This window comes from Falco rusticolus, chromosome 3 (genome assembly GCF_015220075.1).
Source record: "Falco rusticolus isolate bFalRus1 chromosome 3, bFalRus1.pri, whole genome shotgun sequence".
Taxonomy (NCBI): domain Eukaryota; kingdom Metazoa; phylum Chordata; class Aves; order Falconiformes; family Falconidae; genus Falco; species Falco rusticolus.
The window spans coordinates 7,012,520-7,084,608 of NC_051189.1; the positions used below are offsets into that span (position 1 = coordinate 7,012,520).

The window sequence follows — 72,089 nt, forward strand, 5'->3', positions numbered from 1 at the left end:
AAGTCCTAATGAAATACACACCTGGAAATACTAAATTTATCTGACACTGCTTATAAGTAATTAGGGCTAAATCAACAGATAGCTAAAAATACACAGTAATAAAGAGCAGGCACTGGTATTTATCTTCCAGTATGCAGCAATGAAGCAGGCAAAGTGACCACTAAAATGGTGTTGATTTTGTGAAAACGCCAGGAGAGCAGATGATGAAAAATTACAGGTACAGAAAGCTGTTGTGGTGGTGTTCAATTCTTGCACCACTGCGTCTAGATTTAGGGCCTTAGACTGAATTACAAAATCATATATTCCAAATGCTGCTTATCATTTCTACAGGGCCTGGTAATAAATGACAGGAAATGCATTACCCATCCAAGCAGTATAAGAGTATACGAGCAAAGACTGAATTCAGGCTTTCTAAAATGCTCACTATTTTTTAAAGTACCGTTTGTCTCTCCTAACATATATATCCAGTACGTAATTCCAAGGCACAAGGTGGTGTTTGAAGTCAGAATTCAGTAGCTGTGAGCAGTTAGGGATAGTGAGAAGAAGGAAGAATATATATTTGTAGATCTAAGCAAAGTCCATACTTTAAAGGGGGGGGGGGGGGAGCACTGAAAATTTAAAGTTCACGCATCACTGGAATATTGCAGGCTTGGTATGGAATAGCCAAGTACGCAATGTGATACTACTGAAGACTCAACTAACTGAAGAAATTGTCAAGTGGTCTTCTGAAAATAAGAATCACAATAGCAGTGAAATGGGACAGGCAGACCTTCCTGAAAGGGAACAAAGAATGATGGCAGCAAACCTTTTCTTGATCTTCCCTCCTTCTTGCCCATGTTTTTTTTTAATTTCCTTAGGTACTGACATAGAAGTTTTATACCTGGTGTTCCCTAACTTTCCCCTTTCCTGGAATGTTATGTCTTCTGGTCTCTTACCTTCCTCGTCATTACTTTCATCGCTTCCACCTTTGACTTCACTCCTGTCCTTTTCCCTCTCTCTGGTTCTTTTCCCTCAGGCTTCTCAGGCCTTTTTCTCATCATACAATCTTAACCTTTCCTCATTTTGAAACAAAGAAAAATCCAGTGCAAGTTTCATTAACTTATGCCTTAACAGCTTCATCTTGCAACACGGCCTTCACAAAAGCCATCTCGCCCCATCCGTGTAATCTGGGAGTACTTCTGCAGAGCTGATGATTATATGCTATCATCTAGCTCACTTTTTCTCTCGATTCCCTCCTCAGTGCTTCCCCAGTTTCTGTTGTATCAAGCCTACATGATATGCCTTTACATCAGCTCTCCTGAACAGTTACATGCAGTAGTGACTCCCTGTCCCAAAACTCATCGGGACACAAAAACTTTTTGTGTGGACACCAGATGTGAAAACAGAAGATAAGCAAGAAAGTCCTTTTTTCTTTCATGCATACATGGTTCTCCCATCAAGACTCAGACACATTTATGGTTTGGAGCTATGAAAAATGCAGGTTCATGGCCCAAGTCCTATTTTAGACAGTGTGGAAATGTTACCTATTCTTCGAGGTAAACAAGAATAATTTAATTTCTTCTGTCATGCATTTTGAATGGATGCTCCTCTGTCTTGTGCATAGTGGTTATGATCAAGACAACAGACAAAAAGAAGTTTCACACTAGCCAGTAGAAATACAGATTTTTGCCTAATGTATTTTGCAAATACCAAACTTTAAAAATTGAATCACATAACAAAAATCTAGTGAGATTTGAAATGACACTATGTAATTTGAAGATAAACTGATATAGCTATGTAGATTAAACAGATGTTATCTGGCAAATTATGTTCATAGCTAGGGACTTCTGAAGCCAAATAATCTAATAGGATACAATAACTCAGTCAGTTTAATACTATGGTAGTCTTAGCAAAAGCTTGTGTAAAGTTTGTAGAACTATGAATTTTGTGTTTAATTGTAAGAAAAAAAGAAAAGAATTAAATAACTATGCCCTGACTATCTGTTCAGATCAGAGAAACTCATTTTTCTCTAAAACTTGAGAGACATATTAGTGCTTTGCCTCAGTGAATGAAACTTATTTTTATTGTAAAGTACTGAACTGTTAGTGTCATAAAGAAACAAGAGCGAAATAAAAATATGAAAATAAAGAGGAATAAGAAATATGAAAAAAGGTGAAACATTGTCAGTTACAGTGAGTAGGAGATAAGTAAATATTCTCATATATCAGGGCATACTCAGCGTTTTACTGAGGAGAATTAAAAGGGCCACAGAATTTGGTCTAATTATACACAGAAGTATAGATTAAGTGATTACTATTTTCATAGTAATTTTGACAATATAATAAAAAACATGTTAAGGCAGTTGCATTAAGCAGAATAGTGACAGGATGCTTTCAAAAGCAAGTGGAGACTTGTTTCATTTGTGGAGTATATTGAGGTTTCAGTTTGCTATGAGCAACACTAAGGCTTTCTGGTTTGACATGGGATTTTTTGCCTAGTGCAATACCATGTAATACCTCAGCAAAAGAGAATTAATTGTTGCTACTTCCGTTTGTCATCTCAGCAGCCTGTGAGTGCTGGCAGTGCCTCAGTTTACACACTGACAAGGTGGGAGGGCTCCCTGGAGTGCAGCTTTTACTTGCAAGACGCTGACATTTGTGCCTTCTCCTGTAGGTTCGGGTTTCAGGTGAGGAACAGTTAGCACAGGGTTGTTTTCATGTGACTGTAGTGATATGACAGATTCAGCACTGATGCTAGAGTATGGATCTGAGGAAGATCTTTACAGAGGTGAACACAAAGCATCAAAGAAACTCTCATATGAGGTCCCATCAGGAAAGGGACTCCGCCAGTTCAGAAATTAGTTGTAATTGTGATCTAAGAGGCTGCAACTTCACAGTGCTGCAGGTACCAGTATAAGAAATTAAATATTTACAAGTTGAAGAAAAGTGGTGCAAGAATCAACTTTGAGGCAAGCATTGACGTGTTTATTCAAAATAGATACTGCTGGTGTGTGTGAAGTCACAAATTGCTTGAAGTTGATGCAGTGACTTATTTGTCACTCATGAACTCATAAGCTCAACCCAAGGAACCATCAACTTTATTTTCTTGATCTTTCTTCAAGGCAAGTGGTGGTGCAACAGCAGTGCATCTTTGCCGTATGACTGGTGCCATCTGAAGTGATCAGTGGTTTATTGACTGAATAAGGTATATTCTTATTCTTTTCATTATTTTATGACCTACTCTCCAGTGCCCTGACCTATAGAAACAAAATGTGAAATTAAAGCACCTCACAGAACAAATTGTAGTTGCAAAGATTGCACTGGAATAGTTGACAGGTTTTGGTACAGTAGGATAGAAGCTAGTTACACAACTATTTAGAGGTCAGTGACTAATGCCATCCATGTTACCACTGCAGGTTTTCGCTGCAAAATGTGTGTAGGTGAGACTTTTCCTTAGTAGAAACCAAGGAAATTCATCTGCTTTTTGCTCCTGTCAGAGCCCTGGGCAGGTCTCCCCCTCCTGCCTCTCCTGGTACTGGGATGCCTGGGCTTAGGGCCATATTGCAGCTGTCTGGTCTTGAGACACCTCAGCAGGGGCCTCCCCCTGCACTCAGGAGCCACCTTGGAGCCCTGGCCATCCGCCCCTCCACTGCCCCAGCCGCGGGCATCATTGCCTCCGTCCACTGCCTCAACGACCCAGTCTGCTGTACTGAGAAATTTTGTAGTGCTATGTTAAGAAAATTTTAAAAGTTACAGAATACAGTTCTGTGCTGAGCTTGTCAACCCCAAACCTAAATGGGAACAGATTGCTTACTGAAGGCATATTAAACATAGATGTAATCTGTAGCTCAGGAAATTAATTGATTTTTGAAAGCTGGGAGAGTATATTGAGAAAAAAAATAATTACAGTGTTTGACTTGTTATTATACCTTTCTCTAAGCATCCTGATTTTAAACTGTTAAATGTAGAGTGGGATGGATCTTTCCATTTGACCCAATATGGGCATTTCTGTGGTTTACAGTAGTACAGGTGGGAGTCTCAGTACACTGCTGCTGCTCCGGTGGAAGGGCAGAGATCACGTACCGGCATGAAGATGAGTTGTTTCAGCTCTCCAAATACTATGTGCTTCTTTGGCATACTCTGATGATGTACTAAATGCGGCCATTTTGTACTTTTTTTGGTATCCAGTGTCTGGTCTGGTAGACCATATCTCACGCATTCCTTCTTTTCATGAGGATGCCCCACCCTGTGAATGGTCATCCACTGGCAGTGCAACAGAAATACAAAATGCTGAAAAATATATACATAGGTTTCTTGTCTAAAATAATAAACAGTGAATAATGGCTGATGTTTTAAAACTTGTATTGGCTCAGCATTACTTTATTTCATATTTAAAGTATGCATTCAGTGAGGTAAGAATTTCAGGTGAAAAAAGTGACCCCAGAACTCCTCTCCCACAAGTCATTATGAAGAGGAGAAAGGAAAGAGAGAGAAAAAAAAAAAAATTACTTGTTAGCAAAATTTCTTACATCAATATGTATTAATCTTTCCTAGAAGTAAGTGATTTATCGGAAAATTCTGTGTAGAAAAACCAGCCTCCTTCTAAGGCAAGTTTGCATCCTTTTTTGTAAGAGGACTTTTTGTAATACACTGACTGACTGATACTCTATTCGTTTGTATTCAAGGAATAGAAAGGTTTTGCACTCTAAATGGATTTGATTTTGAAACTTTTTTCTCCCTAAGAATGTCACTGTTATATGATAAAGTTCTTTCTTCCCTTATTCTTATCTAATTTTACAAGTAGCAAAGGTGGGGAAGAAACCTCATCAATGTAGATTGTGTTCTAAGGCTTGGAACTGCAGCAACAAAATGTAGTATTTCCAAAAGCAAGACTTTTGTTGACATCAGACATGATATATGACTCATATTTCTGATGCAATTTTGCTTGTAATAACAATGCTAGAGGCTTAATTCATTAAGGTAGTTCTTCATTCTGTTCCGTTTCTACTCAGAAGTTCTTGAACATTTTACTGGAACCTTTCACTGGGACATCTGAGCTAGCCAAATACTGGTCTGCCACCATAGAGTTTAAATGCTTCTCCCAAACCAAAACCATACTCTCTGTCTCCCAAAACCATGCTCTCTGTCATACATGAGAGCATAACCAGAATCTGAAGTTATTCTTCATTAACTCATGTTGCAATGACATATTTTAGAGCTTTTTTGCCAAAACGCCTGTTTGGTATCATAGAAGCAGGCTGCTGAAGAAAGGATTAAATGAAAGAGAGCTGCATACTAAGCAACAGCTTTCACTATGTGGAAGATAAGTAAGAAATTAGTATCTAGAAAAGCTGGATGAAGCAAGAGGTTTATCAGAATTGGCAGTCTATTCAAATAAGCTTTTAAAAGATTCTTACTACAAAGTAATCTGCCTTTAAAAGAAAAAAAGAGAAAAAAAATTCTCTTAGTGTGAACAAACGCATGCTGTTTCAAAACACGGGAGTATAAGACCAAGACTTCTTAAAAAAATGTGTGAATCTGGGCTGAGCCAAGTTAAAAGTGAAGGTAAATTTGTAGTGGTGACATGTTCTAATGACACATGGCCCTACATCTTATTTTCCGGACCAATTTCAGCATATTCTAATATGCTTACGTCAAATTACAATGAATGAGATTTAGACTTCTTCCTCATTAAACACCCATGAAGGACTGCCAGGAACTCATTAAGCAGTCTACTTGGTTAGCACTCCTGCTATGTCTGCCTGTAGTACAGTTTATTTCAACTTGTTAGTTCCTGCTGTCAATAGCTGTGCCTCTCAAGCATTCTGTGGACAGATAAGGATGATAGGTCAATGTGAGCACTAAATAAAAAGAAAGGACAAAGATTTGTGCGAAGCATAAAGCATCATGTTTGCAAACGCTGAGAAAAGCTGTGTATTCTGGAGGTAATTCCAAATGCTTTTCATTCAGTCTGTGGGGTGCATGCTGCTTTCCTCAGTGGTCTTGAAGTAAAGCCATACTGTTTTGTCTGGACATAACCTAGGATCTGATTTCAACATATAAACATCCCAATTGCTCCATTTGTTTCTGGCAAATCAGGGTGAGAGTGCATAAACTTCTGTGTTTAGTAACACTGTTAGCCCTGCAAAGTTTTTAGTAACACTCACCTGTCTTAATTTAATTTTAAATGGCAGTACTCTGGAGTGGACACAGGACTGTACTGTGATGAGCAATACTGAAATTTCACAAGCAAAGTTTGATTCCTACCCTCAAAATGCAATAGCTTAAACCTAAACTACTAAATAGCATCTGTTTTAGCTGATCTCTGGAGTCAACATTGGTTTAATTTTTAAGGATATTGAACTGACAAAACCAAGCAGTTCAGAAGTTTCAAACTGAAAAACTTGATTTTTTTTTTCAAATTACATTTTATTATCCTGTTTGTTGCAATAACCTTCTTAAGACAGTCAGAAGAAACTTCAGTTTATCAAAAAGAAGATGTCCCAATTGACTCCACCCAAATTTATAAGACAAAAATTATCTTGGAAATTCTGACTTTTGCTTCGATTCAGGAAAATATTTTCTAATCATGAACATATTAACTTGACTGGAAAATAACTGTCCTAATGCTGTATTCCATTGCTATTGTAATGGTAAATTATAACAGGATGAGACAAAAACCTAAGTTCCCTGCTTGAACAAAGGGTTGGACTAGATGATCTTGAGAGGCTTCTTCCAACCTCAATCATCTGTGGTTCTGTGAAGTTTTAACAAATAGATAATGGCCTTTATATCTGGTACTGTGTACTAATTGCCATTGTAATCAATTCCATTGTCAAAGACTAGAGGTTATTAGCTGTGTGGATGGGAAATCATATTTGTCCTTGTGATTTCACTGAGCAGTCATCTAGCTTCTGTTAACGTGCATCTCCATTTCATATCTATTTTCTTTCTTTCTTGTTTGGTCTGAGCTGTGGGATTGCAGCTGGCCAGTCAGCTTTTAGTAATAGCTGCTCAGCAGGAAACTTTTGGTAGATCATTTTTTTGAGAGGTAAGTAAAAAACTTCATTTTTCTTTCATGGCTATGATTGATGGTGATGAACTGCATCTGTTCATTAGGAAACTGGGAGAATGATAAGGAATATTGAATCTTCCACAAATGGGAAAGACATTGTATTTTTAGGACCTCAGTGTGTGCTGGACAAAACTTACTTGCAATCCATATTTGAACAAGCATCTGTTACTTGGATTGTGTTTTACAGAGAGCTATAACCATGGCAAACCTCTCAAAATCTGGATTGAAGGAGGTTTAATACTAATCAGACCTTCAGAGTTGTTGGGAATCTAAACAGTTTTAAATGGTGTGCAAAGATCTTGTTGATCATTCTGCAGACTGCATTCAGTTACACCACAACAGAGCATTATTCATACTCCCAACAGGCCTGGTGTGTATTCATGCATATGTGTGTGAGTATCTCAGTGTTGTGGCTTAATCCCAGCCAATAACTAAGTATCACGCAGCCTCTTTCTCCCTTCCCTCCCTCTCTCCCGCAGTGTGATAGGGAAGAGAATCAGGACAAGGTACAACTTTGGTTGAGATAAGAACCATTTAATAGTTGGAATAAAGTAATAATAAATAAATAAATAAATTTATTAATTAAAAGCACTAATAATTCTAATGAAGAGGAGAGGGAGAGAGAGAAATAAAAGCTAAGGGAAAAAAACCCCAAGCGATGCACAATACAGTTGCTCACCACCCACTGACCAATGCCCAGCCAGTCCCAAAGCAGTGATCAGGAAGCCTCAGCCAACACCCCCAAGTTTACATACTCAGCATGACATTCTGTGGTATGGAGTATCCCTTGGTCGAGTTTGTATCAGCCGTCCTGGCTCTGCTCCCTCCCGGCTTCTTGTGCCCCTCCTCCCTGGCAGAGCTTGGGAAACTGAGGAGTCCTTGACATAGGGTAAGAACTACTTCGCAACAACTAAACCATCATCGTGTCATCAACATTATTCTCACACTAAATCCATAACACAGCACTGTACCAGCTACTAAGAAGAAAATGAACTGTACCCCAGCTGAAACCAGGACACTAAGACCTACAAGGTCACCTTTTCCTAGTTACTAAGTAATGCAAACCTTTTTGTTATGCATTGTTAGCTTGTATTCCTATTTACCTATGCTATTGTGCATGTTTGCTTGTTTATTTTTTAATTTCCCCTGCAGGCATTTTCTTTTGCCTGTAGGTGTTTCCTGGATAAGTCGGTTTCACCACACTGGTGACATATCTCATCTTTAGAGTTGACTATCCAACTACATCTTTTACATCCTCAAGCACTTGACATTTGTGTTTGGAAGTATCAAGAATTTTGTACGTTTTTATGGGTGGATTCAGCAGCTGGGAGTCCTCAGCTTCCCTGCACTTTTGCTTTCTTACACAAAAACCTGAATGTAGAAATAAGAACCTTTTCTATATCACATTTGATAGTTCACAAGGATCTTCTCATTAAACACGCGTGACATTTGCAGTGGTCAGTGAGACTCTTTAGGGCAACCATAAACTCTGAAGACATTTTTCTTTCTTCTTAGATCATGCTAGAGTCATGTAGAAGTTGGGCACCAGGGAAGGGGCTGCCCACAAATTTTTATTAAAACTAGTGAACAACAATTTTTGAAGTTTGTCTTTTCTAAGGACACATTTTTCTCATTAAGAAGGAAAAATTGTCCTTGTCTTCCAAAACAAATGAACCCACTTTAGAGTAACAAAATCCTTCTCTTCATTCACTTTACTCATGGGAGCCATCCAATAATTCTCAGTTTAGCCTACTATGGTGAGTTGTTTCCACTAAACACAAAGCTGAAAAACAAGTCATCTAATGCAAGGTCCTTAAACAAAAATGATTTTTGTAAAATAACCATTTGTATTAAAAAAGGTCCCTAAGCAAAAATTATACAGATAATTTTCAGATACAATTTAAGGGATCCTATGTTTGTTCACTCAAATAATGCATCCATTTCTTAACATAAGCATAGTTGTACTAAATATAAAGTTCATGTAGTCCATTAAGCTGTTTCCAGTGATGCTTATTAGCAGACTGTGAAAAATACTTCCATGGTATTCTGTCCTAGCCTCCAGCAATCTGCAGCTCAAGGTCAAGTTGAACCAGAGGCAGTACTTGAATTTAAAAATCTTTGTCAGATTATTTCTTGAAGAGCTTTCCTAACCATTCTTATTTTGAAAAATAGTTCCTTGTTCTTGTATCTTTGTTATACCCATCCTTTTCTATTTAGGTCTTTAAAAATTAATGATTAAAAAATAGCAAGTCCTCTTAGATGTATAATTCTAAGAACATGTAAATGTGTTCTCATTTGTTTGAGAATTTAAATACTATATTCTTTTTGCCTTTTTTTCCCTTTCTTTCCTCCATAAAATTACAAGTAGCAGAAAGGCTGTTATGTTTGCTGAGTCCTAGTAAAAAACATTCATGTAAGTTGAGCTTAACAGTAATTAAACAGCATGTGAACATATGAAGCAGTGAAACTATATTTGCCAAATTAAGATCATATGATCTTAATTCCCTTCAGGGGAAATGGCCCAATAGTGAGTATCTTGAAACTTACCCTGCAGTTTCCAAGTGTCTAGCTGAATTTGTAACTACAGGTGCTAGAATGACATCTGTCCTGGCAAACAAAAGTCAGATTTAAGTATTGTAATATGCAGTATAGGCATTCATTATGGATTTACCTAATCCACCCTCCTCTCTACTCCTATTTCTATCCTCTTTCTAGGTCTCTAAATTTTTACATGCTTGGGTTTTGTTTTTACCTGAAGTTATATTTCAGAGGTCATCTTTTGCTGCAGGTGAAACTGGTAATCTGTTTCCTTCTCAGGCTGTGAAACATAGGAGCCTTTGTGCATCAGGTGGAGATAACAGAGATAACCAAGAGACACAGCAGTTTGTGCAGCAGTTCACACAGATGGGTGCACAGAATGGGCCAGCAAATGTACAGAACAACGTATACACCCTCAGCAAAGTGCCATGGGGCATGGTCCCCAGAAGGAATTGAAATCACTTTCCCTGTAACATCAGAGGCCTTGACCAACAGTCAGCTCCTGAGGGAGGGCGCAGCTCTGCGGTTCTTGGGCTGCAGGTGTGCCTGGCACCTCCCACAGAGGCTAAGGCAGCAGGAGATGGTCTCCCAGCCTGAAGCAGATGTACAAGTTGAGGCTACGTGTCACCAGCTGAAGGAGATGTGGGAGGAGATCAGCAGACTGTGCAGCATCAGAGATAAAAGCTTCACTGGATCTTCTCTGAGACCCTGCAGTTCCAAGAGGCTAAAATCCCAGCTGGAGGAGCAGGCAGAGTCTGTGTATATCAGGTTGGGAAATGGAGATTCCTGTGGTGGCAAAAGACTGGATGTTTGTAGTTTCTGCCATCAGGAGGAAGGCTGCTGCCCCATCTGAAGACTTGCAGATGCAGAAGAGGTTTAGTGGCCTTCCAGGAGATGAGCTGCTGGGAACTCCATCAGTTGAGTCCTCCAAGCTATCTGAGCCTGAGCCACGCATGAGCATCAGGAGGGAGTGGTGAGTGGTAGCAGAGGGAGACTTTCTGCTGCAGAGAGCAGAGGCTGCCATCTGTCAGTCTGTCACCTGGAGACATTTGCTGCTTGCTTGAGGGTTGGAGGTAGGATGATGTTGAAAGACTGTCAAGACAATGTTATGCAGATGTCCCTTACATCAGGAAGAAGTAGATGAGCCCTTCTTCGGACAGCTAGAAGAAGCACCATGTTCATAGGCGCTGGTCTTCATGGGGGACTTCAACCACCATGACATCTGCTGGAGGGCAACACTGCAGAGCACAAGCTACCCAGGAGGTTTCTGGAGTGCACTGATGACAAGGTGATTGAAGTGCTGCTGAGGGAGATGTAATGCTGTACCTAATACAAAAAGCAATCCTGAAAGAGTATAGCTACTTTATATATTTCAACCAACCTTTGAAGAGATTGTATCTCTTCTACTCTTCCAGTAATATATATACATCTATTTTAATTTACTAAAATCATCCTAGGAAATCTGGCTAAAATTGATTTATGAGGGACAAAGATTTGTTATCATCTATTTTCTCTTCCATTCAACTGTTCTCATGGTAGTTGTCATAGTGTATTAATATTTGCAGTCTTTCAGTGCCACAGGTTTGATACATTCATGCCTAAACTGTTATCCATCCTTTGACATACTTTGTGTGATTTTATCTTAAGACAAATAACCTTTATGAATCTTGGATAAGATATAACTGATAACTTCAATTTTCTCTTGAACATTTCTGCTTATTTCGTGCACATTTCAAAGGGAAAATATGACACGAATTAGGTGGGTTTATGGTATGTCGTACATGGCTTTATTTTCTAGCAAGAAAGACCAGTCAAGAATCAAAATGGGCAGACTGAAAAGGTTCAGAAATGGCTGTTGTATATGTATCAACACACAGTTTCTGATTGTCACAATTATTACACTTTTCTGATTATGAAACTGTCTTCTTCAAAATGACTTAAAAGTACATGCCAAAAAGGGAGACAAATGCAGAGGGTCTGTCTTGTTAAAGTTAAAGACCATTCTTCATCATTAAGAAAAGGAAAAAAAATAAATTTAAGCAATTTTATATTTTTATGTGTTGGTGCTAATTTTGTTGAACTGAGAATGATTTAGTGAGGCTAGATTACAAGATCACCATGACAACTAACTTTTCCAAATCAATCTGAAGCTATTTATGTTTATACCTGTTTTTTTTAACATGCCAGACAATGGACAGTTAAAATACTGCGGTATGGAAACATAATGTAATATATTTGAGGGAGACTGTGTCTAAAATGTCATTTCCTAGATTACAGTGATCATTAGCTGAATCTGTCCTAGAAAGCAAACTGTGGTCTGATGCTTAGTCAACTGTGTCCAATTTTCCAACTACTTGCACACCTAAATATCATTTTATATTGTAAAGTGACAGATAAATATGTCAAAAGAGGAAATTTGAATTTTAAAATATTAATTTAAGGCACAGCAGTGTCAGATTTATTGTTTTCAGTCCATAATCATGATCTGATTGCCAAACTCATATTTTTCATGCATGTCAAATTTGTCCTAAACATTTTCTTTTGCTAGCATTGGGAAGGAAAAAAAAATAAAAAAAGAGATAGTTGATGATAAAGATATAGCAATAAAGAAAAAAAATGCACTGCAAAACTCCAAAATGTGCTAAGTTATGCTATTTTATTTTTCCTTGCATGAATACAATTGACGTTAGTATTCATAGCTAAATTCTGTCTATGTCATATTTACATCAATGGAAATATTGTACATGAATCTAATGATGAATCTTGCCCTCTCACAAATGCTTGTGATCTCCTTCTTTGAAAGTAGTAAGACAGGTGTATGTACTCCAGAGGAAAGACTGTTTTATTTTGCTTACTGTAACAGAATTTTTTCTTTCCCCAGTGCTAGATTTAAAGATATATATTAAAAAGAACCAAAATACTAAACCCCTACACTCTTTATATAAGTGTTAAAGTTCCTGAACTTAAGTTTTTTCTGCCTTCTATTTCTCTCTTCTAGGCACTACTGGAAACTTTTTTGCTTTCTTAACCTTGGCGCAGACTGAGTACTCCTTCAACTATTGCTTGAAATAGAAGACGTTTAACTTTTATAACAAATGTGGCAGGATATATGGGATAACAGCTCCTCATATGATGCAACATGATCCAGTTTGACCTACCACAGCTGTCATGTTAGTGCAAATTGAAAGAAATGCCACACTGGGGCTAAAAGCAGCTACAAGCAGATAATTGCCCATGAAATGTGTGCTTTTCCTGTCTCCAGTGGATTGATGAGGAAAAAGAATCCCTTGAATCTGCCAGAACACCTCTATTATTGGACTGATGGGATAAAGAAGGCTTTATGAAGAAGAGGCCTATTGCAATATTTAGCTCCAGTTGAAAGCAATTGTTTTCAAATGAATGAACTGATTATGTTAGGGGCCTCTACCAATTTTACTCTCTGCAGTCAAGAATTAACTTTCATAGCCATCACTTCACTTTCAAAACAAATCATCCTTGATATCAAGGTCCTTGGCAGTATTACAGGAATTGTACTTCTAGGGAGAGAGATTGTTCTTGAAGAATTTCTCTGTTGCAATAGTTGTAATAAGTATACCTAACAGCTTGCAGCAGTTTTCCCTACAGTAATTCTCTTTAATTTTCTTTTTCCCTACCTAAGTACTTCTATGCCAACTTACTGAAAACCCTCACAAGAAAAAAATAGTGTTTCAATTTGTGGAAAAATAATTACCATTTAACAGCAATATCCATCTGCATTTTTTGTTTAAGACTGATGCAGTAAAATATTCCAGGGCAGTGATAAAAATTCAAATACTCTATCTGCACCTGTGTGTAGAATCATCATGAAGGTAAGGGCTTTTTTCTTTTTTTGTTAATCCTTGATCACATTACCCTTGATGAAAGCTTTGTTTTCTCCATTCTACTTCTTTTTGTTTGGTTGCTTGGTAAATTTATTAGTACATTAATTAATACTGTCAGATTTAAAGGAGTATTTTAGCATGGCTGGGACCAAGTTGATGGGGATCTAGTTCTGCTTCTGTTTTGCTAGTTATCATTGGTAAAGTGAAATTAAATCTGATCTCCAGCTATGACCAGAACCTACTAAATTTTCAATACCCATTGTCTAAGTAAAAATTAGATTCTGGCATAATACTTCAAATTACGCTATCAGATAACCCATTTCTTTGAATGCTGTAAAACCAGCTTCTTTGAATGCTGTAAAACTTAAAATGGAGGAAGGCATAGTACAGGAGGAAAGAGCTCAAAATGGTGTTAAAAGTTCAGTTACCTCAAAGCCGATTCAGCTATATGCTGTGTATCTATAGTATTCTTAAAAGGTTTTGATAATATATATTCCAGATCTCTGCTGCAGCATATGCTAGTGCTTACTTATCATTAGAAACAATTATACATTCATTCATTCAAGTATTCATGTTGATAAAGAAGTGTGAAGGATTTGTATTGTTACTGGAGATGGGACAAGAGCAGTTCTTTTCCTGTCTTAGAAGCAGCAGTTATTTATAAATTATCAGTTCTGTCACTGTCCCTTCTCTAGAAATTATTCCAGTTCTTTCAATCTTTCCTCGTAAGTGAAAGTCCCTAGATCTATGACCACTTACTGCTATATCCCTGTATTTTTCGGTAGACAATTTCTCACAAAGTCTCCACAGAAAGTTCTTACTCTTTTGTCTGGTATTTCATATCTCTCTGCTTTCTCTTTTTCATTCTTCTTAAAGCCTTTAATATGTGAATAGTTGGCCAACTTTCAGTTTTCTCCAAGAGTTCTCTTTTTTTGCTCCATGTGTCCTAGAGGTAAACAGCATTTCAGTCCCTAGGAGAGAGCATCATATATTTATTTAAAGAATGTGTGCAAGGTTGCAGATTGAAAAAATGTTAGGCGTAGCAAACAGCCAAGACTACCTATTAAAAGAAATACAGGTTTCTCAGATGACAACCTCATAAAAGTAGAGAAACTGAAGAAGAGCAGGGGCGTTTTTTTGCTGGTAAAGAAGTCATTTTTTTACTCCTTTTAAACTCGCTTCCTCAGAAGACAGGCTTGGACATGTATGTAAAGAAAGGATTTGCTAGCACCTACGGAGCGATTAGAGGGTTAGTGGTTAAAAGGACCCTCTTTCATCCCAAAATGTGAATGGAACTTCCTGTCCTACTGGTAGCAATTCCTTAGGCAGTTGATAAGGTAGCCCTCATTCCTGTCCTAGCTGTTGGGACCGGGTGAAGCTATGTAAGCAATGCCTCCGTCATACCTTCACCAAGATAAAAGGTCAAAAGGACACATGATGTTGGAGACAAGGCTCATGGCTGGAGCTACAGTCCACTAAAACCCTGTTAATCACAGACAGATTTTCCTGCCCTTCCTTTCTTTGTGCGTACTCTGACATAATTGCAAGGATAAAGACTTAAGCTGTAGGCTGGGCATAACCCAGTTTTGTCTACACTTTCAAAGAGTGCTGAGCCAGTCCTGTTTTTTTCAGTGCTGTTTTAAGACTATCTAATTAAGTGTGACAGATACCTGATTACGGTTGGTTTTGTTTTATGCTGACCTCTTGTCAGAGCTGCATCATTTAAAACTCTCTTTGATCCTCTGGATTTTGAGATATGTACAGCATTGTTCTTGACTCCCTCTTTCTCAAAACCCACACAGACTATGATCAGACATGTTGATTACAGATAATGTGTGTCAAATATAGAAATGTCGTACTACAGTGACACTGGGCTCTTAATACCTTAATTAGCAAGTCGGTTCCAAGCTCTGCACTTTCTGTGAAACAAGCTTTTCATTTTTAAGTTAACCTTTAAATGAGGTACTAATCTATGTTTTAATGACAATTGCAACAGTTCATTGCGTTTTATCCCCAAAGAAGCAATCGGTTCCATTACAATTCCATTTCAGAGTCTTTAGTTTCCCAGATTTTAATCACCTTTACTGAGTTTTAGTGGTGACTATGAGGTGAATAATTTATCATACTCTAAACAGAGGAAAAGAAGCAGAGTAAATGATCCTTCACAATTAGATTTAGAAGGTGACTTTAAAATCTTAGGGGATTGCCCAATATATTAAGAGTACTCAATTTAAAAATTTAATTAGAGAGGTAGAGCCTGATTTCATGTGTTATATGTGTACTTTAGGTTAACTCTGAAGGAGGTTTCATTAACATTTGCTTATTTCTATGCGTTTGTGGTTTTAAGATTTTCTTCTTTATAATGGGTCTGCTGTTTCCCTTTTTAGATAGATGTATGACTAAATACACTCAGATAAAAGAAATACAAAGCCATTAGTGAAAGGGCATATTTTTGGAGCAGTCAATTAGGATAGTCTGGTCTATTTAAATTCTAGCCAATTTATTTCCCGTACATATTTAATTTCTTAGAACAAGTTAGAGAAGTCAAGGACTCTATCAAGATTTCCTGAAGTCTTTTTCCTTACCTATTTTGCTTATCTTTTCTCTGTAAATTCTGCTTCTGAAAAAAACACTTTTTTTCTTCTTATTTTGTATTCCTAGCTTAAAATAAATCCACATTAATTGACCTTAAATCTTGCACTGTAGTATACAAACATACTTGTATTATATTTGAAAGAAAAGCATTTAAGATTATTATACCTGGGTCTTGCTGTTCAGTATTGTTTTTAAAGTTATCACATCTCTCTTCAACATTAAAAAAAAAATAGTCTGATGGTAAATCTTCAGTCACTGCAGGTTATTTTCTTACAGGAGGCTGAAAGCATGACATTCATTCAGAGCTGTTTTTTTGATGGTAAATATTAAGTGGTTTAAAATGAAGTCAAAGCTATGTATTTGTAGATAGATTCATAGAATCATTTAGATTAGAAAAGACCATTAAGATCATCAAGCCCAACTGTTAACCTACCATTGCCAAGTCCACTACTAAACCATGTCCCCAGGCACCATGTCTACACATCTTTTAAATACTTCCAGGGATGATGACTCAACCACTTCCCTGGGCAACCTGTTCCAATGCTTGACAACTCTTTCAGTGAAGAAATTTTTCTTAATATCCAATGTAAACCTCCCCTGGCACAACTTGAGTCCATTTCCTCTTGTCCTATGGCTTGTTATCTGGAAAAAGAGACCGACATCTCATTACAACCACGTTTCAGGGAGTTGTAGAGAGCAGTGAGATGTCCCCTGAGCATCCTTTTCTCCAGGCTAAACAACCCCAGTTCCCTCAGCTCTTCCTCATAAGACTTGTGCTCCAGACCCTTCACCAGCTTTGTTGCTTTTCTTTGGACACGCTCCAACACCTCCATGTCTGTCTTGTGGTGAGGGGCCCAAAACTGAACACAGTATTCAAGGTGTGGCCTCACCAGTGCTGAGTACAAGGGGACAATCACTTCCCTTGTCCTGCTGGCCACACTATTTCTGGTACAAGCCAGGATGCTATGGGCTTTCTTGGCCATGTGGGCACACTGCCAGCTCATATTCAGCCAGCTGTCCATCAGCATCTCCAGGTCCTTTTCTGCTAGCCAGCTTTCCAGCCACTCTTCCCCAAGCCTGCAGCATTGCATTGGGTTGTTGTGACCCAAGTGCGGGACCTGGCACTTCTTGCTGAACCTCATACAGTTGGCCTTTGCCTATAAATCCAGCCTGTCCAAATCCCTCTGTAGAGCCTTCCTACGCTTAAGCAGATCAACACTCCTGCCCAATGTGTTGTTGTCTGCAAACTTACTGAGGGTACACTCAGTGCCCTTGTCCAAATCATTGATAAAGATATTAAACAGGACTGGCCCCAATACTAAGCCCTGGGTGTCACTGAAATTGGGAACAAAACTCCTCAACACTAATGTACCATTAAGAATCAATCATTCCTTTATTGCAGTGCTGGATGCATGTGAAATCATTCCACCTAACGCACATGCCGTACATTACATTTAGGCAAGGTTATATAGACCATACGCATGTTCATACATTAGGATTTTGCAAGTGTCATACATATTCATTCATTTCCCAAGAATAGGTCGTATTATGGTAATTAAGCATTGCACATGCTCCTTACAGGTATTTAAGAAAACCTCTGGGGGTCTCAAACAGTAGTCGACCCTCTAGTTACAGTTGATTGAGAACTGGAACTCAATTACCTTTCCCTGTGTGGACTTGTTTTGACCACAATTCAACTTCTTTTGGCAAGCTTAGTTTAGTTCCTTCTTGGAATTATTGATTAACTTTCCCTTAACAATATAATGTTGCACAACTACTGTTTGATGGTAATTATCCATTATACTGAAACGAACAGTACATGGTGACACAGGGAATACCACTTGTTACTGGCTTCCAGCTGGATGTAACTCCACCACAAATCTTTGGGCCCAACTATCCAGCCAGTTTTTCATCCAGTGAAGAGTACACCTATCCAAGCCATGAGCAGCCAGTTTCTCTAGGAAAATGCTGCTGGAAATGGTGCTGAACAATTTACTAAAGTCCAGGTAGACAACATCCTCAGCCTTTCCTTCATCCACTAGGTGGGTCACCTTGTTGTAGACGATCAGGTTTGTCAATCAGGACCTGCCTTTCATAAGCACATGCTGGCTGGGCCTGATCAACTGGTTGTCCTGTATGCGCTGTGTAATGGCATTTAATGATTTGCTCCATAACCTTCCCCAGCGCCTAGGTCAGACCGACAGGCCTGTAGTTCCCTGGATTCTCCTTCCTGCCCTTCTTGTAGATGGGTGTCATGTTGGCTAACATCCAGCCTTCTGGGACCTTCCTGGTTAGCCAGGACTGTGGATGAATGATTGAAAGAGGCTCGGTGAGCTCTCCTGCCAGATCCCTCAGTACCCTCGAGTGGATCCCATCTGGCCCCATAGACATGTAGCTGGTTGCTGACCATTTCCCCTTGGATTGTGGGGGCTTCTTTCTGCTCCCCATCATTCTCTTCTAGCTCAAGGAGCTGGATACCCTGAGAGCAATTGCTCTTACCATTAAAGACTGATGCAAATAAGGCATTAAGTACCTCAGTCTTTTCCTCATGCTTTGTTACTATCTTTTCCCCCAAGTCCAAAAAAAGGATTAGTCCTCCTTTTTGTTACTACTGTGTTTATAGAAAATTTTTTACTGTGTTTTACAGCAGTAGCCAGATTAAGTTCTAGTTGGGCTTTGGCCCTTCCAGTTTTCTCCCTGCATAACCTCAAAATGTCCTTGTAATCCTCTTGAGCTGCCTGCCCCTTCTTCCAAAGGTCATAAATTCTCCTTTTTTTCCTCCTCAGTTCCAGCCAAAGCTCTCTGTTCAGCCAGGCCGGTCTTCTTCCCTGGTGGCTCATCTTTTGGCACATGGGAACAGCCTGTACCTGCACCTTTAAGATCTCCTTCATGAAGAATGCCCATCCTTCCCGGACTCCTTTGCCTTTCAGGACTGCCTCCCAAGGGACACCGTCAACAAGGTTCCTAAACAGGCCAAAGTCTGCCCTCTGGAAGTCCAAGGTAGCAGTTCTGCTGAGCCTTACTCCTTACTTCTCCAAGAATAGAAAGCTCTATCATTTTGTGTTTGCTCTGCCAAAGATGGCCTGCCACCCAGAAATCCTCTGTTTACAAACAACAGGTCTAGCAGGGTTCTTCCCTAGTTGGCTCACTCACCAGCTGTGTCAAGAAGTTATCTTCCACACACTCCAGGAACCTCCTGTGCTCTTTCCTACCTGCTATATTGGATTTCCAGCAGACATTTGGTAGGCTGAAGAGACCAAGAGATGTGACCAAGGGCTGGCAATGGTAAGACTTCTTCCAGCTGCTTACAGAATATTTAATTTGCTTCTTCATACTGGTTGGGTGGCCATTAACAGACTCTCACCAGGATATCTGCCTTGTTGGCCTTCTCCCTGATTCTTACCCATAAAACCTCAACCCTTCCACCACTACTGTCAAGTTCCAGACAATCAGAACACTCCCTAACATACAGAATATCCCACCACCTCTCCCTTGCTTATCCCTTCTGAAGAGTTTATAGCCATCCATTGCAGCACTCCAGTTGCGCAAGTCATCCCACCATGATTCCATGATTGCAACTATAACATAGTTTTCCCACTGCACAGTGGCTTCTGGCTCCTCCTGTTTGTTGCCCATGCTGCTTGTATTCTTGTAGATGCACTTCGGATGAGCTATTGATCCTACTACCTTTTTGCAGGGAGAAGCCCTAATTCCTACATGACCTTTCTCAGGCCCTTCCATGGTTTCTAACACGTCAGTAACCCCTGTGACTTTGCTGATGCATGGACTTCCATCCTCTACTTCCACTGAGATGACAGACCAAAGCATCTCAGTAACACACCGTCCCTCAAACATTGGCATGCTGCCCCCAGGCTTATCGCTAGTGAGCTTGCTCTTACCCATTTCCCCCTTCAAATCTAGTTTAAAGCTCATATGATGAGCCTGCTAACTCCTATGCAAAGATCCTTGGTTCCTTTTTTCCCCCTTGAGACAGGTGTACCCCATCTGTCGCCAGTAGGCCTGGTGTCGTGTAGACTTACACATGCTCAAAAAAACCCAAAGTTCTTCTGGCAATACCAGGCTTGGAGACAGGTATTGATCTGCTGGCTCTTCCTCTTTCCTTGTCATTCCCTGCAACTGGATTGATAGAGAACTCTGCCTATGCTCCTGATCCCTTAACCAGTTGTCCCAAGGAGCTGAAGTCTCTCTAGATTGCCCTTGGACTTCTTGTTGCAATTTCATCGCTGCCTACCTGAAAAATCAATAATAATCCGAGGGCTGTACCAGGGTAGGAAGTTTTCACATCTTTAACACAGGCCCCAGGGAGGCAGCAGACTTCCCCAAGAAGCAGGTCTGGTGTGCATATTGGGCCTTCTGTTCCCCTCAGGAGAGAGTCTCCTATGACAAAGGCCCATCTTTTTTTCGTTTAGGGAAGTGGTTTTAATGCAGGGCTTACGCCTGCTTAACCTTGTGACTTCCAACCTACTTGGACCATCACCCTTGTCATTGTTGGGTTCCCTTTGCAGACCCTCATACCTGTTATGCATGGGCACCTGGGAAGGTGGGGCAGTCACAGGGGAGATGCATTTGCTGCACCGGGCAGGAACCTGTCACTGTTGCCCCCTATCCCTTAACTCACCATGTTCAGCAAGGTAGAGAGAGGATGGGAAATGCCCCATGCAATGTGTGCTGTCTGCCTGCTGGGCCTGTCCCAGAGAAGGGAGGGTGGGAGTGTGTCGCAGCACTCTCCAAACTAGCAGGCTGTAACAAGGTCTTTCTACCATCTCATACCAACACACTCTTCATACAAGTCCCTCTGCTGCCTTCTCCTCATCTCGCCTCATCCAGGGCATGTGTTCTCTCTCCTCTTGCTTCTTCCTCCCTCTCTTCCTCGGCTGCTCTCTCTTCCTTGGCTGTCCGCTTCAGATACACCTCAACCTACTGACCTCCTCCTGGAGCTGTGTCACTGAGTGGAGGAGTTCCTGTACCTGGGCGCACCTCCCAGGGCTGTGCTCACTGCTGCCGTCTGGTACTGGCACAAGAGCAGGGCACAGCCTGCAGCCCGGCTCCTGGGTGGCAGCTTCTTCCCACCGGAGCTCTGTCCGGGCAGCTGCGTCGGTAGTGGTGGGTGCAGAGCTTAGAGTGGACATGGCCACCAGTCAGGTGAATACCGTTGTTCCCTGGTCCAGCTGGCAGAGCTTCAGTGGCCTTCACACATGCTCTTCTGCGTGAACTGCTGTGCCACATGCTGTTTGCCCACCCTGGTCGCAGTGCTCCTGGTTGCTAGAGCTTCCCAGGGGCTTCTTTTATAGGTGGAGGGGCCTTGGCTGCTGTTGTGCCTGGCACTGCCCAAGCCTTGTCAGCTGCTGTCAGGCAAGCTGTGGGCTCCTGGCAGCTCTCAGCCACTACTGAGGTCCCTGGTTGAGGAACTCCCCCTGTGCACCACACTATAGGGTGCTCTGCTGCCAGTCATGCTGGCATCACAGCTGCTCACCTTCAGCAAGATGCTTCTGTGTTCTGGTGACTTTTCTTTCTGATGGTATCTAGGCCATCTGTGTGTTTGCAGAAAGAGTAAAATGGAGGCTTAACAATATACAAAATAACAGATGCTATGGTGTTCATATACTTTGGTGTATTCCATCATTATTTTTTTTTTTTTAATCTCAGCTTTTAGACCGTTGTGTATCCATTTGCTCTAAAAGATGTGTTCTTCAGAGCTATCAATGCTACAAAAACACAGAAAAGGAATACTGCTTCACAGATTTCTACCCCTCCTCCCCTAACCTTCTCCCCCCCCCCCAAAAAAAAAAAAAAAGGTTTATCTGCCAGCCTGTGTTGGAATGAGATGTAATTCAATTCTCTGAATTATTTTACTGCATTATTCTGCTTTTACTCTGTCAGTAGTCATTCTCTAGTCAAGGGATGTAGGCTAACTGCTCCTTTTGTTGAATCATTTTCCCCTTTTCTCACCCCAGAATGGTTATGTTGTCATGTAGGTGGATTCATTACCTGTTGTATAGCACCAGTTCACACACTGAGTTGAGGTATTTCTTATTCCTTTATTCTAGTTTCTGCAAAGTAGGGAGCTAGGTGGTCACCTGCAAATGCCTCGCTCCCCGATTGTCAAAACTCTGCACTGTTTATACAGTTCAGCAAGCAGAGACATCAGCCTTCATGGGTTACAGGTTACATAATCCCTTCATTACTTAATATTGTTTCCTATTTCTCAAGTAATTCTCCTGCTTCTCATGTTAATTAGTTTGCATGCTCAGTCTCAACCCCTTTTTGAATCTGGGGGGTTTCTTGAGTTGGTGAACAATGAGTGGGTGGTCATGATCTCCCAGTGCCAGAATTACCTTTCCCCTAGTTAGTGCTTCTTGTGGCAAACTTCCACTCACCTTATTCATCTTGTGATGGTACTTTCCTCGTTAAAACAAAGAACTTGCTGGTGCGTAACGAAGTGCTTAGCAGGGCACACAAAGATGCTTATATCTTGAATTAACCATTAACAACTCATTCGCTCTAATTGTCTTAAAGTCAGACTACTAACAATACATTGTCTTATTAGTCATTTAATATCAGTTATAGTTTAATGACATTTCTGCCTAGGACTGGATATTCTGCTCTTAGGCAAAAGCAAGTTTTTGGGACAGCTGGAAAGCTGGAGGAGGCATGGTTGGAAAAATCTTCCCTTAGAAAAGTCATGTGAATGGTGAGCAGTGTGGGAGTCCAAGTGTTGTGACAGTCCTGAGCGTTGCTTGGAAAGGAAGCAGTATGCTCGTCCCATTTTGTGAAACACCAGATTTTCTAAATACAAGAACTTAAGTTTCTGGTGTAATATTTCTGTGGAGAAATATTCCATGGCTTCACCTAAAATGTGATTTTTCAATCTGTTTTTAATCTGAATTCAAATATCTTTATCTTGAATAACATAGAAAGGGTCATTGTTTGCTTCCACAGTTGTAAATAGTCTTTGAGCTTTACCTTTTTATAATGTCAGGCAGAAGATTCATGCTGGGCAGTATAATGTTGGGCATTATACTTAGGTTGACAACCCTAGAGAATTGCATTATTAACCAACTTTTCTTTAAAATAATGTGCACACCGTCACAGTGGTTTTAAAATTAAATCTGTGCTTATTTGGAAGCAGTAAGTGAGACCCTTTATTCATTCTTCTCATTATCACTGATGGTAAAGCTGACTTTTGACTGGGAGTAGACCTTAGTTTTAGAAGCTCAGCTCCATCAAATGTATATTTTATAAGTCACCTTGCTCTAGAATTCAATTAGAATTCCAATATTATAATAATTGCTTTTACTAGAAATCTTTATGATTTTCTTTCAGGAAGAAAAGCAAAATATCTGAAAGACATAATTTATTGCATCCCTGTAGTGAACTATTTGCATGCTTTTTAGCTTAAGACTGAACACTCCATTTGGGGGAGGGTGTGCTTCATTACCAATTATAAGTAGCGTTTATTACATCTTATTTGAGTAAAATTTGTAGCACTAAGAGTGAGATACTGGACCTATATGAAATATAAACATTTCCCTTGACTTGTGCTAGATCCAAAATTTCATACAAAGTCAAACCCAACTTTTTTTCCCCAATTGAGTAAGTTCTATTGAAACCTGTGGTAGAAACTTTACTACAGGAAGCCTATGGGAAGATACCCACATTCTCTGGAACCTTAATGAAATTCCATAAAGGTCTACAGGTGCATGTGCCTATAAATTTTTAATAGCTTTGTGATCCAAGAAATCACTTGCCCCTTTTTTCCTGTTAAATAATTTTGAGGCAAAAAGAACATATGGCTCTAAATCACTTTTAAAAACTCAAAATAGTTTATCAAAATGGCCTCAGATATTTTCTCATATGATGAAATTAGTCAAAAAAAAAAGAAATTAAATGTAGCTACACTAGTATACATCAAGCGGTTTAATATTCTATATTCTTGTGGTTTTAAGACTAGGAAAGACTACAGAAATGCAAAATTAATTGTAAGCTCTGAGAAATTAAGATTAAAAAAAGAAAGTCATAAATTTTTTAGAAGTTCACCTGACATTCTCGAATAAAACCAATGCAATACATGTTACAAAACTTGAAAAGGGTTAACTGCCATGTGAATGCTGTAAATATTACTTTGTCTTCTAAACCTGCCTTCATCAGCAAGTGTGATGAATGTATGGATCAGCATGTTAAAGCATCCAGAGACTTGTCAGCATTTCAGTATTCTCCTTGTGGGATCTCAATGAGTGTAATGCAATGTTTTCTTTCCCTAACTTGTTGTGCTTTTTTTTTTTTTTTTTTTTTTTAATGTGAAGGAGAGGAGATGCGTGAAAGAAAAAATGCAGGCCATAAGAAATTACTAATTGCAGCAACTGGAAAAAAATATGACCAGTCAAGTTAGCTTGGAAGCTGGGGACACATGAAGCTCTAAGTAATTTCAAGGCTATGCCAGATTTTGAGGACAGAGCAGTTAGTCTTTCCCACTGTGGATACCATTTTAATATACTTGGATCGCATTATGAGTTTTATGTATTCGGTGTGGTGAACAGATTAAACTTTCTTATCTGTGAAATGGAAACTTTGATAGAACCAGAGGAAAACAGAAGCAGTATTTGTATGTTGTGCAGGTAAATACTTTTTCCTTGATTAGACAAGTAGTCCTGACCTACCCAGGACATAGAATTATTGCAGTGGAAGAGACTGTTTTAAATAACTCAGCTGTACTGTTCAACTAAAAGTAGTGGGCTTAGTTACTATAGCAGTATTTTGATTTCAAAATTTACCAGTGGCGTATGTCAGTTCTCTGCTACTTTACTGTAACAAACAACCTTAAATAACATTCTGGTCATGGGCAATAGATACAATGATTTCATTATCACTGAAGTCAACTGCACTTATTGTTTGTTAATGTAAAATACAAGTTTATAATGCCTAGATAGCAGACCATCCCTAAATTTACAAAATACTGCATGCTCATTATTAGCATATGTTTACTTAATATCAGAGGTAACTGTGTCTGGAAACCTCTGTAGCGCATAAAAGCATGCTACCTTCATCCACTGAAAGTATGCTTCGGGAATGGCACGAAAAATTTTGCATTTTAATCTCTGCAAAACAGGCAAAAATATACTAAAGCTCCCCAGGACACTATGAAATAGAAAAAGTATTTTCAGAGGCTGAGTTTATATTGGCATTTGCAATTCAGGTAAATAACATTTTATCAGTTTAAACACAAAGACATTTTTCATTTTTATTTCCCAATAAAGTAAATACTGAATTTAATGTGAAGCTACCATAGTGACAAGTTAAAGTGAAGATGCTTAGAGCAAAATTAAATTGTAGCACAGACTGTGATTCAACCCCAGATCTGCGATCACTTTAGTGAAATTCAGTGATGCTAGAAGTCTGCATGGGGTCTGAAGTTGAAACCCCAGATAGTGGCCTTGAGTATTTTATAATACAAACCATGCCCACAGCACCATGTAAGACTGCAAATAACTTCTACTGATATCCTACATTTCTTTATACCTTCTTGTTTAGAATAAAATCTTTGGGGACCAGTGTTTTCTTTATTACTTTAGGGGTTCCCCCCCCCCCCCCTTTTTTTTTTACTGCTTGAACATACTTCAGATGGGAAATTGAAGTGACTAAGAAGTTATTTCTAAACCTTAATTACAACTTTTTCTCATGCATTAGATTTAAATTGCATGAATTTTATCTGTAGAGAAGGCTTAATACACTTGTCCTTGTTTCAGGTGGATTTCCTTCTAAATAGCTTCTAAGATTTCCTTCTTAGTAGCTGGTGCAGGGCTGTCGTTTGGATTTGATGTGAGAATACTGTTGATAGCACACTAATGCTTTTAGTTGTTGCTAATTAATATTTATACTAAGTCAAGGACTTTTCAGTTTCTTAGACCCTGACAGCAAGAGGGCTGGGAAGGGGAGCACAAGAAGCTGGGAAGGGACACAGCCAGGGCAACTGACCCCAACTGACCAAAGGGATTTTCCATGCCATATGATGTCATGCTCAGCAACAAAAGTTGGAGGAAGAAGAAGGAAGAAGGGGACATTCAGAGTTATGGCGTTTGTCTTCCTAAGTAACCATTACGCGTGATGGAGCCCTGCTGTCCTGGGGATGGCTGAACACCTGCCTGCCCATGAGGAGTGTGAATGAATTCCTTGCTTTGCTTTGCTTGCATGCACAGCTTTTGCTTTACCTATTAAACTGTCTTTATTTCAACCCACAAGTTTTCTCACTTCTACTACTCCGATTCTCTCCCCCATCCCTCTGTGTGGGGACTAAGGAAGTGGCTGTGTGATGCTTAGTTGCCAGCCACGGTTAAACCATGATGATACTCTTCTGTCATTTTTTTTTTTTTTCTAATACAATAAAGGCTTGCTTTAGGAATAAACCTGTGCATTCTACTGAATAATGCGAAAATATGGCTATTTCACTTAAAAGGAAAGAAGAACAAGTTTTCTGCTAAACTGTGACTTCAACTAGTATAGCAGTTATAATTTGAATATGATTATTTTTCTCAATATAAAGTCTTGAGAAGAACTGAGAATGATACCTATTGTGTGAAATAAAGTACTTTTTTAGTAAAATAAGTACATTATAAGGATTTATCTTGATTTTTTTGATCATGTTTTTGTAGTTGATGAAATAATGATGAATACGGTGACTTAATATTGCACATCAATGCCAGAACTTGCCAGCATGAATCTTGATCCTTGGGGTAGTTAAATCTTAAGTACATAACTGGATATGTTACTCGAGGAATCTAAAACACACTTTTTTCCCCTCAGACTACACTCAGTAAGGGAAACATGCTATTATAGATAAATCTAGGTTAGTTAAACTGTTCACATATTTGTTAAAAGCCATTATTTAAGCTACTGCAGTTTTAGTAAGGGCATCTACTGCCTCTGAGCTATTGCTTATGTCTGTACTGACAAAACAGCAGGCACTAAAAGGACTGATTTATGCTAGATCACAACACACACCCCCCCCCAGAAGCACAACCCCACCAAGCCATGAACGACACACAGCCCTTCTTTTGTGCCTGTGCATTTGTTTTATCTGTGGAAATGGAGGCATATTTTTTCTTGAATCATTTAACATGAAAACATAGACATAAAGCTGTCTTGGTTAAACCACAACAGCACAGAGTAAACCTTAGCAAAGAACAAGGTAAACTTTGTTTGGTTTTCTTTTTCACATGACACCATCTCATTCATTTATTACCTTGTCTTTTGTTTGCTCTCAATAATTATAAAAATGCCTATAAAAAGATCTTGAAATCCTTCATGTCAGGAAGCAGGCTCTGAACAAAATTTAATTTCAAAGCAGCAACATAATTGATCTACCCAGCTGACAGTATCTTGAAGATGTTGAAAACAATTGCAAATTTTCTTGAAGACAAATGATTTTGTACTCTATAATCGTTGTATGTTCATATTTTTAAGCAAGGTTTTGTTTCAAACTGAGCTGATCAACTTCATAATCTCTTCATACTAATACGCAGAGAGTGAGCAGAGTTTTCCTCCAAATGCCAAATAACAGAAAAAGTGATTTGACAGGGTGCTGAACATAAATATTCAGTATTGCACTTGTACTTTCTTGAGGCAGTTCTAACTACATAACACTGGCTAGAACTGAAAACACAGTAGCTTAAGTTCTCTGGGTTGACTTTCTTAAGTAACTTGGTCATCCTGGCAAAGCTTCTTAGCCATCTTAATTTTAGTCTTTTTTCCAATAGCTGACATTCAGGAGATCCCAGGTATCATGACTTGCTGCATTCATGCCTCCACACAACATTTGCTTTCATCAGGTTCTTCACTCGTCTCCTTACCCAGGGGTATTTAATAAAGGGAGGTATGTGAAGTCTTGATGCTCTTTTCCCTATCTCCCAGATATTAAAGTTGAACCAAACCATGAGAACTATCCCTGCCTCTTCCTCCAATAAGAATTTGAACATATCAATACAAGCGATGATTCAAAATACAGATGCTTTGGATGTACTGTTCCTGCCTTAATGGACACACTGTTAAAAAATATTAACAACATAAATTGGTATAATTAGCTTTTTACAAATATCAAAATGAAAATACCCTTATGTAAATACATCTACTGTTTCTTCTGCACACTAACATGTGTCAGGTTTGAGTTGAGGCCATACAATTTTATTTCCTACTGGTTTACACATTTTCTAATAAAAACAATAGTCAGAGGTCCTACATAGGAAGACATATCCTAACTTGATTTGCTCTAGGAAAATAAAGTAAGAAACACATTTACCTCACCAGCAATTGCATCTCAAGTAGTGATGGATACCAACTAAAACTAATAAAACTGGAGGGTAGGCACTTGAATTAAACTTAAGTATAAAATATTCTGGCCCCCACCACCTCAGAGAAATAAGTCCATGAAAAAGGACTGATAGTGAGAGGCAGTCTGGAGTATTTGCTTGTGTTGGTTATATAAAAATGTGTATTTTAAATTATGTTACTTTTCTAGTTAAGTCATTGTCAGTGTATCAAGGCTGTATGTACATTTGGCTTGTTCTGTTCCTAAGTTTTAAGAAATTCTCCAGCTCACATCATGAAATAAGAATTAGGAAGAAACCATGTGAACTCCCTAGGTAAACTAGTAGCTATGACTGCTCTGGTTTTACTGTTCCAGACTGAACTGAACTTTATAATTTTGTTTTGAATCTGCTGCTAAATGCAACAATTGCTGAGTAGACATCTGTGACAGACCATTGTAAGTTATCAAAAGTCAGACAAAAGGTCTGTAAATCTATTGGTGAAAATTTCTAGCAACAAGGCAAAGCCCATAATGAGTCAGGAAGACAAACCTTTGAGCCTTAAGTGACTAAAGACATGTTAGAATATTGGTTTAGTATCTGATTTGTGACAAAACATCCAGTATTCAGGAATAGATGACTAATATTAACTAATTATGTCTTGTAACAGATTGTTCTTTACGTTGCTATATTCACTATTATAACTTTTCATACTCTTAATGTTTTCATTGCGGGTTTGGGTTGGGTTTTTTTGTTTTGTTTGTTTTTGGTGTTGTTTTTTTTGTGAAATCTATAAAATGGACCTAGTTTAATTACAGTTTCTTCTTTGAACCAGCCAGTTTTTTCTTCTTGATCTGTTACATGATTTAGTTACTAATCTAGATTTTAATCACAGAATCACAGAACAGTTGGTTTTGGAAGGGACTTTCAGAGACCATTTGGTCTGACCTCCTGCTAAAGCAGGTTCACCTAAAGCAGGTTGCATAGCACCATGTCCAGACGAGTTTTGAATGTCTTCAGAGAAGGAGACTCCACAACCTCTCTGACCAGCTTCTTCCAGTGCTCTGTCACCCTCAAAGTATAGAATTTTTTCCTCATTCAGATGGAACTTCCTGTGTTGCAGTTTGCACCCATTTCCCCTTGGCCTGTCACCGGGCACCACCCTCTTGAAATCCATCTTGAAGATACTTGTATGCCTTGATAAGATCCCCTCTCAATCTTCTCTTCTCCAGGCTAAACAGGCCCAGCTTTCTTAGACTTCCCTCATAAGGGAGAGCTCCAGTCCCCTAATCATTATACAGCCATTCACTGGTCCCTTTCCAGCAGTCCCCTGTCCCTGTGCCCAGCACTCCAGATGTGGCCTCACCAGGGCAGAGCAGAGGGGCAGGATAACCTCCCTGGACCTGCTGGCCACACTCCTCCTAGTGCACCCCAGGATCCCATTGGCCTTCTTGGCCACAAGGACACACTGCTGGCTCAGGGGCAACTTGCTGTCCACCAGGACGTTCAAGTCCTCCGCAGAGCTGCCTTCCAGCAGGTCAGCCCCAGCCTGTACTGGTGCAGGGGGTTGTTTCTCCCCAGGTGCAGGACCTTATATTTGCCCTTGTTGAATTTCATTAGGTTCCTCTCCACCCAACTCTCCAGCCTGCCCAGCTCTCGCCCTCTGGTCTATCAGCCACTCCTCTCAGTTTTGTATCATCAGCAAACCTGCTGAGGGTACACTCTGGCCCTTCATCCAGGTCACTGATGAGTAAGTTGAACCAGACTGGACCCAGTACTGACCCCTGGGGAACACCGACAGTTACAGGCCTCTAGTTGCACTCTGCACCGCTGATCACAACCCTCTGAGCTCTGAATTCAGCCAATTCTCAATCCACCTCACTGTCCCCTCATCTAATCCACACTTCCTGAACTTACCTAGGAGGATGTTATGAGAGTGTCAAAAGCCTTACTGAGGTCAAGGTAGACAACATCCACCGCTCTCACCTCATCTACCCAGCCAGACATTGCATCATAGAAAGCTATTGGATTGTTCAGGCATAATTTTCCCTTGGTGAATCCATGTTGACTACTACTGATGATAGTCTTCTTTCCTCCACATGCCTGGAGATGACCTCCAGGATGAGCTGTTCCATCACCTTTTGAGGGATGGAGGTGAGGCTGACTGGCCTGTAGTTTCCTGGGTCCCTCTTCTTGCCCTTCTTGAGGGCTGGAGTGACAATGTCTTTCCTCCAGTCCTCTGGCACCTCTCCTGTCCTCCATGTCCTTTCAGTGATGATGGAAAGTGGCTTAGCAATAACACCTGCCAGCTTCCTCAGCACTCAGGTGCATCCCATCTAGGCCCATGGATTTGTGGATGTCGAGTTTGTCTAAATGATCTCTAGCCCAATCCTCCTCAACCAAGGGAAAGTCTTCCTTTCTCTGCACTCTGTCTCTTGCCTCCAGGGTCTGGGATTCCAGAGGGATGGCCTTGGCAGTAAAGACTGAGGCAAAGAAGGCATTCAGAAGTCCACCTTCTCCTGTCCCTTTGTCTACATTCTGTAAACTTCCCTCTTCTGTATGAGTTTTGCTAGAAGCTTCTTACTCATCCATGGAGATATCCTGCCCTTTTTGCTTTATTTCTTACTCATAGTGTTGCATATCTTGAGCTTGGAGGAAGTGATGCTTGAATTTTAGCCGGCTGTTTTGGACTCCCTACCTGCCAGAGCCATATCCCATGGGATTCCTCTAAATAGGTCCTTGAAGAGGCCAAAGTTAGCTCTCCTGAAGTCAAGAGCTGCAACCCTACTTATTGCCCTGCTTCCTCCACACAGGGTCCTGAACTCCCATCTTGTGGTCACTGCAGCCAAGGCTGCCCTCAGCCTTCACATCCCCAGCCAGTCCTTCTTTGTGTTAGTGCAAGGCACAGCAGTGCACCTTGCCTCGTTGGCTCCTCCATGACCTGTATCAAAAAGTTATCATGAATTGTCTGCAGGAACCCCCTGGATTGTGTGTGCCTACCTATGTTGTCTTTCCAGCAGATACTGGGAGGTTGAAGTCCCCCATGAGAACCAGGGCCTGTCATCATGAGGCTACTTCCAGCTGTCTGTAGAAGGCCTCATTGACTTCCTTTTCCTGATCAGGTGGCCTGTAGTAGTAAACACCCATGACAGTGTCACCCATGTTAGCCTGCCCCTTAATCCTTACCCATAAGGTCTTGTTCTGCATCCACACCTAGGCAGAGCTCGATACATTCCAGCTGCTTTCTCACATAAAGAGTGACTCCACCACCTTGCCTTGCTGGCCCGTTTTTCCTAAAAAGTCTGTAGGCATCCATGACAGCATTCCAGTCATTCGAGCTATCCTACCGCATCTCTATAACTGCAATGAGATCATGGCCCTGCGACCACACACAGATCTGTAATTCTCCCTGTTTATTCCCCATGCTGCGTGCATTGGTGTACAGGCAGTTCAGAGAGGTAATCGAGCATGCAGGTTTCCCAGGCAGGGCGCAAGAGGATCTATCATAACTGCGCACACCCTTGAGATGTTTGGATTTCTGGTACTCATCTTGGGAGCCAGCTAAGGAATACATGCCACTGTTCTGGTTGACCTGGCTTATTCCCCGGTTGGATGGGATGGTGTGAGCATGAAATTCTGTTCTTTCATAGGCTGTAATCTGAAATCTTAGAATTTACAAGCTAGCAGAATAAAGATACTAGAAGTAACACAGTATCTTGTCTACAATAACTAGTTTTCCACTGTGGATTTATAGGACATGGTATTATGGCAACAAGAGAGTTTTCAGGACCATGGCAAATTGAGTACAAGAGCCAGACTTGCCTGAAATTGAAATACACCAACTGAGAAATACTCTTTATAAAACAGTGTAAAATTTAGTTAGGACAGTTTTATTGCACAGGAGCTGGGAACACTAATAAGTCAGGATTTATGTGTTTGATATAAATGCCTATTAAAGTAAGTGCAAGACATAAATTAGTCTAAGTATCAAAAAATTATTCTGTCCCAAAAGAATGTCTGCCAACATAATTTCCTATGGACTGAATAGATAGGCTATCTTACCAAACAGAAATTTCATGTGGAGCTACTGGATTTTTTGCTACAAAATTTCATACAGTATTAGTCTTAGATTCCTGTGAAAAAATGTGTACCTAACTAGAAAACTGAAAAAAAACCAACCCCACCCTGATACAGTAAGAGTGTATATGAACAAAGAAGAAGAGAAAGAGGAATTTTCAGAACATCTGCTCATCAAAAAACCAACAGCTTAGAAAGCCTGTGTACCGAGTGGGATGCTACAGGAAAATGTAAACACCAGACCCTGTCTCATTTCCTCTGCACCCGTTTTCCAACCTTCCCTATGCTCTGCCTTTCCTTGGATGTATGACAAGCACTGACAAGAACAGCAGCATGCAGCAGCAATGGCAGTGGTGGTATTCTCCATATCCATTAGCAGTTAGAGCACTCAGGAAATGGGAGATTTGAGATCGGGAGATTTAGGTGAATGGAGAATTTCTGTCAGCTCATGAAGGCAATTTTTTTTTTTTTTTTTTTGACACTTTATAAAGAGTTGGGAAATTATGAAGAATGTGTCATCTGGATTGCTTTCTAGGACTTTGATATGTGACTTTATAGGGTCTGGATCTGTCCAATGCCTTTTTCTCTGCCCTTAGGTTATAAGGTGAATACACTAAAGAGTTTCAGAGCTTGATCAGTTTAGCAGATTGTCAGAATATACCCCAACAAAAGGTATTACCTATTTGTAGATTTAGATGCTCTAAAGAATTGCCAGAGTAATTAAGTTCATCTTGTGAATGCAACTGTTATTCATAGCTATGAGTATCATAGTTATAAATGCATTGGGCTGTTCTTTTACTGCCACGTGCAATCCCAATGAACAAAGGTAGACCGAACTGTCTTCTTTGTGGGCACTGAGCAGGCCTGATGTGAGACAGCTCCAATTTGCATGTTGTGGATTTAGCCACTAGTGTGATTTTGAGATTAAGTTAAACTTTCAGCAGGACTTCATGTATAGGACTTGGAACAATGCTCATTAGTTCAGATCTTGACTTACATCCACCTTTCTTACCTTGCACTGGTCCATATAGACCAGTCCTAAAATGTTAAGTTAAAAACTTATGTGAAACAACGCAGTTTTCAATGGGTTGTTAAGAAGAATTTGGCAGTATTTTGAAAAATTGCAGTTAAGCAGAAATAAGAACAATAACAAACTTATGACTGATGGCAGAATATGTTGAACCCGGTATGAATGACTTGATGTCCAAAATGTATGTGAGTAATAAGACTCTGGAAGAAAGTGTGACTGAGGTCACTGCAGGTAGCCTGCATAAGGTGTTGGTAGTAAGGGTTCAAGAAGCTCGTGCCTAATTTTACATCATTTGTGTTACATCCATGTTTAACATTCATTCTTGAAAGGTTTGCAGATCCATCTAAATGACACTGCAGTGTAAAAGGCAAAGTTTCTACTTACCAGCTTGAATTTTCCCTATTAATAGTATACTAGGAAACTGAGATACACACATACAATAATGTCTTTTTGAAAATGATTTGGGGATCTTGTTGAAAACTAGCTTCTGAAAGCAGCACTCAAATGAGAGAAATTACTGCAAATGGTCTGGATTTATTTCCTACCATTTTAATTTCAAAATATTAGTTTTCAGCTGGAATCCAATTAATATTTCTGTATTTTTAAGTTACAAGAACAGCTGTTTTTCTTTGGGTACATGCCCAATGTCAGTGTCCACAGTGAAGCCTTTGGGATTATCAGGAGAGTATTACCAGCTGCTGGACTCGACTCTAAAACCACAGGAGTAAGTTCAGTATGTGTCTTCAGTGTGCAGTGTAAACCCTCATCACACCAAGGTCAGTGAAGATAAAACTGAAACAATAAAAATTAATCAGAGGATTATTGGCACATGCCAAGGCTGCCCAAGAGTAGGATTTGTTACAGATATCCATAATGCAATCCACCGCAGCAGACCCCACATATAAACTACCAAACTTTAATAAAGTATTTTTTTTATTTTTATGCAATGGCAAAAGATCTACTAAGGAGGCTGTTTTTATTGTAAAAAGAACTTTTTCCATGATTCTGTTAATCAGTGAATTGGTTATAACAAAAAGTAGGTAAACACTCCCATGGTGTCAAGCTACAAGCAAAAATCATCCATTTTACTAAAAATGGTGGAGGGGAAAGACAAACCCCAATGCTGGAGCTTGCAATTTCCATGCTAGCACAGTGTGAGAGAGACAACCAAAGCTCCTTTGGGTTGGATGGAATAAATAAATAAATAAATATAGATAATAGTAATGATAACAACGACAACCACAAGCAACAACTGAGAACAAACCCGGTAAAGCTACTCTACCATATATTCATTCTGCCAAAGAGACTTCCAATTGTCATAAAAGAGGTGGTCTTTAGGAAACAAAATAGTGAAAAAGAAGGTAGTACCATCTTATTAAGATTCTTCTTCATGTATGGGAACATTATCATTAAAGCTAGGTGTGCAAAATCAGCTTCTCTTTGATGACAGCTTATGTCAAGGGCAATCATATTAGGCTGTGTCTGTCTTGAATGTACTGTTCCCTTAACTAAAATAGCACAGTCAAGGTGAGAAAACAAGGTCAAGTTTATTTTTACTTTTGATGTAAAAAATAGTCTATGGTTTCAGGATGCACAGAAATAGGAGGCTATAAACTGAAACTTATTCCCTTTCTGGTGACAAAGAAATGGTTTATGTGTGCACATATACATATATATGTACACATGTATTTTCAGACTCCATACATCATTAGAGCAGCTAAATGTCTCCATGCTGTAAGTAGAAAAATGTAAATTTAATATTCTTTTTAAAGTTCTAAGTGACTGAAAAGAGGGAAATACAACAAAGCTTTGTGAAGGAGGGTGGGTTTGTGCTGCTGGTTTTGCTCTAGACTTCAATCCCAAATAATCAGGTAATTACCCTTTTAAAAAGAGTAGAAGGTACAAGAAGAGTGCACAATGTTTGCATAGAATTTTCGAGGTACAGACACTTCTGTTTATAGTCTGTAGTTATTTCAAAGCTCTCAGGGCATAGATTAAAGTTTCCTGTGCAGCTGAATATTGCCCTTGTCTTTTATGTACTAGTCAGTACCTCAGGTATGCAAAGCTCATAAACTGAGCATGGCACAGGCAAAAATAATAAGTGACATAAATGTAATGGTTTTCAAACAAATTTTATTCATTTTTTTAGTCATTTGCCCTCAGATGTTTTAGAGCATATTTGAGTTACTTTTGTCCTTCCTTTCTCCAAAGCTGTGAGCACTAGGAACTCCTAAAATGAATCCCAGATTTTCTTCTATAATTGCATCACTGGGGGAACTGGAGCTTAAAGTCCATACAGTACTGGAATTTCAATAACATTAGGAGTTGACAACTGCGTACTACATAGAAGAAATCTTAATCAAAAAATAGCATCTTGACATGAGAAAACCTGGTTATTATTTTAAATGATTGGCCCATAGGCATACAAGTAGTAAAGATGGAATGGTAGTTCCATGTCATCTGAATAGAAAACTCTACATCTTTGCCTTCTCGTGCTATATTTTGTTTGGCTTTCTTATATGTACATTTTATGGCATTTTTCATCTTTTCCACTGAAAGTATAAAGTATGTTTTTCTTAATCCTAAATTAAGGATTTCTCTGTAGAGGCAGTTCTGCATGTAGCTGGTCAGAAAGGCCGCTGCTTGCAGAATGTCATCACACACCAGTACTGGTGATCAAGCATCAGTATATTTAAAGACCTGACAGAGAACTGAAGGTTGTATGAGCTGCTGTGATGCAGATGGAGCATTTAATGTTTACAAAGTCTTCCACTAAAATGTCTGGAGGACTGAGAAGTTTCATAACATATAAAGAAGTCTTTTTGATGGTGATACACACCTGTATAATGCATGATCAACCTATACACATCTAGTTAGTGAGAGCTGGAGATGGTAAGCTTCTGTATGGAGATGACCACGTGTTTCTGCGTGAAGAATGTAATTGTCACCTATCTATACTGAAGCAGTATGTTCTGAAGTAAATCCCATCAGACATCCAGTAAAGCACCCTTATTAATCTAAAATTCCAAGATCACTTGGCTGGCCCAGGCCTGCAGTGCAGTCTGAGTCTCCCCTCAGTCATTGTTTTGTAGCTCAGAAAACTTAATGATGGAGAGATCTCATCAAAGAAAAAAACTTCTTGCACCTGGAAATGGAAATCTGTGAGTACTGTTCTTGCCAAAACAACAGCAGGTGACGTTGCCTAAGTCACCAAATCACAACTTGCCCAAACCCCTTTGTGAGCTAGTGTGTGTTGTGACGCCCTGCATCACTGGTTGAGGTACGGTAGTTGGATAATTGCTTGAAAATGACACATGCCATCTCCAGAAAACATGTCTCACTGTACAGAAATAGATGTGAGGACCTGGCATGAGCCACAGTGTCTCGAAGTGCAGCTGTCTCAGATCTAGTCTCTGTTGGTAAGGGCTTCCATGGTATACATACAATGGGAAAGATGAACAAATCCAGATTAAAATGCTTCCTTGACAAACCTTTTCTTTTGGCACTTCAGCTGTTATTTTACTGTGAGGCTGCCTTACTCAGTTTTTGCGAATGGGCTTTTTAATTTGTTTACATGCTGAGAAAAATCTTTTAAGGCCATCATGATGAAAAATACACACTACTTTGCTTACTGAAGGATTTTAGTACTGAATGGTCTTTGTAGCAAGAAGATTCAGAGCAGATTTGCATAGCAGGTAGCATTCCACGTATTTATTTTAGTCTGATGCAGAGCGATCTTGATGGTCAGTGGGATTAAAGCTATGTAATCACTGCTATCACATAATGCATTAATAAAGTGACACCTTGACCTTGCAAATTAGCTAACTTGTTAGTAATATTATCTATGAGGCTAATCTGAATTATCTAAGAATGTATTTCCTCTTTTGTCCAAACTGTCAGGGGCCCCAAAAGCACATCCTTTTAAAAGCTTTAGCATTGTATCTTGCTGTAAGATGCAGATGTAGGATTGCTGTAAACAATTTATTCTTCCCTCCGAATGAATATAAATCTGAAATATCATTTAAAGTCTTCAGAAATTACTTGGTGCCCTCCCTCACTGCACGCACCCTAGCATCTTCATATTCTAATCATCCCTACCAACAGTCTTAGGATAAGGTTATGTAAATTACACCTAACCTCCTTAATTGCCTTTGGGAAAAAAAAATGCAGAAATAAACTTGGTGGTATAACAGCAAGATATATTGCTGGTTACAAAAATATACTAAAGTGATTAAATATCAAGTTAACACGAAAAAATAGCGAGGAAAAGAAAGCCCTGTTTCAACTAGGTTTATGTAAATTAATCTGTAAGACAGTTATTTAAATAGACCTACTTTGAGGAAGAATATTCTATTACTGACTTTTACACTTGAAATCCTGTTAAGAGCAAAAAAGCAGTACATGTTGTACATGAAACTAGGATTTTATTGTTAGACTAATCAAAATGTAACATGAAGTTACTACTTGTCCAGTTAACTGATACAACATTTACTAATAGTACAGTTAAGATTAATATGCATAAACTTTCTAGGGTATGTCTTTTTTTTTTTTTAGCACTATGCTTCCTCTTCCAATATCCTTTTGGGTCTTGAGGTAAAAAGTATTAGCCTTCCTCAAACAGAAAAGGCAAGAGATTATGATAAGACACTACTATCACCAGCCCCAAATTCTCCATCAGCTGGTACATAATACTAACAACGAAAGAGGTAGAAATGTGTATCTTCCTTGATCTTGAGAGCAACTTAAGGTTATTTTTTTTTTTAATGTTTTGTTACTGGTCTGCTTTCTTTTCATTGGTTCCCAGCTGGAGCTTGAAAGTCACAGAGTAGCCTCCTTAAACCCCAATTAACACAAAAGATGTAAGGGTCCTGAGTGCCTTTATTGATCTGAATTACCCTGACTAGCCTCACCTGGAACAGACCCTCCCACACATATCCTTTCTCTGTCGTTCCAGGAGCTCTATTTAAGGTCATGCCTGGAGACCTATTTCTTTTCTAAGCTGTGTTGCAGGTGATCTGTTTTCAGTCTTGCTTTTGGCCCCAGCTTAGACCTTGACCTATGCTGTTGCTGTGTCTCTAAGCCCTGACTCTGGCTATTTCCTGTTGCGCTGAACTTGATGCCTTGGACAAAACCTGGACCTGACTCCTGACCTTGACACATGTGGCACTTGCTATCAGCACATGGTTCTGCCTACCCTGCCCAGGTCCTGTGCAGCTGTGCTCTGCTGCAAGTTTGGTACCGGCAACAGGGTCCTCCCTCAGGGAGTAGCACTGCTGAGGCCACCGCAGACCCAGGTAAGATGTGAAGATCCTGTGCTGTCATGTTAATGTAAAGCTTGCAGCCTTTTAGTAGAAATAAATAAAATAAAAAAATTTTGGGGCTATGTAGTCTGATAAGGCAGTGAAGTTTGTTAACAACTGAGAAGCCTGTGTGGGATGTTGTAGAAAAGCTGTAACTGAGACTGGATTTGTTTTGTGCTGCTATGGTCTTTCCAGAGCTTTCTGGTGGGCAGGTAAGATAGCATGGTATGTTTTAACTATACCTGGTGACAAAATGGTCTACGCTACTATTTATTGTGGTTCTAACCAAAGTGTTTGCTGATGAGAAGTTACAGACTGTGGGAATTGAGGGTTTGTAACAGCATCTGTTCACTGGTTCTTGCCTTAAAATATGTCTGGAAGCTCTTAAGAGAATTGCTGGTTTTCACATACTGTTTCTGCAGGACACTGCAAAATAGGGTATAGTCCTAAGGCTAGTAATTTTTTTGGTGGCACAGATAATTACTACTGCTGGTTACTTTTCTTCTTTGGGATATGTACTGGAATGAAGTCTACTAGGTATGTCTTGGTGATAATACATGGTACATTAAATACATTAAAAAATTTCACGGAAAAAACAACAGAGAAACACTCTGCAGGCTGTATAAGTTCTTGGCTTGTGAAGTAGAGAAATTAGATTTAATGAAAGATTTTGCATGTTTTTTGATTGCCGCTTGAATGTAGTTGCTGAGGCATTTCTTCAAAAACAAAACATCAGAGTTGTCCCAGAAATGGCACGGTGGTGGTCAGACAGCAGAATATTTCATCAAAGATATATGAAAATCTGTTATAAAGATACCGTATGTACAAAACAGTCTTATGTACTTGAAAAGAGACAGGAGGAAAGCACAATAACTCGTGCTAATGTAAAACTGATATGAGGACTACTATATCAGTAACGTTAAGAAAGTAAGCGGCTCAAGTAACTCTTTGGATGGGAGCTTTAATAAGTCTGAAATTTAATTCCCCTTTAACTTTAGCAGTTGGCCCTGAAGTTGCCTTAACCTTTAAGGTTTTCAGCTTTATTATCTGTACTAATTAATAAAAATTTTATTTATCCTTCATGGTCTGTCTCAGACATTCTTTTGATTTTCATTTCTGGATGCTTACAGGTTGGCTTTTGGTTGGTTGGGGTTTTGGGTTTTTTTTTGTTGTTGTGGTATTTTAGGGTTTTTTTTTTGGGGGGGGGGGGATGGACACTATGATAACACAACAAAAAATTCCAAGCATGGTAATTTTACAGTAATTTCCAGCAACTTCATGAAGAGATGCAAAGAAACTAACATAACTAAATTATTTAAACAGTTCTTCTGGTTTTGCATGTATATTTACCTCAACCAATGTTATGCAGAAATTGACAGTGTTAAGCTTTACCAGGACTCTGTAGGTAATTGTCAGTGAAAGGAAATCCATTTAACTGGGGAATCATGACAGACTAGAAGCATATGCAAAAATAGATATGAAATAACTGAGCATCTCTAATAATATTTTTCTAAAATTGGAACTTATGTGAAGTAAAGGTAAAGATGGTGGTAATGATCAACTTTTTTAAAGCAGAGCAGTTGTTAGTTTGTGCAAACAGAATTCCAAAATCAAAAGCAAATTTTCTGTATTAAAGATTCAACTGAGTATGAAACTGTCTTGTAGAGTCGACAGTGGTTTTAAAAATTTTGAAGCATCTTCCATTTGTAAAACTAAAATTGGAAGTGGTTGTTCTCTCATTGTACTTTTAAAAATTTTTTTAGTGATGCAGTAACATGGAGATACTGGCTCTGAAGAGAGCTATAAATAGTCATTCACTTCGCAGGAAGAACATCTTTACATATTGCTTTTTAAAAGTCTGTCTTCCATTTTACTTCACAAGCACAGGTAAAAGAAAATAAATCTGAAGAGAATCAGACACTAGAACTATAATCATGATAAGGATGCTGTCAAGTGTAGAAACCCAAGGGAAGTGTGTTGCTCTATACTGATGCAGAGTCTTTGATCAACTGAATAACTACTTGGTTTCAAGATTATAGTGAATATCTTGTATGCATTGGTTTTGGAATATATTTAATGAGGAAGTGCAACTATACCTTTAATATAATTACTAGTATGCTGATCATAAATTGGTATTAGTCTTGAACTAGAATTTTGATGTCATTCAAAATGATTTCCTAATACTTTCTTCTTGCCAGTATTCAAGTCCGAGATTTTAATTCCCTCACTTTTATATTGCTACCTGGAAAGTTTCGGGTTATGACAGTATCCTTTGATATTTATAAAACACATTGGATTCTCTGCTCTAATTTATCTCGATTTCATAGTATTTAGGACCAGTGGTGATTAAGTGTTCAAATCATTGAAGCTGAACTGGTTAGTAATACACCTCCTTAAATTGTACCCTAGCATCTCCCTATAATAGTATTTTACAAGCTTAGTAAACGGTCATCTTTATGCATTGTTATAGCAATTTCATGCTGGTGGGGGCAGGGCATATTTGACAGTGAAAGCAAGCAGTGTGCTGATCAGACAAGGGAGGCTTGCTGTGGGTAAATACACTACTTGCTGCAAGACACCAATATAATTACTTGTGTTACCTTATTACAGCCTTACTGCTGTGCAAGTCCACTGTTCTCTTCTAAATATATTGCTTCTCTTGGAGCATACAACGAAGGTCATGATCTTGATCTATTTGCCCTGCTTTTCCAAGAACACCATCAGGTCTCTTTAAAAACACCAAGATTCACCACATTTAGACTCCATTACTGTCATCTACATGCCAAACCTCCCAAGCACCAAATGCTGGTTGTTGGTGCCATTTCAACTGCAAGATCATTGGCAAACACTAGAGATGGTCTTGCTCTGTTGTTGCTGTCCTCTCAGCCTTTGGGCTAAATTTTTCAAGCTTTCTTATTGCTGTGTTTACCCAGTTATATTACAGTATGCTTCTCGGTATTCTGTCCAGGCAGGCTTTTTTTTTTTTAAATTAAAATTTCCCCTCCATGTTTTCAAAAGGATTTAAGGGAACAGTGAAGAGCTGATATAGGGCATATATCCTGAATGCCAGAAGTAGCAAAAGTGAGGTGCAGTATGAAAGTGAAACTATATGAAGTAACTAACAAATACTACAACCAGAGAATCTAGGTAATATACTACTCATACTACCTACTTCACTCAGGTAGTATAGATACCTGTAAGTCAGTAGAAATAATAGGACAATTAGTAGTAGAAGACTTCTGAAAGCTAACACTTGTGCAGACTGTGAAGGCTCAGAACAGTGCTGAAGACAGCTTGGGCTTGTGTTCAAGGCAACAGCAAGCAGGTGGTTAAACTCATGCCAGAAAACCTTTAAGCCTCATATCCAGTTATCAGCAACAACCAGTTAGGACAGAGGCAGGAATTAATCCTGCAATAAGCAGTTATGGAACAACTTTCCCTCAGGAAGCTTCTCTCCTGAACCCTGATATGTGGTTCATCTACCATCTTTAAATTGTTCCCTGCTGAACAGGGAATTGCAGCAGACGTTTGTTTTAAACACAGCAGTGTAGCTATGTGATAGCATACCACGACACAAGCAGAAGTGAAATATCTGCATGTACGAGCAATTGGCAATCATTTCCACTTTACTGAAATGGTGAATGCATTACTCTTTATAGCTAAAACTTAGTGATTTAAGACACCCCTCCCCCCCCATAAGTCTTGAACAAATCCATACTATATTAATAAGTGTAGACCACCGTGCCCTAGCTGCCCCTGGGGAGTTGCTACTGTGACTCTGTACTTTGCTTGGAAGTGGATGAGGAACGCCATGGCAAGAAGCATAGAAAGGAAGAAATTGTTCACAAGGATATTATGGTGCGTGTCACCAGAGGTGGTTATGTGACAGGTGAGGTAAGCATTGCAGATGCATTGAAGCATTTAACTGTACCTGATTAGTATAGCTCGCTGCTTGAAAACCCGAGACAATAAGCTGAAAGAAAATAATATCTGAGAATTATCTGGGGTGAAAACTTGAACTCTAGACTGACTTTTAAGGCGAGAAAAGATGCTGTATAGAAATAAAAACATGTATTTCATTGGTATCTGGTGGCTTTCCTTCAGGTATTGGAATATTGATTGCCTGTCTCTCCCTGTGTGCTTTGCTGAAGATTTAATGTCACCAAATACACAGGATCCCGTCTTTTTCTCAGAAAATGAGCATGCTGTTGTCTTTAAAGATATCTTTTTGTTGGTTATAAACAGCTTGCTTTCCCAGTTTACAAGCCAGGGGATCTAGGTCATCTGATGCTCAGAACAATAGTATGTTGAATGACTTGGAGGCTTAGCTGCTTTTCTGTGCCAGAAACCAGGTAGAAGGTCCTGCCCTGGTTTAGAATGGGACAGATAATGGGCATAACGTTGTGCCTAGCTGGCTAAAGAATAATGTGGCTTTACAAATGCCTTGGTAGAGACGCCAGGTATTGGTATTTTCTTTCAGGAAAACACAAAGATAAGCTTGAGCTCTGTTTGAGAACTTAATGAGATTACTAGGATTTTCTGCCTCTGAAGTACTCAAACTACAAAGAGTGAAAGACAATTTAAATGTAAATGTGATACACATACTGTGGTGATCAGAATATAGATCCTTCATAGGTGTCACCTAAGAATACCATAGAAATGTAGTTTCTTGAATGATAAATAATTCAAATATTAAATGGGACCTTACTATCAGTGTGTCTGAAATTGGGTGTCAGATCTGTGAACCATTGTTAACTATTTGAAAATACTGCCAAACAAAAGTTTACCTATTCAATTTGGTATAATTAGTAAATTCTGGTGAGCTCCAATTCCTGCCTGTACTTTAAGATTTGTTCAGTGACAGCTGGTAAATCATGCATTTTCATGCATCTTGTGAACAGAGTTCTCTAGTACCGACCAAGCCTGATGATCGTTATGTAGCTATCTGCAAAGGACTGCCTCCTTAGCCGTTGTTTCTTGAACATCTGCAAACAGTCCCTCTCCAGATGATACTGTTGCTACTGCTTGACATCACAGCTAGGTTGGACCTAGATCACTAGAGCCAACATCAGCTTTGGGATGGCAGGAAGCTGATGAACCATTGGGGAGTTACTGCTTTAGTTTTCTAAACAAGGAGAAGGACTCCCTTCCTATTACGTTCTGATCTATGTTGTTTGCCTAGCCTACCAAGTGATGAACCTGTATCTTTTTCACCCATTGCTTTCTATGCCTTTTGTGAAAGGGTCCTTCAGAAATAAGTAACAACTGTAACTGCTCATATCTTTTTTTGTGCACTTCATTGCATGTCCTTCTAACAGGAACCCTTCCAGAAGCATTCTTCCTCTATAACATTAATGCTTTTTCTCTTACGTGCTTGTGTTCCCAGAATGTTTTATGTATGGTAATTCTCATAACAAAGACGCATGATGAGAACAGGTCACACCTGAAAACATTGTGACAGTTCTAATTATATTGCTGAAAATATTATTGGGTATACACTGTTCATTTAAAACATATTTACCTCAGGTATATGCAGTTATGTAATTACTATACACGTCATTGAAAGCACTTAAAGAATGACACTTTACCAGTTAAATATCAGGGAAGTCCAAACTCAAGCACCTTAGCTGTACAGACTTTTTTCAAATAGCATGTTAATGGTGATGGAAGACAGTCTGAGGTGACAGACCCATTTGAGGCTACAACCTAATTAGTAAGGTCCTGGTTTGAACCACAGAACTTAATGATTTGATAAAGATGTCTTGTGAAGAATTGATCTCTGTCTTTCATGAAACTCTACAAATAGTTCTCATTAAGTGCTAGTAACATACCTGAAGTTAAACGCTGGGATTCCTGGACTGCAATCGGATCACCCACTACAAAAAAGAATTTTTGCTGAACACAGAAGCTGTTGGATTACTTGAAACAGGAGCAGGGGGAATGGTGGTTAGTTACATCCTTACACATCAAAATTGTACACAGTACTTTTCAGAACAAAATTGTCTAGAACACTTGTTGGTGATAATTATGGGTGATTCACCACTGTTACAATGCTATTGATTTTATCATTGATCCTCTTTTTATGGTTTGTATTGAGATTACAATTTTTTTTTTGTTCTGTTTTACTGGTTTCTGAGATGAATGATTGAATGGTAGTACAGGATTCTCTACTGCTTTCTACTGTGCATTTATTTTTCTCTAGTTCCAGAAGCAAAATATAGACTTCTATATTATATATTCTTATATATATAAGCAAAAAATAGACTTCTTACCAAAAGCATAAACTCAGAATTATTCTGGGACGCAGTAAAAAAAACTTCTGCACATATACAAAAGGAACACAACTTTCGTAAAAACTAAATGAGCCTTTATCATATATTTCAGTTTTCTGTCTATTTTTGTAAAAAAAATAAACACTACCAAGTGAATGGGAGGGAAACAGTCAATACTTCTCTTCCTACAGTATAGTCAATTGGATGAAAAGGAGAAATACTGGTTCAAAATGTCTTTTTTTTTTTTTTTTTTTAATTTGTAAGGCCTGAAATTGAATTAACTTCTCTTCAGGGAAGTTCTGTACTCCTCCTTTGAACCAACGAGACCTCACTTGATTCTCCCTGCCCTGGAGAATGACTTAACCAATAAGGTGAAAGAATTCTATTGCTGGCTCAAAATAAAGAAATATATATACAAAGTAGAGAAGCCTTAAAGTTCCTACTCTGCCATATGCTGCAAAAGTGACCCAGAACCATGGATACCCCTGCTGGATGAGAAGCCCCTTGTCATATACTTGAGGTGAACAGAAAAGAGCATACAAACCTTCCTCTTTCAGAGCTGGAGTGTCTTTACAAAGAGTTGTATGTCCAGAGGTGCTGATGGGTCTATTGTGGATTGTCCATGACAATTTAATACTCCTTTCTTTCATAAAGTTCCCCCTGCTTTTACTGAAACTTTATTATGCTTCTTTTAAGTGGGTTCAAATACTGTGCTCACAATCATGATCTTTTTATTTAAAGAGATAAGAAACAAGCTTGAAGTGTTTTTGTCTCTTTTTTTTTGGCCACTAAACAAAAAAAACCCCCACTATCAAAACCTTAGTTTTGAATATGATGCTGTTACACCAACTACTCTGTTTTAACTCATCCTCTGACAAATGCAGATTTTTACCCTAAGACATTTTAGATACATTTTTCAACTGAAAGACAAATTCATACTGTACAATATCAAATATTTTCTGTGTGAAATGTATAAGGCGCAGTCCTGGAACATAATGTGTTGTGTTCACTGTTCTATACCTTTCCCAAATCTCAGCCTTCTCACTGAGGCTTGGCTTCAGGAAGTTCTTGTCCTGAAGATGCTTCCCTTCTCCTGTGTCTTTTTCATTTTGTTCTTCTTGGTATGTTGGTATTTGTCAACCAGCAGGGATGGCTTAATTGGGAAGAAGGTAGATAAAAGGCATTAACCGTCCTAATGGTATTGTCTGATGTGATACACAGGTCTTATGTTAAATGATGTGCTCCTGTTGGGCAGCTGTATAGCTTCCTCTTTACTAAACTCATATTGGGGCTGACCGCATAGCTGATGCGTAACAGCACTGGCAAATGCAACAACTGCTCTGAGAGCAGAAGACAAATAAACGGGGCTTTTAGCAGTTTGACCTGTCAGCTTTTGCCATGATACCTGTGGCAAGAGGTATTGTCTATCTTCAGAGTAAACTGAATGAATTTTCAATTGGGACTGTATTGTTTTATACTGGGGGCACGGTATGTGAGCACACAATTGGTCTGTGATGCTATTACTGCACAGTGCAAATAGTTAAGGCATTGGCAGTGTGTGCGGGATTGTCTGTGTTGCAGAGCTTCACTCTGCATTGCCTGTAGAGGTAAGCTGGCTAACGGCAACTAAGACAGTATATCTTCATGGCATTACACCGTGCAGTGCAGGAAAACTGAGGTATGGGGAGCAATATAGCTGCATAGTGCTGTCTTTGCCTGGGATATTTCCGTCTGAGATTTAGCCCCATCAAAATATTATATAGATAAAGCTGTATTCTGGAATTTGAGCTAACTGGAAAACCCTTTGAAAAAATCTTAATGAATTGTACAGTACAGACAGCTTAGGTAATCTGTATATACCAGGAGATTATGAGGCTGTGATATCTGGATTATTTGTCCTTGAAGTCAAGAAAGATCACTCATCCATCAGAATCTAACCAAGCTTGTTTAAAAACACAGCATCCCACATCAAGGCAGTCATATTTTGTTTGCCAGTTTAGAGCACAGTTAATTATCTATGCACTTAAGTACGTTCTTATAACAAAAGGCCCACAACTGTTGACTTAGTTCACTGAACAGCATATGTTTTAAAGGAAAATAAATAACATTCTGTTTATTTCATATGCTTAGATTTTTAAAGGAAAGTCTAAATACATTCTTTGGGAATAGTATTTCCTATTGCTCATTGGTACTTTTGCAATATTAAGGAGTTTGTTACTTGAGGTGCTAGGTCTGGATGTGTAATTTGTGTTTAAATTTGTACTTTGTTTTCCCTTTGCTTTGATTTGTATCAGAAAGGCTCAAACTCTAGGAAGCTACGTGCAAAATATATATTGAGGCAAATGCCAAACTGTTTAAGGAATAATTTTTAAAAAATACAAAATGCACTCATGAATCTTTTTCCAAAGACCTCAGATTGAGAAGAGCTGACAAAGAATGTGTAAAGCTAATTGTTGAATGTATAAAACAAATACTTTAGAGGGTGATACCTCAGCAAAGGAGTGGGGGAGGGGGTTTTTTGCATTGCTTCTCATCGAGGGGCTTGGGGACTTTGTATGTAGATATCCCCGTTTTATTCTGTCAGGGAATCTGTTAAATTCTTTGGTAGAAAGGATTATGAAACATGTAGAGAAAAGGAACAAGAAGAAATTTTGATGACCAGATGGTATTTGTCAGAGTTCTAAAATAACCCCAATGAAATTGCTTACTATAATTCATAGTACAGCTATCTCCATCTTAAAGCTGCAGTGGTATTAGAGGCCAGGAAGTAGCTGATGTGGCACCAGTGGTTTTAAAAGTTTGAGGTGATCTAGTGATTATGCTATCTGTGCAGTGCTAATAATGGAAACTTTTCAAAACAATAAATTAGTAAACACAGATGAACAAATATACCACAGTGAATATGACTTCATAAGGATAAACTTCCTGCCTCATGGGTACAAAAAATGATGAAGAAAATAAAGGAAAGGAGATAATGGATATCCCTTTATCCTTGAAGTCTGACCCACAAATTCCTGAAAACTACAGAGTACTCTGGGGAATTATCATTGAATGTGTGCTGTTCTCAGTGTTCCCTAGCCACCCTCATTGGACATGGCAAGAGGGGAAAGGTTGAACTATACAAATGTTTCATCAGATTTTAGTCATGTTTGTTGTGGTGAAATCCTTTGATGTGAAAGGGCGCTGTGTTGAGCTGGACTTCTTAATTTGGTCAGAACAGATGTCTGTTACTAGTTAGTGTTCTGGGTTCTTGTCTGTGCTGTAGCCCATGCAGCAGATGAATGTTTTCTAGAATGAGAAACAAGTTATAGTTATACAGATGGCAAACAGGATAAATGCAGTGGCAGTTAGTGTCATACGTTAATCTGAATTTAATGTGCCAGTGAAGTCTGATTACTGAGATAGTACCAAACATGATTGGTCAGGAATCATAACTTCTCTGTGGGTGTTGAGGAATCATTTGTCTGCGATTTAAACTCTGTACATCAAAGTAAACTGACTGATTGTATATTAATAATAACTAATGATCTTTCATCCACAAAACTGAAGAGCTATACAAACATTGCTATGAAAATAGATTACAGAGATTGGCAAATAGTTTGATACTCCCTGTTAGAAATAAGCTACTGTGCAAGGTATTTTGTATGGGGAATCTAACCAGTAATGGCAGCTACGCAGCTACTGGTTTTACACAAATAGGTCTGCAGATACATGTAGACAATATAGTAAACGTTTACCATGACTTGTAAAATATAAATTTTAGCTCCTGAACCGCATTATAACTGACTTATTTGGAAAGTTTTATCTGATATAAGCCTATGCCTTTATCTTTCAAATCTAATCAGCTGAATTCTAAGGAAATTTCCTAAAAGGTAACTTTTTTTGACCCTGTTGTCAGGGAAGGGGACTATCCTGATAGCAATATTTCTATGCATTCCAGCTCTAGTAAGACTTGCTTCTACCTGTCCTTTACGTTGCCTGTGTGTAAAAATGGCATTTGAAGCTGTCTGTGTTAGTCCACTACCAAACTGTATGACATTATAGTTGGCAGTGTGGCAAAATAATGCAAATATGCAACTGGGATAATGGGACTCCATCTGTGGAGTTCAATCTAGAACTGCAGCTTCATCTTTGTGCTTAAGAACTCCTAACGGGAGTATTGGTAAGATACTTTGGATTTGTATTTAAAATACTTTGTATTTGTTCAGTTTCTTATACTTTATATTTCAAACTGATTTAATTGGATAGTCTATCCAGAATGACAGTGAACAGCAACTGTGACTTAGTTATTCTTGGAATTTGAGAACAAGGGATTTTTACACCAACATAAATCTTGCATCAAGGCAGAATCGGCAAACTTGTGGTTACGGCTGTTCGACTGTTCTTTACAGCACCAATTTCTTCTTTGGATTAATGGTATATCTCAAAAACAGGCTCAAGTGCCATACAATACAATACTTCTTGACTGTTATGCTACTAATTGTACTGGTTACTCATCAGTTCCCAAAAGCTGTGTTAGAAGGACTCTGCTATAGCGCACTGATGTCTGTAAGTTTTATGACCTTACTCTCTGCTATTGTGGCATTTATTTTGCTAGCTTGTACCTACTTTATCAAGTAGCCCCAATCACTTTGGATTACTGATCTGTCCTCTTCATTAGATTAATTTCCTGAGTTCTTGTGTACTTCATAAATGTTACCAGGAACTAATTTGTATTTCCTTTCTGTCAACTAATAGTGGTTTTAGAACTGTTCTGTGAAATCTTGCTAGAAACACACCCTCCTTGATTATTATTCCTTGTCACAGGAAGCTCAAGGAAATATTTATCAGCTTTTTAATCTACTTACAATGTGTCACTTTTTTTGCATGCATCCTTTTAATTGAAATATTACACAACAATAAGTTGATAAGCAAGGCACTAAATAAATAATAGGAAAGAGGTCCTGTTGAACTAGCCAGGTATATCTTAACCAAAAGTAATGCTGTGGCTTTCTCTTTTTGACTGGCAGTAGTTATACTTTAATCCTTTACCTCTTATTCTTTATAGATAGTCTTGGATCAACCATTCAGTATTTCACTCAAGATCAATATCAGGCTGACAAGCTGTTACTATGCAGATTTCCTCATTTACCTTTAAATACGTAGGCAAAATTTTAGCTCTCTTCCATTGAGTTGGAAACTTCGTTACTGCCCTATTGAACCTCAGCATTTCTGCTCTAGCTTCCCTCTGGAAGCAGACTGTTTGGGTGCAAGCAGTCTGGGAGCAATTTCACAACATCTGAATTGCAGTTGTATATCCATCCTGTGACATTACAAGATCATATCTTTCCAATTTGAAAAAAAAAAAGAAACCAAAAAACCAAGAAAAACACCAAAAAAACCCAAACAAACAAAAAAACCAAACCACCCAAGAGTGCATCTATCATTTGCTTGAAATGCATCTAACTTTTCTGTCTAGAAAGACACTTAAACTATGCTGATTACTTTTATTTATAAATCCTTAAATAACCAGAGGGTGCTCTGCCCATGCCATCCTATTTATTAATTTTGATGATAATTTATTTCTACAGTGTCCTTTGCTTCCTTTACTGATTTCCCCACCCCCTAACCCAGACTTATAACTTCTCTCATATTCATTGCACTCAGTCATTACATGTATACTGGGATTTTATTAGAGTGCTTTTTTTCCCCATGAGAAATATATTGATTTTCTTTAAAATCTATGAAACCTTATTCAGTCATAGGATTGTGGTCTCTAGAGCGTTTGATCAAGTAATTTTAAATAACTTCCAGTAATTACTCAGTTTCATTAATACTTTAACAATTGATTTGAGCTATTTGTCTCCACATTCATGAACATATTTTGAATGTTTTTCAATTTGTGAATGAAAATAAAGAATAAGCTATTTGTAAAACATAAATGCATAGCTTTTCCAAAAGTGAAAGTGGCTACAAAAGTTAATTTATTTTTCATTATTTCTTCTCCTTAAATAGGAACTGTAATAATGGTAGATGCTTCTCATAAATTGTGCAAAATCTAGGCCTTCTGGGTTTAAGTTCATGCAAAAACTTCAAAGTATATAGAAGTTGCAGAGTCATCCAGAGAAGGAAATCTTTTGATTAAAAGAGACTTCTATTTGGCTTCTAAATCCTCAAAGAAAATATATAAAATTCTGCCTCACAGTTGCAAATGTCCAGTAAGGGAGATAATACACATATGTTGTGTCCCCAGTCCCTTCATCTTACTATGGCTGCAGGGAAACAGACCCTGGGAGGCTTAGTGTGGTTGAATTTGGAATTAAATGGAAGTTGCTGACCTGGGATTTTTTTAGTATCTGGTCCTCTACTGCACGTATGTGTTGGCTCTTGAGTGAAAGATGTTACCACACAGCATATGGAAATATTCTTGTTCAGAATTTTCAATAGAATAAGCTGTTCCTAAGAAGTAACTGTATCTCCAGCCTCATCCTTATAAGAGGCTGAGGCAAAGTAGAAGCTTCCAAGTACAAGTCACAGCTGGTATGCACAGCAAATGCAGCAGAAAACTGCATGGCACAGCATTTTCTACAGAATAAAAAATGTGCCTATATTCCAAGAGAACCTGCAAGGCAATATGTAACAGCATCATATGCAGTAATGAATTAGTCATGTGAAACTATTAATCATACTCCTTTCACCACTTGCTCCTCTATTAATCCATTCCTGACAGAAATTTAACATTACAAATTCCTCAGAAGTTTCATACACCTACCACTGTTTAAATTAACCTTACCCTTCCTCATGTCTCCTTTTCCTTCAGACTATCTCTTTTTCCCAAGGTCTAAAAGACAACAAGATTCCCATAGGAGGTTAGCTGTTCTAAACAGTGTGGGAGTCAGTTCTGGCATTATAAACCCAGAATTATTTTGTGCTTAGCAATGCATGACTATAATAGTTAAGCTTTGTAAATTTTTACTAACTCGACTGGGGGAGGGAAGAAACCAAGGTTTTTTGTTTTATGGATGAGTGGGTGCGGCACAAAGCTGTGACATTCTCAGCACTTTTCAGGGGTCTGTATATGAGTTAGGAGCTGGAATTAGGTATCTGGGTAAGAATAATACCAGGTGATATCTACAATAGTTTGCTGACCTTTGGAGAAATGGAGCATATACCTGGATGAAGTTGCTGGTGACAATCTGTTTTAAAAATTCAAGAGAACTTGTTTTACGAAAACATTTACATCTGGAGAGAATGGTGTTGGTATTTCAATACAGCAGAAATGAGACTTTAGGTTCTGATGCATCTGGAAGGTGATTTGTATTTTACTGGTGTTATTGTGGTGTCTTGGGGGTTTTTTTGGCAGTACCTGGTGTGGGAAAATGGAAGTACTTCTATAAAATGAATATGGTAAGAGTTACAGGATCATAGGCTAGGATCATATAAGATAATTCAGGTTGGAAGGAACCTCAGGAGGTCTCTTATCTTGCTTGGTCAGACCAGGCTGGTCTTGAACGCCTCTGAGGACACAAATCGCACAGCTTCTCTCGGCAGCCTGCCCCATGGCATCACAGTCCTCAGGGTGAGGTTTTTTCCTTATATCCAGTCTGAACCTCCCAGTTTCAATCCATCACTGTGAACCTCTGTATAGATCCTGCCTCTGCCATTCCAATAACCCCCTTGTAGGTACGGGTAGAGTGCTTGTTAAGTTCACCCAAAGGCCATCTCTTCTCCAGGTTGAACAAGCCCCAATCTTTCACCCTCTGCTCATATGGCAAGTGTTCCAGCCCTAGGCCAGCATGGGGGCCCTCCACTCAACTCCAGCTCATTGATGTTCTTCTTGTACTGGGGGCCCAAGACTGGCTGCATATTTAGAATGAAAGGCAAGTGCTTGAGCAGGTTAATGCCACCCCTCCACCCGCACCCCAAACATCCTGGCTGTGCCCCTGTGAATAGCACCCAGCGTACTATTGGCAGTGCCTGCAGCCAGGGCACACAGCTGGCTGATGCTGTTTGTGTCTGCCAAGGCCCCCACGTCCCTTCCTGGGGATCTACCCCTAATCAGACATGTCCAGCCTGTGCTCTTGCATTGGTGCTTCCCGTTCAGGGGCAGCACTTGATTTTGCCCTTGTTAAATTTCATGAGTTTCTTGTTGGCCTACTCCTCCAGCCTGTCCAGGTCCCTCTGGTTGACAGCCATGCCCTGAAGTGTATTGACTCATGCACGCCAACTTGTCATTGGTAAACTTGACCAGCATGTCCTCTAACTTCCTACAGGTTATTGATAAAAAGGATAAGTCCCAAGATGGAGCCTGTGGAGTATTAGTTACTTGTTACTGCTTCATGATCCACTGACCGCTACCTTCTGAATCAAATAATTCAGACAGGTTTTTACCCATATGCTTTTTCACTGATCTAGATTATAATGTGCTAATTTGTTTCCAAGAATATTGTGAGGGGCTTCTCAGTAGTGCTCAAGTTAAGGTAACTGACATCTGCTGTTCTCCCCCTGTCCACAAATCCACTAATTTTATCACTTTTTTGATCTAATGAATTAAAGGGTATAAGTGAAAGTAGAGACCTTCCTATTTGGCAGAAATTTCAGGAAATACAAAAATAATCGGAGCAATCCTTTTCCTGTGTGCAAATCTTGATGAAGAAAGCAAATGGAACTGATGCATAGAAAACCAAGGAGGAATGTATTTACAGAGCAAAAAACCCAAACAAACGTCAGAAATCCCAAACCAAGTCTACTGGTGCTGTGTTTCCATGCTGCATTGCAGAAATAAGAAAGGGGAAAACAGGGCCTATGAATTTGAAAAACTAGTTTACAGTGTTTTCATTTCAATGAACATTTTAACTGAAGGGATCAGAATTAAATCTGCTGCAAAGACAAGCAAGCAAACAAAAGTTTGTTTCTTAAGATATAAATTACTGTCAGTGTATTTGACTCAGCTGGGACTATCTACAGCTGCTAATTTTTCTAGGCTCTCTTTTTAGCTCATACACAAGGGCATTTTAGGACAGTTTCTGTCCTGGTTATAGGCATCTGATCTATGACAAAATTATGACTTAGAATAGGCCACACTGATCACCAATGTCTATAAAAGGAGTTAAGTGGCTTCGAAGTAGTAATCTACATCATGGTCGGATGGGGGGATTTGTCTTGCTTTGAAACATCACTCAGTAGGGAACTCCTGCAAGTTCTGCAGCTGGTGTTAAGGTTGTCCATCAGAGGAAGATTTTGTTGTGTGACTGCTACTATTTCATCACAGCTGTTCAGATTTTGGTTTGACTCCTAATGCAAATTTAAGATTTTTGGTTTCAAATATTCCAGTATGACTATTAGTAAAACCTTTCAGTGCCATATGCTCTGAGTGGAGAGCATGAGCAGGCTACCACAAACCGGCAGAGCACAGAACATCCTTAAGAATAGATAGTCACGTTCAGGCAAACTCAGCAGTGATAAAACTGTAAAGATTGGAAAGTACAGGTTTTTACTGTCCTCTCCCTCCCCATTTGTCTGACTCACGCCTTTAAAATTCAGCTGTTTGGTACAGAAATGTCCCAGGATGTGTGTTATACTTCAAGAAAAAAAAATTCCCACTGCAAGTGTTTTTTGAACTGAAGTACTATATAAACACCAATCATCAACAGTGGGATATCATGCTAATAAGACCTAATCATGCTTCTCCTGCCCCCCAACATGTGATTTCTGTAAAGAATCATAACTTGTTATACCATTATCTTATTGGTTCATTGGGTAGATTCTAATTGTTTTAAGAGACTCAAAAGAAACTGTGGCTGATCATTGTTCACTTAATTCACTAAGCAAATTGTAAGATGAATTGACTTCATGATGCATAATAGATTTATCTAAATAGCTAACTGAAAACTGGAAGTAGTAAAATGAATGAAATGTTCTGTGCTAATTATGACAGACTAATTAATCTCCAGAGTTCTCTCGTCATTTTTACTGCTTATTCCCTAAATGATCTTTATTTTTCTGCAAATGAAGTATTCCTATACTTAAAGCATATACTGTAACTTTCCTTACTATTGCAAGATGATAATTGTGGTCAGTGGTTAAGCTGGAGAAAGGGGAATATTGTACATATTTACTACCATGAAAATTTTCATGCATATGGGTAATCCCTTTATTTCACAATCGTTTGTTCTATGAAACTATTCAGTACAACACACTAAAATAGGCATGACTGACATGTAGTCATTATTATTCTTGATTCTTTGAGCTTTAAGGTTTCTCTTCCTTTCTCTATTTTTTATTTTTATTCAAGAATACAATTCTAAAATTGCTTAATACTGAACAGTGACTTTTTACATCTATTTAAGAGTTTTTAATTTGAAAAGTCAGAAGTTCCTGCTTCTGCAGCAAACCAGTCCTGAGAATTATGTTTCCAATTTTTACAAATTCTTTTAATTTCCTATTCATGTGGGTTTTCAGAACAGCTAGATTAATATGTTGCCTTGTGGTCCTTAGAGTGTACTGGAAACAAATAGATTTTTATGAGCTGTCCTCAGATATTGCAATCATTCTGCCTGTCTGGGAATATTCCGAAATTCATGCCAGAAGCAACGTAAGTTTAAGTACAGAATAGTTGTTTTGTTTTGGAATTATATTTTTACAGCAACAGCATGTCAATAGCTTTGATGGCTGAGAAACAGAATCTTAAGAGCTGAGACCTTATCTTAGGGTCCTCCAGTTCCTCTACTGAGGTTAGTATACACTTGTATTGCTCTCCTAACCTTACAGCTAAAGTCCATATCTATAAAATAGAACATTTTAAAGCAAATATTCTTGCACAGTTATACATTAAAAGTAGTCTTGGTTGCCTGCTATGAACAGTGTGTAACTATATTTTCATGGGGTTTATTACAGAGTATATACAGCGTCTGCTGTATCATTAGAAGTGATTGTTAAACTAAGTTGCAAAATGTGGAGTAGTTTAACATTGGGTTTTACCCCATGGAAGTACAGCAAACATCCAGGTGTAATAGCTTGCAGTATTAGCACCATAAATTCTTAATGTGTTGACAACTTGAAACAGTTGAGAAAGCACTGTGTGGGTTTTGTGTATTTTTTTTTTCCCTCCTCTGCATTAGCCAGCGTGTGTCTGAAAGGATTTTTCTTTATTGAGAAATTATTTTCACTTAACTTCTTTGGCATGTCTTCTTTTGAACACTTCAGAGATTTCTTCTTTTTATATATTATCTTATACCAGAAAATGGAGGGCAGATGAGACTTCTGCCTCAACTTATTTGGCTCAGAGTTGACTATTTTAAAATTCTTTTTTTCTTTTATTTTTTAATTTTCACTGCAATGTTTAGGGCTTTCCTACATTTTTTTGTAGGAGTTCCAGTCTTTTCCAATCTCTTGATGTAAGATTTTTTTTTCAAAGTGTGAAATTGTGTTGCACTTCAAGATACAATTTTCTTTAACTGTAACTTTCTGATTTTTGTACTTACCTCTGGTAACACTTTTCGTTTTATAGATTAATTTTATGCAAATATTATAGATGCTACATATTGTGTTCAAAAAAAGTGAAATAAAGGGTGGAACAAAAATCAGATGGTAAAGAAAAACAAAGATTTAGATGACAGTGGCAAAAGAGGAAAGTAAGGGCTAAAGAAAGATATGGAAAACGAAGTATAACATGGAAAACTTAATAAAGCAGGAAAAAGTAGTTTGGTTCAAAGCTTACCTTGGGGATAAAATGAGGAAAAAATATCAAGAACACATCTAAATAAGTTTACTTTTCCAAATGAAAAAAATATGATGTGAAAGTACATGATGCTGCTTGACTAAAAAAATCAGTGACCTGATGGATGAGGATCTGCTGATCTCAAACCAAATGCCTTCCACAATGATAATAGCTATTGCTTCATATATAAATCAACTTGTCTGAAATGTCTTCAATCCCAAAGGCCAGATCATAATGCCATACATACTGTCTAAAATGTTCTCCTACCTGGATGGTCCCATTCCAGCTACAGAGTTGTCTCAAGTAGAAGGCTGTGAATTGGTGTCAGAAGGGCTGCAATACGTTTCACAACTTTAAGCAATGCCAGTGTATTTGGATATCAAATGTGATTATAATCTGAAAGATGTCTGAGTAATAGACTAGAATTGTATGGTAGCATTTTACAGCGATGAATCCCTACAATACACCTGGCTGATAAACTGAGACCTGTGGTAAGATTTGCTGTTCCCCCTGCCTCGCTTGCTCTGTAAGCTCACCCGTGGACTGGGAAGTCCAGCTGTGTTTTTTCATTCATCCACCATCCAGCTGACATTTTTCTTTCTTGCTCAAAGGGAGTTCACCTTATACCTCTAGACTTGGTTTTTGAATGTATAGCGAGCAAAAAACCCCAACCAAATCCATAATTCAACAGGAGCTTGACTTCAGGGTTTTAAAGTCAAACTTGGTACAGACCTAATAATACTAGTAAGAATCCATTTATATGGAGTACAGTGAGACTGACCAGATCTGTAACATTCTGTTTGCTTTCCTGTAAAAGCATTCCTGTATGCTAGCTTGTATTGGCACAGATTTTTAGGGAAAGAATGTGCCTTAGTAAAACTGTAAATATAGGAAGTAACAATGGTAACAACATACCATGTTGAAATGGCTTGATTTGCCTATAAAGCTTGAGTAATGGAATGGGGAAGAAGAAACTATGTGGGACATTGAGTCAGCAATCACATTCCAGTAAGGAAAAGTCAAAATGAATAGTGATGCAAAAGATATCTGCCTCTAAATTCATAAGCAAAGTAGTTTTTTCTGAAGGAATGCATCACCTACAAACTTAAAAAATATCCAGCAATATCATGTAGTCCAAACTGCTCTTAGAATATAAAACACAATCGCTGGTTGCATTTTCTTTGTGAAATTATTTTCTTTAAGCCCATGTGTCTGATGACTTCAAACAAATTATTTTACATGTAATCTTAAAGTGTTTAAGTCTGTAGTCTTCATGTTACAAACTATTTTCTTAAAATAAAACCTCCTTTCATCTAAAGATTTGTTTCACAGGTCCAAGGTTATAAACAGAATATACAATACAAGTGCATACCAAGGTCTGCAAATGAAAACTCCAAAGCCTGTTTTAAAGCTCTCTGATCTTGCTTAATCAGCAGCATAAGAGCAGCCAATTCCCTTGTGTGCTCCAGTTAGCTGAATGTTGTTGCTTAGATAAACAGCATACCTATTCTGATGAGGTTCATGTTTATTCATTAAGTGAAAGAAATAAGAGATAGGAAGACCTCTGAGGTAATCTTGTCCAATACCTTGTAGGTGTAGGATTATTCCCAACAGGATATTGTAAACTAGATGTTTCGTATACTCCAGATTTTCCCAATTCAAGTAATGGAGTTTCTGCTGCTTCCTGTGAGAATTATTAAGAAATTTAACAGACTTCAGTCTTAAACCAAAAAAAACCCAAACCAAACCAAAACAACCAACCAACCAATAATTGAAGACATTCAGTTTGCATTTGATTTTGAGTTTCTGGCTGTTGCATACACTATGGTGTAAACAATGATCAATCTTCCAGGCACAATGTTTTCAAGTAATGCTAGATTGTTATGAAACTTTTTATCTGATGAAAAAAAGGACTTTATATAGATATCTTCTAGTGCTTTTGATGTCAGTCTGTCTTGCTTTGTCATACATTCTTATTCTGATTTTTTGTTTTAATGAAGCTTCTTCTTAAAATTGACTACACTGTCTTGTTGAAAACTGTAACGGTAGTCAAGGTTTTTTTGAGGGGGATGTGTGGGGGTTTTTTCCTTTTTTGGTAAGGGGAGTTATCTTTTTTACTTTACATTTAAAATATCCACATTGTTGTTCTTGCTTCCTATCAAGCTTGTGATAAGAGGCCTATCTGCAACTTCACTAAACTTGTCCCTGATTGACTGTGCTTTGCTTTCATTGCTACGGAATATATCTTTTAAAAGGAAAAAAACCAAAACACCCAAAACCTCCATAAACTTATTCGCCAATTTTGTGTACATTCTGTTAGGTCCCATTTGAAATAAGAGTTTAAGACACAATTACTCAACTTCAACCTCATAGCTGAAAGTTTATGTATCAGTAGTTAGATGGCGATAGGCTTTGTCAGGTGGAGAGCAGTGCTTGAGAGACTGCTTAAAAATCCATTGCATCAGTTTTCTGAAGAGTTATTCTACAACAGTCTAGGTTTTGAACATATAATATTCTTGTCTTAGAAACCAGATCTTCTTCTAGGCACAGAACTCTTTGCCTTATTCTTTTTCCACATCAATTACATAGCGACCCCTCCATGACCTTCACTTGTAAAGAAACTAGGAATGCTACAAAAACCTAATGCCTCACATGAACACATGGCAGGATGAGGGGAAATGAAATTGCCAAACAACATGCCATACTTTTCAGCTCTTGCATATCCATAGACCTTACATTCTGATCATGAGTCTGGATTTTCCCTCTGCTACCTCATGATCCAAAGTCCCATCCATTGCAGTTAATATTGGTAAGCAACCTTTTAGTAAAATAGCAACCTGAGACACTAGTTTTGGCTTCTGTCTTGTTCATGTGTAGGACTTTGGAACTAGAAAAGTAAAGTGCTTTAATACATTAACACTTGTGCCACTGTATAGTAGCCAAATGCACAGTCATACTAGTATTTGAATCTCTTCTTGGCAATCACCTTGATAAACACTTATCAAAACAAATGGTATCCCACCTTTTGCTACATCTGCATGTTGTATGAATTTTTAAAACAACTCTGCCTTCTTACTGGAGTGGATCTGTATGTTAAAAATATATCTCAGCCTGTACTGAGGTCTCAACAGCACTTTTAGCCATCTTTTTAGATGTTTCAATAGTGTGTAAGTGGTGTAAAGACAATATGCTAGCTTTCAGTAACATACAGGCTTAATTTGGCTAATCTGAAGCCTAACTAAAATATATACTTGCCCTACTTTAATGCTGGGGAGGAGGAAGGGAACACTCAAACCCACCGCCTTTTGAGTACCACATTACAACTAATTGTTTTACATAATCCACTACATCACTATAAGTGGAATTTCAATCCTGTGTAACTGTCCGGAAAGACAGGGGTAATGATTTAATATATACATCTATTAGGGTGGACTTTTGATATAAAATCTTATCAGCTCAGTCTTTTATTGAGATGACTTGGCTGGTGTGTACATCTAGCATTAAATAAAGAGCCTAGATATAAATGACAAATGAAATGGAAAAATCAAACTTTGCCTTGAGAAGAATAACAATCCTTTGCTCCTAAAATTCAGTTTGTATGGGGTTTTCCCTGTGATACAATAAAGTCAGTTAAACATAATAATAATCTTTAGCTTACAACTCACTAGTGTCTAGAACGGTGAAATAAAACCTGCAAACTCTCATTTTATGTAGGAGGTGAAACTAAATTACTTTAATGGTGCCTTGAGGTCTAAATGCTTTGAATTGTGCACAAAGAATTGTATTGGTGGACCAACTGACAGGATTTCTTGGGAGTCCCTGTCCTTTGCTGGAAACATTATATTTTTACATGGTAGTGGGGGAGCTGGCTGGTCTGTGGTGTGCGCAGCCAGCTTTCCAGCAGTGTTCTTAAGCAGAGCTTATGCAGTGTGAGTGAGGTTCAAGAATGTCTGCCAGGGCATGTTGGAAATAAAGATGGGAACAGGAGGGTCTTGCCTGAACAGTTATAAATGTTCCTATCTGAACATGTGCCTACCCAAGGGGTGGTGATTACCTAGAAACTATTAACTGCTGTTTAATAGGTCTACACTGGCAGCTGCGGGGGGGGGTGGGGGTTGGCGGGGGCAGTAGGTAAAAATGTAAGGACGATGTAACCAACAAGTCCTGTTCTTATAGCTTGCGTACTGTATAAGAGCGAATGTAGGTCACAGACTGCAGATAAGCCAGATTTGTTGGAAGGGAGTATGGGCTATTAGCAATGTTAGCCTTCTATCCCTTACCTCTTCCTCATTGTTTTAGGAAAATCCAAATGTGGACCCACATCATGTAAGAATAACACACAGTTAAGTAATGCATTCATTTCTCCTGTCTAATCAAGAGTACTGATGCTCCCGGTAGCCAGAGAGACAGAAAGGCATCCTCACAGTGAATTTTTCCATCAAATCTTTGGCCCTGGTCCTGTAGTGCTGGAACATGGTGATGCATATTGGCCCAGCAGCTCTTGGCCCTCACTACCCAATCCTGAGTCCCACCTGTAAACAAGTTTCAAGTGGTAAAACATGGTTGGATGCTTTTAGGAAAGCAGAATGCAGTTAGATTTACTATTACCTGAGCTCTGATAGAAGGAAGAAATAAAAAAAAAAGCTGAAGTCCATGGTCCATTCTTAAAATATAGTTAAAAATAACTAGGGACAAAGACTAAGAACTGAATCAATTACTCCTGAGCTGAGGGTTGCACCACTCACTTTTAATTCCTTACTGGCAGCCTTTTTGAAACCATCTTCTATACAGAATCCATTTACTTTACTTTCAAGACTGCTTGTGTTCTTAGTTTTCTTGCACCGGCTACATCAGTTGTATTCTATGTACTTCTATAATTTGTAATCAAATAGAATAGCTTATAAAAATTTAGAGGAACAATAATTTTGGCCTAATACAGCCTAAAAAAAATTCAAGTGGAAAAAATACAGTAAGCTGTCAGAAGACAAGTTCAAGAAACAATGACTACTCTTGCTTCGACTCTAGCTTTTATTCAGCTGAGTAAATAGGTTCGTAAGTTAGGTATACACAGATTTTTCAATATGGATAAAGGCTGCAAAACTAACATCAATATGAAGACAAATTAAAGAATCCTGTGAAATCCATAGATTTCTTTTGAGAATGGGATACTAATAGAAAAGCATAGTAATGGAATGCGTTAACAAAAGCAAATACAGTTGTGAACAGGAAACAGATTATATTCAGTTATAAATAAGCACTAGACAAGAGGAAATGGGACACTCAGCAATATAATTTCCTAGAAGATAAGGCAAATTAACTTGCAATAAATTCCCTCCAAATGCACAGCTTTGTAAAGCTTTCATTTATTTTTTTTTAAAAGTCCCTTTAATGGAGTTGAAAAGTCAAGAAAGCTAAAAAGAAAGGAAGAGAACTAATCATGCTGGAATGATACCACATTAAGAAAAATGGAGCAGCAAGAAATTTATTTGGTTTTATCTGCCATGAGACAAGAACAGGACATCTGTGGATTAAATAGGACAGTATGAGTGCAGAAAATGAGGAACCTATCTAACTACAGTGGAATGTGCTGCCTCCAGTTTCCAAGAGGAAAAAAAAAAAAAATTCATGCTGTTTTTACCAGCATTTGAGAATTTCATTACTTGAATACAGTGCAAAACCACTTCCAATAACAGTAAATTGGCAATGCAGATTAGAGGAAAAAAATGAATATGCTGCTGTGCTATAAAGTTCCTTTTAATTTTTTTCAAATACAAGCCATCGCACTTACGTGCGTAGGCTGACAATGAGCTGAAAGGTTATAGGTATGAGGGGGAGAAAAAAGAGAGGAGAAAAAACTTAGCCTTGAACTGAGAATGAAACAAGTGATTGTTTTAAGGCAGCTGTAGGAGAGGCTATCAATACTTCACCTCTGCTAAATTTTGCTGTATTCGTATATAAAGCATGAACAGCTTTACTATATAACATAGACTAAGCAAAAATTATTGCTGGCGAAAACAGATCCTAGCATGTTAAGTAATTTTTTTTCTCTTGTTACTTCAGGGATTTTCTGATTATTGTAAGGAAACAACTAAGTCTATTCCTATTCATGGTACTTCTAGATGCAGTACTTCAAGAACTGGACAAATGGGGCAGCAGTCGTCTATAATTTTTTTTCACTGCAGAAATAAAAAATATCATTACCATAATGTAATTGACCTAGTTAAGGTCTGTATTGCTGATTCTTTGTAGGGGTCAGCACTAACACTATATCTGATACTCAATCCAAAATGTTTTATTTTTGATTTTGGCAGTACCTAGATTTACAAAGATACCTAAAATTTTAATTTTGTTTCCATCTCAGTAATCCCTGATGCTCGGTAATCAGAGTACCATTGAAGTAAGTTCCTAGATCCCCAGTCATTTTAGGACTAATGATCCAGCCCTTCACACAATACTGTTGTAAAATTCTTTCTGTTACTTTGGGGCTTGCAATATTGTTACTGTCCATGTACTGATTAAGTACTGAAATTCTGGTGATACTCTAACCACCCACACCTAACCAGAAGTGATAATGGTCCCTAAATCTGAAATCCAACTGTGCTGAAATACTCCAAAATGGATATTTTTGTGACCATCTTTCTGAATTACGTAGTTCTCTTGAACTGTGCGGACACTCTAAACAGCAAATCTTGTGGTAACAGGAGCCTGATTCGTGTTACTGAACTGAATTCCAAATGCTGATCAACTTCTAATTTGGCCTCTTATACCAATTTAAAAACTGGCATTTTATTTCAGTTACACTAACTTTTAAGCAGAGTAACACTGAAAATATCAAAGAAACTGCTTTTCCTTTACACCGGTAGGAAGGAAGAGAGCTCTAACAACTACCTTTGCTTTTTAGAGTAGGCCATTTACTTTTTTAAAACCATGTGCTTAGTCTGTATTCCTAACTATAGCATTTTATTCTTTACTAAGAAATTTGAAGTGTTAACAGTGGAAATACTCTTTTGACATAAAGGTACATTTAGCAAAGTTCACTATGATATTTCTGTGGTGTGAAGTTAATTCTTCATCACTTGGGAGTGTATTTTTTTATATAATAAAAACAAATAATGCATTAAGGTTTAAGGGTGTACTTGAAGAGCTGGAAGAGAGTATTCTGAAGTCTGTTCATTGCTCTGAAATGCCTGTGGTTTAAGAGTTTTCCAAGACATTTCAAAGCAAACAAGTAAGCAGTCTATTGCTGAATCTAACAGTCTGACCCAAGTTTTCTTTGAAAAATAAACAAAGTGATCTTAATGGTTTACAGCAGTTGGCTGAAATGAGTACTGTCTAGCATAGAACAGACCCAACTTGCTTAACCTGTGAGGTGGGATAATGCAAGTGTCCTACCTTGCATTTGAGTTTTTCCATTTATGTCAGCTCTCTGACACCATGGAGTCCCATCTGTTCTTAGCTACCTAATTCCTCTGACCTTGTGGCTGTACTATTGATTACAAAAGAGGTGCAGAGCCTATTTAGAGTTACTTTGTCTTCCTAAATTGTTCAGAAATGCTTACAAATTTAGAACCATTATGTACGCTGTAGTCAGTATCAGCAGGCCCTGCAGCCAGCACCTGCTCAGGGCCTGTGTGCCCTGTGCTCATGCCAGCTGAGCGAGGGGGAGCTGGGACAAGCCCTGATGGGAGCCTCCCCTCGTGTTCAGCAGCCACCACAGAACCCTGGGTGCCTCTGCCCTGAACTCTCAGCCCATTCCAGGATCCCTGCAGGTGGCCCTGTCCCCATTCCCTTGCCAGGGAGGGGAGGACACAGCCCCACCAGCCTGCAGGCACCTGCTGGCCTGTGCTGGCCCCATCAGGTGTTTTGGAATATAGAACAGTTCTACAACAACTTTAAGAGCTGCTTTATGATTTTCACGTATATCGTACTGGTTTATAGACCTTACAGCTTTCTTCTATACATATAGTAAATCAAATATCTTCAGTAACTGAAAATTATTTCCTACAACAAGTGCTTTGACTGAAGTTATCACTGCTATTTATAGTTTTTCATTTGCTTGTTTGGTCTGTAGAGTGGACTTACAATTTTGTTATTTAGTCCATGACTAATTTGACTTAAATGGCACGCTGTACATCTCAATATAAGCTATAATAGAGTCACTCAGCCTATTTGTTTTCTTAGTTTATTAATAAGCTCAGAGTCACCTTTCCAAAAGGTATCCTGGAATCTCAGAAGTTCAATGATTCCCCGAAAGGAAAAATAGCTCACACATCCTGGTGATACAATCTCCTAACAGTCATGTTAGGCCACTGGGATTACTCACTTTCTAATAATTAGGCTTATGCTTATATTCTTTGTTGGTACATGTGCAGAGTGTCTCTGCCATAGTCGTTTATCTTGCTTGCTTTTCTGTGGTAACTAATTATTCCTACTTTTACTAATGAACTCTTTCTTTGACAGTTTTTTCAGAAAAACAAATCTCTTCTGTGGAAAATCCTTACCTTAGGACTTGGAGGTCGTCTTAGTGATGTAAACAGGTTTTTAACAACTTTCTGGCAGGAAATGACAGGATCGTTTGTTTAAAAATACTCAACATTGAAATATTAAAGAAAAATGCAAGGGAAGCAAACAGATTTGTGGTTCAGAGCATGGAGTAATCGTAATTCATGAAATAGAAAGCAAATCTGATAAGCTTATGAAAACTTTAGGAGTCATATTATTCCTAGTACTCTTCAAACAACAATGAAGGAATAGAAAACTGCTTTGCCATTACTCAAGAATGCTTTCTATTTAAATGTACAATAGCTTGCTGAGTAAGTATGTCACCATTAAAGATTGCAGATGAACAAAGGTTGAATGGAATAAAAACATCTAGCTAATGTTCTTTTTAATAAAGATGTATTTGTATACTTTTCTCTAAATTAAGCCTTAACTGTGAGGTATAACAATCTGTCTCACTCTGTCTCTTGGTTTCACAATATGTTTGGATTTCTATTAGGCTTTGGCAACCTGTTTGTAAACGTGGCACATACTTTCCTCAATGATTATGATGATAAATCCTTTGTAGTGGGAATCTGCAGAATGAGCCATAGTGTGAGAGCTCACTTATGAATCTCTTGGTAAATAGGACCCTTTCCTGTGCCTCTCGGAGTTGTCAATGAAACCAATAATGTGTTAGTGTGATCTTACACTGGAAAAAGTCTGATGCTGCTGGTAATAATGATGTGCCCCACTCAGTAATTTTTTTTTTTTTTTTCTACTGAGAGTGAGATATCAGATGGATCGTGGCTAGTGAAATCAACAGCTTCTTACACAAGGTCTGAAAGGCCAATTTCTTAAGTTTTCCTTCTTCTATGGGAATGGTCAGCAGAGTAGCTGAAATGTCTGCAATAAATGCCTTAATTTCTGTAGTTTTGATGTGGGCAATCCCCCTATGCTTTGCTAGGAAAAAAGTAGGTCTGGTCCATTCCTGTTCTACATTTTCTTACCTTGCATTAGGAAGTATAACCTCTCACCAAACAGGACTGATATATGAAAACAGACGAAACTTGGGAACCATTATAACTGATGTTCAAGGGTAGAATAACCATACTGATGCTAACTGTTCATGATACCACTCCTGTATTCTGCATTCTAACGAGACAGCACTACAAAATGTTTGAAGTAAACCCACACCATTTCTTCAATATCTAGATGGAGAAAGGAAGGATGGCTTTGTTGTGAAATCTACTGATCAGACTGTGTAATATTTTTTTCTGTGCTCTTAAAACTGTGTAAGTAGCTAAAAATAATTCAAAATTTGTGAATTAAAAATCAAATGCATGTGATATGGGAACTGCTGGTAGACTTAACATAGTAAGTAGTTCCAAAGATACAGTGCTTGATGAAACATTTTGGTGAGCAGGTCTGGAGCAATTATCCCCAGTGAGCTCCGTCAGGTGACTGAGGATGTATTAGAGTAACTTGAGATATTGTAGTGCTTTTGCTTATCAAAATTCTATGCTTCCAAATATGAAAATGTTAATAATGCAGTCACAAAGCCTGAGAAACCGTGATGATTCGAAGTAACTTTGGAGACCGCTTGGAGACTACCCTGTAGTTATTTAGCACTGCTGGAGCTGGAGTTTTACTGATGTATTTGCTGATGACTAGGTTTAATAGTCTGTCTCATATTATTCTGTGATATCAGAATACTGTGACCTTTATAGAATAAACAGAATCTCTAAATGAACTGATATTACAAGACATGACAAGAAAGGCACAAGAGGTCTTTCAGTTAATCCCCAGATGTGACAAATTATTCACACCCTGTGTCTAAATCCTCTAAATTAATTTTTTGTGTCTCTATCCTTCTTCTACTGTTCAGTTTCTCAGTTTAGAGCAGCAAGAGATTGCAGACTCCTTCTAAATACAATTCTATTCCTAGAAATCTGCTTTTCTAAGACCACTGTTCAGTTCTAGCCCTCTTTTACTTCTAGAACAGAATGAGATCTATGCAGTTTTTATGAACTAGCTTTGTCATTCACACTTCCCGGCAGTAACTTTTGAATGTACTGGTTAACTTTGGACATGCTTTTAAAGGGTATAGTTTTCAAAGTTATTTTCAAAGACTCCTCTATATTTTGTGAGAAGGATAGCTGAGTACAGCCAAGATGCAAATCCGTGACCTCTGCTGACAGGAAAACCAAACAGAAATTAGTTCCTGATACACCTGCAGAGACTAATCAGTCTGTGAATAGCTTTGATCTACTCCTTTTGCCTGCTGGAGTTGTCCTGGAGAATGGACTTTGTTCAGTTACAAGGTTTAGAAGGAAGCTGAAGAAGGACAGAAGTACTTACTTTTCACAGGAATAATAAATTCTATAAAAGCCTTCATTCAAGCATTTGTTTTGTCTTTCCTATGACACCCTGCTTAAATGGTCAGCTAAAAGGATAGCACATCATTGACAATGCTCACTTTTGTTCTTTTCTTTTTCACAATAAAGATGAGTTACAATGAGCGGTCTTCAATGTCTGCTGTTCCTGAAACTATGCTTCCAGTAATTTGTCTTCTGAGGCTTGTGACTAATTGCTTAAACGTGACAACAATCACAAGCGTTTATTTCCACTTTACAGGTTCATAAGGGAACTAAATCTGTTCTATGTAAACAAAGCAAGATTAAATCGATCTTTATGACCTATGTATAAAAAATAGAGATAAAAAGAAAGCAAGCTAATAAAATTGTCTTAGGGCCATAGTACTATCATTCTGAAAACAGGCATACAGTCTGAAAATTAAAACTTGCCTCAGGGCATAGCGCAGAATATCATGACACAAAATCAGAAGTTTGAAGCCTCAATACTTGATAATTTTTTTTTTGTGGAGACAGTCTAATATGGCAGCAGTGTTGTTCCCAAACAATAAAGTTGTTTTGAACACAACTTAAGGCAGAATGGTGTCTCTTTTTCATGCATCCTGAGGTTTCCTGAGATAACAATGAAAGCTTAAATAAAGAAGGAAATTCAGAGTAACAGCACTATCAAAACGTCAGCAGAATATGAACTGAGGAAAACCAGTTACCACTTATCAGTTTCAGCTGTGTTCATCATTAAGTCTGAAAAAAAACCCCAGATAGTTTTGGAACAATAACTGGGATGTATATTCCCAAATAATTTTGGAATATATATAAGGATGAATATTTAATTTCGTACTGTAAGAAAGGCATCCCACCTTTAAAATTCACTTAAGTAATGACCTTTATGACTTAGGCATAGCTTAATACAAACTAATTGCACAGTATAAAACATACTATATCAACATCTCATTTTCAGTTTTCCACCACTCTTTGAAGCTTTTAGTTGGTGCTGTTTTATCTTCTGAAACTGTAATACAAATCAATAAAATAACATTTTACCTTGAATTTAATTTTGGTTATTTCCTAATTAAACAATAGCAAATATGCCCTATCTTCAAAATATAAACTAGCTAGCTCGTCTCTATAAAATGAGGCCCTGCCATTCCCCACTACACATACAAACTTTGAGCTGTATCCTATTAATGTATTGACAGTACAAATCCTGTAGAAAGTAAGAGAATTTTTGCTCTGAATGATAGGAGGAAGTAGTGCTCTGTCCCCGAATTAGTGAGTGCTAGTCACTGGAGCATGTGAAATCATAGATGGAAACATTGTAGGGTTTGTTTGGTTTTGCTTCTTAACAGTCATATTGAAATCAAATGGATTACTTGGTTGTGTTGTTTATAAGTAGATATTTGATCAATCTAAACTATGGAAGTAGTTCAATGCAGAATACAGCTGAAGTTTCATTTTGTAAAGCGAATACAGGGTTTGTTTTTAATACATCCTGGGGAGTTAACAAAACATTTGATCCATTTTCTTTATATTGTATCGCAAACCTTATTCTAACAGTAATTTAGCAGAATAATAGCAGTGATTTAACCTTTCTGTAAGTTGGGAAACTAAACAAAAGAAGCTAATGTATCTTCTGTCTTCCACAGAGAAAACCTCTGCACATTAACTGTAGTTGTAGTTTCTGTCCTGAAGTGTAATATAATTAATTTCACAATTGTTTTCTTCATTCTGTTAATAAGAGTACAGATCACTGGTATGTTAATGTTCTTGTTTTTAAGGACCAAAAGTGCATCTATTATTCTTATGAGAGAAATGCAGTGTTATAACTAATGGATTCAGAATGAGAGCTGTAATGGCATCAGAAAATAGTGGATTTTTTCCCCTTTTAATGTAGTGGGAGGAAATAACGACTTTTGTTACTGTTCTTGAGTAAAGGCCTGGCGTTTAAAAGACTTTGTTTCCTATACAATTCATGTATCAGTGTCACAATCTTTAATTAATCTTCATAACACTGTTGATAATTATTGTGGCAGTTTTGTGGGTGTAGAGAGAATGAGTCAGAGCTCTTGATCCAGCTTCTGTGGTTGTCATAGCAAGAATCTCATTGTCTCTAGAATTTGATTCTGAGCATGTGAAAGTAAAACCGTGCATAATTGTTTTTTAATGACACTACAAACCACCAGTTCAGCTGAAGAGACTGGGAAGAACGGTTGCTGCTGTCTGTGCTCCATTTTGTGTAGTACTTTCCAATGGAGGGCAGGCAAATCTGGTGATGCGCTGTAGTAATATTAATGTGGCTGTGTATGTACTAATGCCTAAAAAACAAACCCTGAAAAAACCCATATACATGTTCCCTGATGAACACTGCTTGGGAAAAGTTTGAAAGATTTCAGTGGATATACCAATGTAACTGCAGAAGCAGTATTTGTGTAGTTACTGGCTTTGAGTGAATAAATATCAATTTGCATGCCCATTATGAGGTTTTGCAAGTATAATGTGTGCAAAGGCATTTATGTCAGGCACAGTGAGTATGCCTATAAACCTTGAAAGTAAATGTTAAGACCAAAGACATGTTTGAAGTTCTGAGTACATGGGGAAGTGGATTGCTTAATAAGCAGCACAAAGCTTGAATGCTTGCAACATGGTTTTGTTTAGGTTTTTGTACCCCTGCTGTCACACTGTTTGAACTTTTCAGATGGTATCCTAAGTGAAATAGCTGCCACTTTTAACATAAGGTCTGTTTTCCCTTTCTTTCATGTCCCTCTTGGAAAGAAGGAGAATTAGTTTGTCTTAGCATTTTAACGTTTTAAAAAATCTTGCCTGTTACTACCTGTGAGCAAGCCAGTACCTCCATGATATGAAATGTCTGTGGACATTCAAGAACCTTCCTTCCCAGCTGATCATTCCTGTCCCTGTGCTGCCTCCTCCATTCCCATGGCAGAGCTGTTTGTGGAGCTGTTCCCTCATCCAGATCACAATACAACTAGGTTAAAAGAAAAAGATACCATTTAAATTTAGATTAGTTCCCATATCACATAATGGTGATAACTTCTCCCCCTATATATACATTAATATAATTGGAGGGCAAGAAACCGTGAAGTACCTGTTGCTGTCAGAGACAGTGTCACCCCTAAATGTTTGGGGGTTTTACTATGAGACTGTTGTCTTGCAGAAGGACTTACAGGAAGGCTCTGCTTATCCCAGCTCTGTGGCTTTTATGATTGTATGCAAACAAGGAGATCTAATAACCACTTCTTCAATAAATAAATTCTGAAAACAAGTATGAATACAGAGAAAAATAATCTTATATTTACCTTAATAAGGCTTGGCAGCCATTGAACTTATACAGAAAAAAATGTAGGGATGTAACAGTATAAATACTATACAGGTTGTTTAAAAAAAAAAATCTGGCATCTGAATTTATTGCTGTCATTTTTATCAAGCTGAATTTGGCAGACCATCCAAGAGGAAATTGTAATTACCAATAAGCATTATAATGAAAACTTGGGAGAAGATTCTGGTAATATTCCAATTTAAAATATATGACAGAATTACAAAACTTCTAGAATAAAAGGCTACTGTAAAAGGGAAAACATGGCAAAAGTCTTTGGGCTAAATATAACAGACTTTGTTAACAAATTTGCCCAGAGTATAATAGGTGTGGTTCAATTAAATTAAATTCTGTAGCATATGTAACCGTAGTCATTCCAAGCTGAGAAACAAAACTTACATAATCATAAATCATTCAGACAACTAGGTATGTTTAAAATATTGATCTACAGCATACTTCTAAAAAGAAATGAATTGCATTATAGTAGTTTTAGATGAATAAATATTGTACTAATTGGTAAAGAACTCTTGTGACTTAGAAGTTTTTACCACTCTGAAAGAAATGAAAGTACTAAGCTTAGATCAGGTAAGTATGCAAGGATGCGTATTTCACACTGCTGTATTTCACAAAAGATCAACGTAGCCTTCAAAATTAGGAACATTAAACCTCCTACAAATGTAAGAACTGATGAAAAAGTAAATGGTCATTATTACATTTTCTTACAAACATACTTTTTTGGCTAAGGATTTTCAGGTTAAAGCAGTTAAAGATGTGCAATCAGACATTGGTGCATCACAGTGGGTCCTGGAACTGTTTTATAGGATAACAGTGGGAGCTTCTGAGAACTCTAGTATAGTCACTGGCCCATATATCTTTCTCTGGAGGGATACTATAGAGAAAAGGGATAGCTGATATGCAAACTATCTCGGCTTATGTTCTTGCTAGATATTATACCTGGCTGAAGAATTCTCCATTGATTTATTATTCCTTTTTTTGTATATGTTTTCAGTTGTCACAGAAAATGACAGACTGAATTCAGTATATTATCTCTTAAGTGGTCAAAGTAACATTTCCTGTTAAATACCATAGACTACATTGCAAATATTTTGTCAGGCCATAGACATCAGCTTTAAAGAGATAGTAGGTATTTTTAAGTTTTCACCTTAAA

General features: G+C 38.3%; 2 long non-coding RNA genes across 2 annotated transcripts; one reads left to right on the forward strand and one right to left on the reverse strand.

The window, feature by feature from the left end:
• Positions 1–1,209: 1,209 nt before the first annotated feature.
• Positions 1,210–18,188, reverse strand: LOC119144427. Its single transcript, XR_005103126.1, has 3 exons — positions 18,110–18,188; positions 5,678–5,687; positions 1,210–1,221 (listed from the first exon to the last, which is right to left on the reverse strand). It is a non-coding gene; the product is annotated as an uncharacterized LOC119144427 (long non-coding RNA).
• Positions 18,189–29,592: 11,404 nt separating this feature from the next.
• On the forward strand, positions 29,593–43,845 carry LOC119144256. Its single transcript, XR_005103031.1, has 3 exons — positions 29,593–29,644; positions 32,014–32,016; positions 43,833–43,845. It is a non-coding gene; the product is annotated as an uncharacterized LOC119144256 (long non-coding RNA).
• The last annotated feature ends 28,244 nt before the right edge of the window (positions 43,846–72,089 follow it).